General features: G+C 44.3%; 9 non-coding genes and 4 pseudogenes across 9 annotated transcripts; all 13 read left to right on the top strand.

The window, feature by feature from the left end:
- The first annotated feature begins 1,143 nt into the window (after positions 1-1,143).
- LOC142690572 (U2 spliceosomal RNA) lies at positions 1,144-1,328 on the top strand. Its single transcript, XR_012859323.1, has one exon. It is a non-coding gene; the product is annotated as a U2 spliceosomal RNA (small nuclear RNA).
- A 6,319-nt stretch (positions 1,329-7,647) lies between these two features.
- Positions 7,648-7,845, top strand: LOC142690637 (U2 spliceosomal RNA). Its single transcript, XR_012859364.1, has one exon. It is a non-coding gene; the product is annotated as a U2 spliceosomal RNA (small nuclear RNA).
- Positions 7,846-9,134: 1,289 nt separating this feature from the next.
- Positions 9,135-9,236, top strand: LOC142690655 (U2 spliceosomal RNA; annotated as a pseudogene).
- Positions 9,237-14,797: 5,561 nt separating this feature from the next.
- LOC142690551 (U2 spliceosomal RNA) lies at positions 14,798-14,972 on the top strand (annotated as a pseudogene).
- A 6,635-nt stretch (positions 14,973-21,607) lies between these two features.
- On the top strand, positions 21,608-21,805 carry LOC142690630 (U2 spliceosomal RNA). Its single transcript, XR_012859359.1, has one exon. It is a non-coding gene; the product is annotated as a U2 spliceosomal RNA (small nuclear RNA).
- A 6,647-nt stretch (positions 21,806-28,452) lies between these two features.
- Positions 28,453-28,621, top strand: LOC142690612 (U2 spliceosomal RNA; annotated as a pseudogene).
- A 6,608-nt stretch (positions 28,622-35,229) lies between these two features.
- LOC142690564 (U2 spliceosomal RNA) lies at positions 35,230-35,417 on the top strand. Its single transcript, XR_012859319.1, has one exon. It is a non-coding gene; the product is annotated as a U2 spliceosomal RNA (small nuclear RNA).
- Positions 35,418-42,016: 6,599 nt separating this feature from the next.
- LOC142690563 (U2 spliceosomal RNA) lies at positions 42,017-42,203 on the top strand. The gene has a single exon (XR_012859318.1). It is a non-coding gene; the product is annotated as a U2 spliceosomal RNA (small nuclear RNA).
- A 6,632-nt stretch (positions 42,204-48,835) lies between these two features.
- Positions 48,836-49,035, top strand: LOC142690634 (U2 spliceosomal RNA). Its single transcript, XR_012859362.1, has one exon. It is a non-coding gene; the product is annotated as a U2 spliceosomal RNA (small nuclear RNA).
- A 6,632-nt stretch (positions 49,036-55,667) lies between these two features.
- On the top strand, positions 55,668-55,865 carry LOC142690625 (U2 spliceosomal RNA). The gene has a single exon (XR_012859354.1). It is a non-coding gene; the product is annotated as a U2 spliceosomal RNA (small nuclear RNA).
- Positions 55,866-62,021: 6,156 nt separating this feature from the next.
- Positions 62,022-62,207, top strand: LOC142690581 (U2 spliceosomal RNA). Its single transcript, XR_012859328.1, has one exon. It is a non-coding gene; the product is annotated as a U2 spliceosomal RNA (small nuclear RNA).
- Positions 62,208-68,804: 6,597 nt separating this feature from the next.
- Positions 68,805-68,992, top strand: LOC142690597 (U2 spliceosomal RNA). Its single transcript, XR_012859338.1, has one exon. It is a non-coding gene; the product is annotated as a U2 spliceosomal RNA (small nuclear RNA).
- A 1,285-nt stretch (positions 68,993-70,277) lies between these two features.
- On the top strand, positions 70,278-70,379 carry LOC142690652 (U2 spliceosomal RNA; annotated as a pseudogene).
- Positions 70,380-70,620: the final 241 nt, after the last annotated feature.

Here is a 70,620-nt window from a genome sequence, read left to right as displayed (position 1 = left end):
AGGGGATCATGCAAAAAGTAAACCAGAAGTTATGTATATGGAGAATGAGAGATCTGACTATGGAGGGCAAAGTGCTTATTATTAAAATGGTGATCCTGCCTTTGATTTTATACTTGAGCTTAGTCTTCCCCCCTCCCACCCGTATTTTATGCAAATTGCAAAAAGCATGTTTCACTTTCTTTTGGAATTCAAAAATGGAAAAATTAAAAAGAGAAATCGTTTTTAAACCCAAAGATAAAGGAGGAAAAGATTTTACTGATTTTAGAGTTTTCTTATACACTAAGTTCTTTTCATTATGTTTTAAGAATTTTTTTAAAGAAAACTACTGGTCATTCTTCTTGAGATATAATTTGGGAAATTTCATGAGGCGTTTTGGGTGGTTTCAAACTGATCTTAAACATCCCTACAGTTTTAACATGCCAGATATTTATGAGATTTTAGAGAAAATTGTTATCCTTTTTAATCTCACTAAGGTAAAAACAGATGTCTTAATGAATGGCAAAGTTTTAACAAAATTTATTTCAAAATCCACTGAGGTTTGTTTTATTGGGAATTTTAATGAGATACAATGTAAGAATATATGGAAAATGCTGAATTCTTTTTATCTTTTTAATTCCCAGAAAGACCTAGCCTGGAGCTGCGTCCACAGTTGCCTGCCATGCCGTTCCTTCCAACACAGAAGGCATTTGTCATCTACAGCCAATTGCCCAAGAGAGGGATGCCACAACGAGGAAACTGTTTTTCATCTATTATGGACTTGCGATTTTGCGAAGGACGTTTGGAAGAAGATTTTACCGCTACTAAAAACAATCACGGCAATAAAGACTTTGAACTATTACGTCATATTATATGGACAAATAGACTGTGTTTCCTTTCCAGACAGATGGACGGCATGGAGGATCATAAACTGTGTGAAGGCAGCTCTTTGGAAGGCACGGAACATTTTACTTTTTAAAAAGGATATTTTATCGGTGGATAATGTAATTGGGATGATTTTAAGTGAAATGTTTTTATATCTTTTACTTGATAAACAAAAGGACGCTTCTGCATATGTAAAATGGCATTTTAATGATTGGAATTCTATATTGTAAATGTCTTGCACCTGTATGTAAAATCTTTTGAAATTTGAATAAACGGTTTTGTATCCTTGTGGTACAGCCAAAACAAAAAAAAAATCTGTTCTTATCAGTTTAATATCTGATACGTCCCCTATCTGGGGACCATATATTAAATGGATTTTTAGAACAGGGAGATGGAAATAGAGCTTGCTCTGTCCACTCCACGCATTGACCTGGTATTGCAGTATTTCCAGGACCGGTGCACCCTTCCCTTATGTGTTGACTAAAATCAGATTCCAAAAGTGCTATTTGTGTTTGCTATTGTTTTTGTCTTTCTGATGGGATCTCCCCTTTTAATCCCATTATTTCAACACCTGTTGGACAATGCATTTGTACAGTCATGTGTGATAATGAGCTCATTTATTAAATGCAATTAATTAATACATTGCCACCTCTTGTTGTGTGTGTGTGTGTGTGTCTTCTGTGTTTCTGTGTTTCCGGCATTTCACATTGGAACAGCTCATTCACCTTCCTTGTCTTCTCTCCGCCCTCCCTCCCTCCTAGGTAAGTTAAAGAGCTGCACCTGAGCCAGCCACTGATTGATGCAGCACCACAGTCAAATAGTGGAGTGGAGTGGAGTAGGGGAACAGCAAACAGCCATTAAAGCAGCCAGCCGCCTACCCGCCACAATGGACCTACCTGTGTACACTAGATGGATGTGATGGAATGTACTGTCGTCCCTACATTTCAAGAAGAAGTAAGAATTGCAGTTGCAACAAACCCTTGCTTGCCTACAAAGAGAGCAGCAATTTGGATTTGTTACTATGTTACCTAGAAGAATAACAAACTGTGCAAGGATGGAGGTTGTAGGAGCAAGGAGAAGTTGTCTGTAAAGTTGGTGGATGCTTATTTTCCATTTTGCAGTCCCTTGTCTCCCTCTTGTGGCCTCCTGGAGGCAAATAAATGTGCAAAAAAAAGACAGCCTGGCGGCCGGCTGTTGCAGTGTTGCCCTCTCAGGCAACACTGAGTGACTGACTGAGCCTCACCGTCTTATATAAAGTTCAGACGGAACTTTGCACGTGTCATAGTGGAGCCCTCAGGATTCCAGAGCCAGCTTTCTGACATCATAATGGGGCCTGCCTCAGAGATAGATAAAAGCCTGGGCCCAGGCAGTGTTGGTCAGTGCTGCTCAGCAGGCAGCACTGGACTGGACTGGATTACAGCTGATACAAGGTGTGAAGGAACAAGGGGTGGCTGTGGGCATGCACTTGCTGCCGCTGCCAGTGTTTATCTGCATGGCAGGAGGGCATTTGGGCGTTGCCAGGAAGGCGTTTTTATGTAGATTCCTCCTCTTTCAGCACTGCATTGTGGTGCAAGCAAAAGAAGCAAATCCTGTGTAGCTTCCTCTCCGGCCTTTATTCACCTCCCGCTTAGTAGCTGTAAATGTGTGTGAGCCTGCAGGGCCCCATGGAATTGCCTAGGAGTAGGCTGAATCGCTGCAAGGGGTGAACAGCAGTATGGGACAGGCTCGGTCAACGGCCGGCCCATTCGGGTTATCGCTTCTCGGCCTTTTGGCTCAGATCAGGTTCATTGCCTGGTCTGGGCCGGGGGGTTCGGCCTTTCGTGGAGTCCTTTCCGACGTTTTTGGGAGCGATCACCGTGCCGTTGGGCATTTCATATCAAGATGGCAGCTGTGCGTAACACTATCCGTTTCGTGGTGAATGAGCAGAGGAGAGACGAAGTTGATACTGGACATATCATTGAGAACATCCTTCTGGACCTGGCTGGAGTTAAGTTGGTAGAGGTATTCTGTATCCAAGCTTTTAGCAATATTGCTACATATGATGTATCCTTTTTTGAGGCTGCCTATTGTTTAAACGTTTTTCAGTTGCTCAAGGAGAAACACATGCATGAGGCTTTAACATCCATTGAAGTGCAACCTCTTTTTTCTGCAGTGGAAAAATGTATAACAATTCATATGTATAACCCATTTTTGGATAGAAGGCTGGTCAGGGCTTTTTTAGCTCACTACTGTACCCATGTTAGAGGAGGTGTGGAGCAGAAGAACCTATGGGGAGTCTTTAATGGTGATATCAAGTACTGGGTCAGGCTGAAACCTGACTCCAGCTGTATTGGAGGAGTGATGAATCCTCCTGCAAATTTTTCCATTGGTGGGAACAAGGGATATCTGTACTACCAGGATATGCCTTGCTTTTGTAGATCCTGTTTTTCCTACGGGCATACCAAAGATGAATGTAAAGGCAAGGTTTGCAGAAATTGCAAGGAAATAGGACATGAGGCTAGTGCGTGTATTTCCCCATCCAGGTGTGACATTTGTGGTTTGCCTGGTCATACATGCAGAAAATGTCCAAAGGTGTTTCCCTTTTTAGGGCAAGAGAGAAGAACATGGGGCAGACAGGTGAGAACAACAAGTTCCCTTGCTGCCATTTCTGATATAACTCCAGAGCCAGCTGGCAGTGTTTCTGTGGCTGCTTCTCAGGACCCTGGGAAAGCTGTACTAGGAGAGGTTCTAACCTCACATATTAGCAGCATGGAGTTGGGTGTGGTCCCTCCTGCAGAGCCGATTGTTGAGGAAACACCTGTTGTTATGCCTATGGAAGGTGAAGACACAGCGCCACCTATTGGGTGTGCTTCCCATGATAATGGTGCAAGTATGCAAATTTTGTCTTTTTCTAGCCCAGAGTCAAAAATGGACGACTCAGCTAAAGTGGAGTGGTCAATATCAGAGGAGGATGAGAAGGAGGCTAGGATGCCTAGTGCCACTAGTGCGGAAATCTTCCATAAAGTGGTCTCAAAAAGGGGCAAGTCTGGAAAGGCGGTGAAGAGACTGAAGATAGGTTTGTTGGAAGATTCTGCTCATGCAAATCCTTTTTCTTTGCTGGATAGTGACTCCAGTTCTAGCCCTAAGTCATCTGAGGTGGCCTCAGAAGTACCCAGCTCTCCTGGGGAAGGTTTCCTCAGTGAAGTCAATGTGGCAAATCTGGAAAGAGCTATGTATTTCCCTGGGACGTGATATGTTCTGGTTATTTCATGGCTTTACATTGCACTAACCATACTATGCCCGCATGTCTTTGAGATTAAAGATTGTCTCTCAAAATGTACGGGTGTTCTCCTCTGCTCACAAGCGTGCTGCAGTCCTGGACTTTTTGGCCTCTAAGGGCAGTGACATCGTTTGTGTACAAGAATGTGGTTTGTCAAAAAATCCTAGTAAAGAAGAATGGAAGTTTGGGGAAGCAATTTGGTCCTTTTCTTCCACAAATAGGAATGATGGAATTGGTATCCTTTTTAAAAATAATGAGTTTGTCATCAAACAGACTCAAATCATTCAGGAAGGAAGATGTGTCTGTGTGTTACTAGCCTATAAGGGATGGCAGTTTAGGCTTATCAATATCTATGGCCATGCTGTGAAATCTGATAGGTTGGCACTTTTTGATACTTTAAAATTTTTTCTACACGGTAAAGTTCCTGTAATTATTGTTGGGGACATTAACTGTATCCTGGAGAAGCAGGCCCGAGCTGGATCCACAGAGTCTAATGTGGACGCTACCGGAGTTTTGTGGAATAAAATTTTGCAGGACTTTGCTTTGCAGGACGCTGTCACCAGGAAACCAGGTCCATTTACTTACCATGCCGATGACGGAAGAACGGATTCTCGTCTGGACTTTTTCTTTTTTTCTACCTCTGCAATGAAATGTGTAGATTATGCGCAGGAGAGAGTGTGGTTTTCAGATCACGAGTGTTTGTTGGGGGTTTTTGTTATAAATAATTTATTTTATGGTAGAGGGGTATGGAAGATGAATGTTAGTTTTCTGAGTGATGAAAGGGTAAAAACTAGGTTTGGGAAAAAATATGGGTTTTGGGTTAGGAAGAAAAGTTCTTTCTCTAATGTGTGTGAATGGTGGGTATGGGTGAAAAAAAAGATTGGTGGGTTTTTTAGACAGATAGGGTATAGAAGAGCGAGAAGGAAAAGATTAGAATATTCACGCTTTAATATGCGGATGACGTTCCTTCAACAATGTAAAAATTTGGGTATGGATGTAAGACACGATTTGGAAAAAACAAAAAAAGATATTAAGGAGTGGTTCCGAGAGAAAGGGAAAGAAATTATATTTAGGTCTAAGGTGGAGGTTAGAGATAATCATGAGAAGTGCACTAGATTTTTCTTTAAAAAAATGTGTGGTGGGAAAAGTGGAATGAATGTGTTATTGGATAAGGATGATAAAGAGGTGTTTGGTAAGGATGTGATTGATGTGGTGTCTGATTTTTATAAAAAACTGTATGATGTGAAGAAGTGTGATCTGGGTGATGATGAGGAGTTTTTGGATATTGTGGGTAATTTTGTTCCTGAAAGTGAATGTGCGTTTTTGCTTGGTGAGATTATGGATGGTGAAGTAAAGGATGTGGTGGGAAGTATGGCTAAAAATAAGTCTCCAGGGATCGATGGAATACCAGCTGATTTCTATGGGAAATATTGGGATATAATTGGGAAGGATGTTATAGAAGTTATGAGAGTGTTGTTTTCTGGGACTAATATGTGTGATGTGATGAAGAAGGGTATGGTAGTTTTGTTGCATAAAAAAGGAGATAAGAGACGGTTAGAAAACTGGCGACCAATTACTTTGCTTAATACGGATTATAAAATTTTTGCCAAGCTGATTGCGAATCGTATGAGAGATGTGATTGGGTGTGTGATTGATGAGGATCAGGTATGTGCGGTACCGAAAAGGAAATTGCATGAAAACGTGGCGTTGGTGCGGGACATGCTTGAGGATTGTAAGGGTCGGAATAAGAAGGTGATTGTGTGTGCGTTAGATTTTGAGAAAGCGTTTGATCGTGTGGCGCATGTGTTTTTGTTCAAAGTGTTAGAGAGAATGGGTTTTCCGGTTCAGTTTGTGAGTTTGTTGAAGAATTTATATGCGAATGCAAAGAGTTGTGTGCAGGTGAATGGGTTTTTTTCAGAATCATTTTGTATTATGTCTGGTGTGCGACAGGGTTGTCCGTTGTCTCCTATCCTATTTATTTGCGCGATTGAACCATTGTTGCAAATGATTAGAAATGATAAGGTTGTGAAAGGTTTGGTGGTGCCCGGGTGTGATGGAAAACGTGTGAAAGCTTTGGGATATATGGATGATATTTGCGTATTGTGTGATTCAGTGTATGATATGTCCAGAGTGAAGTTGATCGTAAATATGTTTTGTATTGCGTCTGCTTTTAAAATAAATTGGGGTAAGAGCAAATTTAAAATTTTTTTCAGTAATGAGCGGGTGAGTGATTCTGATATGGAACAGGTGAATGGTGTGAAAATTTTGGGTATTGTGTTTGATGAGGAGCTGAAAGGGAGAGAAAGTTGGGATGAGTTAGGTGGTAGGATTGTGAGAAAGTTGGAAATGTGGAGAATGAGGGATCTTTCTTTTTCGGGGAAGGTTTTAATTGTCAAAAGTATTATTCTTCCTATGATTTTATATGTTGCTCTGGTTTTTCCTCCTGCTGTAGCTATGTTAAAAAAAGTGAATAGAGTTTTGTTCCTTTTTTTATGGGGGAGCGGGATTGAGAAGGCAAAGAGAGAAATTCTAATGAAAAGTAGACGTAATGGAGGCTTGGATTTCCCAAATTTGGAGATTTTCATTGGAATTAATTGTGTACGTTTTTTTGTAGAGCTTTTTTTTAAAGAATCCAAGGCTTCCAGAATGTCTAAGTATCTAGCTGGAACGGTGATTCAGCGTCTAAGGTGGGAAAAACGTAATTTATGTAAACCAATTGCTTTTCAGTGCACAGGGTGGTATTTGTATGTTGAAAAATTTATTAAAAAGTTCCAGCTAGAGGATGTAAGAATGGAGAGATTTTTGAGTGAAAAGAATGTTGTGAGAAGTATGTGTATGAATAATGTGATGTGTTCTGTAAATGGTTTGAATTCGATGGAGTCTAAGTCTGTGTGGAAGAAGATTGTTACGTATGATGTGTCAAATAAGCAGAAAGATTTGTTATGGATGTCGGTACATGGTGTGTTGCCTGTAAGGAGTGTTCAGAAAAGAAGAGGTTTGGTTGCATCTGAAAGGTGTCCGAGAGAAGGTTGTGGGGATGATGAGGATGTGAGTCATGTGTTTTGGTCGTGTAAGCATGCAAAGGATGTTTGGAAAAAGTTGAGTGGGTTGTGCGAAGAATTGACTGGTTTGAAGAGTTTGACGTATGAAATTGTCTTGTTTGGTTTGTGTAGTTTGGGTAGTGAAAAGGATAGAGTGTTGTGGATTTTTTTGACTTGTGTGAAAGAGGTATTGTGGAATACGAGGAATTTGAATGTGTATAAAAGAGAAGTATTTGAGATGGAGGATGTGGTTAGTATGGTATTGGCTAAATTGTATTTTTATTATAAATGGGATCTAGGAAAAGGTATGGATGCGGAAGGGATATGGCGAATGTTAAAATGGAGGTATTTAGTTTGAGGAATTTGTTTGAATTAATTTGTATTTGATGGAAAAATAAAATAACGAACCAGAGTGATGAGATTTTTTGAAAAATAGAGAGGTGGTTTGAACAACTACAGTTCTCGGTTTTATTCAAAAAAACCTGAATGGTTTAATAAAAAAAAAAAAAAAAAAAAAAAAAAAAAAAAAAATCTGTTCTTATCAGTTTAATATCTGATACGTCCCCTATCTGGGGACCATATATTAAATGGATTTTTAGAACAGGGAGATGGAAATAGAGCTTGCTCTGTCCACTCCACGCATTGACCTGGTATTGCAGTATTTCCAGGACCGGTGCACCCTTCCCTTATGTGTTGACTAAAATCAGATTCCAAAAGTGCTATTTGTGTTTGCTATTGTTTTTGTCTTTCTGATGGGATCTCCCCTTTTAATCCCATTATTTCAACACCTGTTGGACAATGCATTTGTACAGTCATGTGTGATAATGAGCTCATTTATTAAATGCAATTAATTAATACATTGCCACCTCTTGTTGTGTGTGTGTGTGTGTGTGTGTCTTCTGTGTTTCTGTGTTTCCGGCATTTCACATTGGAACAGCTCATTCACCTTCCTTGTCTTCTCTCCGCCCTCCCTCCCTCCTAGGTAAGTTAAAGAGCTGCACCTGAGCCAGCCACTGATTGATGCAGCACCACAGTCAAATAGTGGAGTGGAGTGGAGTAGGGGAACAGCAAACAGCCATTAAAGCAGCCAGCCGCCTACCCGCCACAATGGACCTACCTGTGTACACTAGATGGATGTGATGGAATGTACTGTCGTCCCTACATTTCAAGAAGAAGTAAGAATTGCAGTTGCAACAAACCCTTGCTTGCCTACAAAGAGAGCAGCAATTTGGATTTGTTACTATGTTACCTAGAAGAATAACAAACTGTGCAAGGATGGAGGTTGTAGGAGCAAGGAGAAGTTGTCTGTAAAGTTGGTGGATGCTTATTTTCCATTTTGCAGTCCCTTGTCTCCCTCTTGTGGCCTCCTGGAGGCAAATAAATGTGCAAAAAAAAGACAGCCTGGCGGCCGGCTGTTGCAGTGTTGCCCTCTCAGGCAACACTGAGTGACTGACTGAGCCTCACCGTCTTATATAAAGTTCAGACGGAACTTTGCACGTGTCATAGTGGAGCCCTCAGGATTCCAGAGCCAGCTTTCTGACATCATAATGGGGCCTGCCTCAGAGATAGATAAAAGCCTGGGCCCAGGCAGTGTTGGTCAGTGCTGCTCAGCAGGCAGCACTGGACTGGACTGGATTACAGCTGATACAAGGTGTGAAGGAACAAGGGGTGGCTGTGGGCATGCACTTGCTGCCGCTGCCAGTGTTTATCTGCATGGCAGGAGGGCATTTGGGCGTTGCCAGGAAGGCGTTTTTATGTAGATTCCTCCTCTTTCAGCACTGCATTGTGGTGCAAGCAAAAGAAGCAAATCCTGTGTAGCTTCCTCTCCGGCCTTTATTCACCTCCCGCTTAGTAGCTGTAAATGTGTGTGAGCCTGCAGGGCCCCATGGAATTGCCTAGGAGTAGGCTGAATCGCTGCAAGGGGTGAACAGCAGTATGGGACAGGCTCGGTCAACGGCCGGCCCATTCGGGTTATCGCTTCTCGGCCTTTTGGCTAAGATCAAGTGTAGTATCTGTTCTTATCAGTCCTTGTAAGGATAGATAGCTCGGAGAACCACTGGGGGCTATAAACACTAGCTTAGCGATCCAAGAGCGTTCCAGACGAAGCCGGCGACGAACTGCGGAGAAGAACCACCGAAGACGAAGATCCAGAAGGGAGAAGCCGCCATCGGGGAAGAAGCTCCGGGAGATCGCTGCCGGGAAGAAGGAGAACTGCGACAGAGACCTTCGGAGAAGAGCCGCTGCTGAAGGGGATCTTTGAAGAAGCTCGGCCGCAGAAGAAGCTCGACGAGGAACCGCTGCGGAAGAAATTTCGTGGAAGAACCTCGGCCAGCAAGGAGAAGATTTGCATAGCTCCGCCCCCTTCGGGAAAGAGCTATCGAAGATCCTCCCCAAGCGACAGGAACAGCTGGAAGAAGCCATGGCCTCAACCAGCAACCCTGCCACCCAGAAGAAGAAGGCTGATGGACCAGGTGAGCCGGCCCAGGCCAGGACATCTCCTCCTGAAGCCTCCTCAAGCGAACAGGCCACCAGGAAGCCGAACCAGGCTGCTCCAACCCTGGAGCCCTGGATGAAGCAGACGGTGGCCCTGAAGCTGAAGGAGGTGGACGGGAGAGTGCCGGACATGACGGAAGAAGTGTTCTGCCAGAAGATGCTCCTGGACCAGGGCTTCGCTAAGCCGGAGACCATCAGCATCCAGGCCTTCATGACCGGGATGTTCTTCGTGACCTTCGCTTCGATCAACATCTGCAGAAGGTACTGGGAGATGGTGAAAGCGGCGAGGCCTGAATCCCCTTTCTCTCGCTTTGTGGGCAACTGCCCTGTCCAAAGAGAGGAAAGGCGGGTGACGGTCTCAATGCGGAACCCACACACCCCCGGCAAAGACATCACCACGCTCCTGAAGCGGTTCTGCACAGTGGTGAGGGAACCCACCCACATCCTGAACGGACTCGGCTTCTGGACTGGCAAGTGGTCGGTAATCGTCCGACTGAACAAGGATTCGAGCGCGGAAGACGGCCTCCAGCACCTGCCCCAGTCATTCTCGCTGGGCAACTCCTACGGCCTCATCTATTACCCGGACATGCCGCAGATCTGCAGGAGATGCAGCAAGAAGGGTCATTCGGTGAAGGACTGCAAGGAGGACGCCTGCAAGAACTGCCGGGTAACAGGACACGAGACCAAAGACTGCCCGAAACGGACAATGTGCAACCTCTGCGGACAAGCAGCCCACTCTTACAAGGACTGCCCGAAGAGGGATCGATCCTGGGCAACTGTAGCAGCAAAAGCTCCAGCCAGAGGGAACCCCGCCCCAGCCAGAGCTCCAGCGGCACAGAAGACCGGGAAAAAGAAGGATGGTAAGAAGACGACAGTCCCTCCCCCCCCTCTCCCGGCCCTCCCTCGCCCTACCCTTCCCACCCTCCCTCGCCCGGCCCTCCCCACCCCCCCGTCCCCAACCCCTGTCACCCCCACTGAGGCTCTCACCTTCTCCTACCCACCCATCTCAGTGGTCCTGTCACCTGCACCTCTCCCAACCCAGCCTCCCTTCTCCCCAGCTCCAGCAGCACTAACATCTTCCCCTCCAGCTGCTGGAGTCCTCTCCCTGGAGGATTTTCCCCCTCTTGTCTCCTCAGGTGCCATCCAGAGGAAGAGAAAGGTGAGGGACAGCCCAGCTGCTGAGTCCTCAAAGCGACAAGTCGTAGAAATCTGCGAAGATTCCCTTGCGCAGCAGGAGGAAATGGAGCAGATGGTGGAGGAACTCGTGTCTGAACCTGAGGTCATCGACTTCACAACAGACATCCAGGTGGCTACAATCCTGGAACAATTTTTGTCAGAGGGCCTGCTGGATCTTTCGGACCCGCCAGGAGAGGAGGATCCGCCCGACCGGACTGGTAACTAAGGTGTATCGTTTGCACTAACCTTCTTTATTCTCCCCCATGGCTGCTAAACTTAACATCTTTAGCCTCAATGTGAGGAGTGTTAGAGATAGGACTAGATGTCAGATGGTGCTAACTTTTCTTTCCAAGCAGTCGAGTGATGTATTTATGCTGCAGGAATGTACTCTCCCCTCTTCCAGGTCATACCATCATCTGGCCAGGCAGTGGACCCATGGCCCGTCCTACTGGTCTGGTGGGGGCGACTGTAAGTCTGCAGGGGTTGCCATCCTGATTAGGGGAAGCGTATTTACTGTTGACTCTGTCCAGGAGCTCGCCTGCGGCCGCTTGTTGGTCGTAGACGGTTCCTGGGCAGGAGAGCCGATTAGGCTCATCAACGTGTACGCTCCCCCTATGAAGGCTGAGCGCCTGGAACTATTCCAGACCCTGCGGACCCAGCTCGCCACCACTAGGGCAGTGGTGATGGCCGGGGACTTCAACTGCCCCATCGAAGAGGATGGACGAAGTTCCGGCACTTCAATCAAACTGGATGTCAGTTCCAAACTGCTTATCGAGATGGTAACCGAAGCATCCTTGCAGGACGTTGTGGGCTCCATGGGGATCGGCTCTGTGAACTATTCATGGAGCCGACCCGATGGCTCACTTCGTTCTCGGATTGACTTTGTGTTCACCTCCCGGGCAGTCAAGCAGCATGGGCACTCCATGGTCCCCTGCTTCTTCTCTGACCACAGGGCCATTCTCTTCCAGGGTGCCATCGGCCACGGTTTTCCTCCCGGCCCTGGCTCCTGGAAGCTGAATTGTGCCCTGCTGGAAAGAGAGGAGGTACTGGCGGAACTTAGAGACGCCTATATTGTTTGGAGGAATGATAAAGTTTTCTTTGACAAAACCTGTGACTGGTGGGAATATGTTAAAGTTGAATTTCGTTGTTTCTTTCAGGCAAAAAGTCGTCAACAGGCGTGTGAGAGGAAGAGAGACTTCAGAGAGATGCAGCGTCAGCTGCGATCCCTGCAAGACCTCCTTCAATGCGGCTGGGACGTCAGGAAGGAGCTGGAGGAAGCCAAAAAGGGCCTGAAAAGGCACTTTGAGGAGGAATCCAAGCGAATTGTCTTTCGTTCCAAGGTGGAGAACCTGGAGAAGGGTGAGAAATGTAACTCGTTCTTTTTCAGGAAACTCCATGCCGGCCACACGCCCCTGAAGGAACTTCGAGATGAGACCGGAAACATGCATTCTGGGAAGAAGGAGGTGATGGGAGTCGTCACAGACTACTACCGAAGCCTCTACTCCCGGAAAACCACTGACCCCGAAGCCGCCGATAAATTCCTGTCAGGTATCACTAATCATCTTGATCCTGCAGGTACGGAGGCTATGGATGTACCCCTGACGGTGGAGGAACTGCTCTCTGCCGCTAGATCCTTCAGACCCGGCAGGACCCCGGGCAGTGATGGTCTCCCAGCAGAGCTCTATGTAGCGCTGGGGGACTTGATCTGTCCGGACCTGCTGGAGCTCTATGAGGAGATGGTGGTGGAGGGTAGAATGCCACCGTCCTTGAGAGAAGGCATGATCACGATCTTGTATAAGCGGAAGGGGGAGAGATGTGACCTGAAAAACTGGCGTCCCATCTCTCTCCTGAACGTGGACTACAAGATCCTCGCCAAAGTATTGGCCAACAGACTGAAGGTTGTCATCGGACAGATCATCGGATCGGACCAAACCTGCGGCATTCCTGGCCGTAGGGTGGCCGACAGTCTTGCCCTGGTGAGGGACACGGTGCATTACATGCAAAGCCGCCGTACACACGCGGCCCTGGTCAGTCTGGATCAGGAGAAGGCTTTTGACCGGGTCTCTCACGAATTCATGGGTAAGGCTCTGCGTAGGCTGCGGCTTGGCAGGTTGTTCTGTTTGTATGTTAACCTGATGTATTGCGACATTTACAGCTCGGTGCTGGTGAACGGCTGGAAGACTGACCCCTTTCCTGTATCGTCGGGGGTTAGACAAGGCTGTCCTCTTTCACCTCTCCTTTTTGTTTGTGTTATAGAGCTCTTCGCAGAGGCTATCCGGCAGAATGGAGAGATCAGAGGGATCACCGCACCAGGTCCAGGACACTTCGAGGTCAAATGCTCGCTGTACATGGACGACGTGACCGTCTTCTGCGCTGACCAGAGTTCGGTGACTGCACTCGTCCAGACCTGTGAGGAGTTCGGACGCGCTTCAGGGGCAAAAGTCAACTGCGGGAAGTCGGAAGCCATGCTCTTCGGAAAGTGGTACCTGCCTTCTCCTGCCTCCTTCCCGTTTACTATCAAGCCGGACTTCATCAAAATTCTGGGAGTCTGGTTCGGTAAGGAAGGTGCAGCCCTAAAGTCGTGGGAAGAACGCTTGGCCAAAGTCAACCAAAGGATCGGACTGTGGAGCCTCAGACAACTCACTATTGAGGGCAAAGCAATGGTCCTGCGTAACGAAGTCTTGCCTGTGCTACAATACACTGCACAGGCATGGCCCCCTCTTGCAACGGTCTCGAGGGCCATTACCAGGACTGTGTTTCGCTTCATCTGGGGCTCGAAAATGGACAGAGTAAAGCGGACTGTTATGTACAAGGAGCCCCGCAAAGGTGGGAAGGGTATACCCGACATTCCCACTCTGCTGCGGATCGCTTTTGTATGTGACTGTGTTCGTAGGACTCTGAGGACAGCAAACGGCTCTGCGGGCAAGGCCATGTCCCGCTACTTCCTCCTTCCCCTCTGGCGAGGTTTTGGCTGGGATAAGTGGGACAGCTCCTTCCCTTACAACTGGCACGCTCCCTGGTTCTACGGAGATGTCGTCCGGTTTGTGAGGGAGCATCAACTGGAGGGTCTTAAGCCCGACTTGTGGAAACCTAAGACGATCCACAAGCACATCAGAGCAAAGGACTCACTGGAGTTTGTTCCAGGGCTTCATGCCGACACGTTGGAGACTGTTTGGACTAACGTGTCATCTGGCAGGTTGACCAACGGGCACAAGGACATTTCATGGATGGCCATCCAGGGAGGACTGCCTCTTAGGTCATTCATGCATGCCCGCAACCTGTGCAAGACCCGGTACTGCCCCAGGTGCCCCTTCACGGAGGAAACATCTTTGCACATTTTCTGGCAGTGCCCCTTTGCACAGGGTCTGTTGAAAGCCTTGGAACACGAACTCAAGGACTCAGTTCCCAGGAACAGACTGTCGTACCGCTCGGTACTTTATGGACTATTTCCTGGGAATACCACGGATGGAGCAATCCAGGAAGCCTGGCGCCTTATGAACTGTTTTAAGGACGCTATATGGTTCGCCAGGAATCGTCTGATTTTGCGGAGAGAGAGTGTGTCCGTCCAGGACTGCCGCAGGCTGATCCACAGCCTGCTCAGAGACTATTCCACCTGGGACAGCCCGGACGTCGATGAGGAAGAGGACTGATACTCCCCTTCCCCCCACTCTCCCTTCTTGTGTGTTGTCTTTCAATAAAGCTTCGGGCCTGTGATTTCCCGCTTCCCTATCCCCTCCTACCCACTCCCCTATCCCATCACTTGTCTGTAATGCTTTGTTGTTTGGCTTTAGTGAATGCAAGAATGTTAGTGTAGCATGTGGTGTAATGTATAGCATAGGCTAGCCTGTACTGTGTATTATACTGTCATGTTATGTTATGTTTGACGACTGTTATTATTTATTATTTGCTGCTTCATGGCTTGCGCTGCGTCGCAGTAATGTTTGTATGATGACGATTGATTGTCAATAAAGCATTTTTCAATCAAAAAATCTGTTCTTATCAGTTTAATATCTGATACGTCCCCTATCTGGGGACCATATATTAAATGGATTTTTAGAACAGGGAGATGGAAATAGAGCTTGCTCTGTCCACTCCACGCATTGACCTGGTATTGCAGTATTTCCAGGACCGGTGCACCCTTCCCTTATGTGTTGACTAAAATCAGATTCCAAAAGTGCTATTTGTGTTTGCTATTGTTTTTGTCTTTCTGATGGGATCTCCCCTTTTAATCCCATTATTTCAACACCTGTTGGACAATGCATTTGTACAGTCATGTGTGATAATGAGCTCATTTATTAAATGCAATTAATTAATACATTGCCACCTCTTGTTGTGTGTGTGTGTGTGTGTCTTCTGTGTTTCTGTGTTTCCGGCATTTCACATTGGAACAGCTCATTCACCTTCCTTGTCTTCTCTCCGCCCTCCCTCCCTCCTAGGTAAGTTAAAGAGCTGCACCTGAGCCAGCCACTGATTGATGCAGCACCACAGTCAAATAGTGGAGTGGAGTGGAGTAGGGGAACAGCAAACAGCCATTAAAGCAGCCAGCCGCCTACCCGCCACAATGGACCTACCTGTGTACACTAGATGGATGTGATGGAATGTACTGTCGTCCCTACATTTCAAGAAGAAGTAAGAATTGCAGTTGCAACAAACCCTTGCTTGCCTACAAAGAGAGCAGCAATTTGGATTTGTTACTATGTTACCTAGAAGAATAACAAACTGTGCAAGGATGGAGGTTGTAGGAGCAAGGAGAAGTTGTCTGTAAAGTTGGTGGATGCTTATTTTCCATTTTGCAGTCCCTTGTCTCCCTCTTGTGGCCTCCTGGAGGCAAATAAATGTGCAAAAAAAAGACAGCCTGGCGGCCGGCTGTTGCAGTGTTGCCCTCTCAGGCAACACTGAGTGACTGACTGAGCCTCACCGTCTTATATAAAGTTCAGACGGAACTTTGCACGTGTCATAGTGGAGCCCTCAGGATTCCAGAGCCAGCTTTCTGACATCATAATGGGGCCTGCCTCAGAGATAGATAAAAGCCTGGGCCCAGGCAGTGTTGGTCAGTGCTGCTCAGCAGGCAGCACTGGACTGGACTGGATTACAGCTGATACAAGGTGTGAAGGAACAAGGGGTGGCTGTGGGCATGCACTTGCTGCCGCTGCCAGTGTTTATCTGCATGGCAGGAGGGCATTTGGGCGTTGCCAGGAAGGCGTTTTTATGTAGATTCCTCCTCTTTCAGCACTGCATTGTGGTGCAAGCAAAAGAAGCAAATCCTGTGTAGCTTCCTCTCCGGCCTTTATTCACCTCCCGCTTAGTAGCTGTAAATGTGTGTGAGCCTGCAGGGCCCCATGGAATTGCCTAGGAGTAGGCTGAATCGCTGCAAGGGGTGAACAGCAGTATGGGACAGGCTCGGTCAACGGCCGGCCCATTCGGGTTATCGCTTCTCGGCCTTTTGGCTAAGACCAAGTGTATTTATACAGGAGGTTTTTAGTCAGAAGGTGCTCAGGTACCCTCTCTCTCGGCCTCGGGGGATCGTCCAGGTTCGCCTGGACTTCACCCCCGTGCTGCTATTTGGGAGAGAGGCTTAGTCCTGAGCAACGAGTTGCGATCCCCCCCCCAGCCCTTTGGTACGTCTCAGGACCCCATAGGGCGCAGCATTTTGCTGTGCGGTTCGGCCTGGCCACGGAAATGGCAGGCGAGCCAGATGCGGTGCCGGTGTATGCCCGGCTAAAGAACTCTGCCCGATTTATCGTGGCAGAGGGTGGAGGCGGTCCACGTGGCGTGAAATTTTTGGTCAACACGATCTTGGAAGAACTACTGGCGGTCCACAAAAACGAGATTTTGGCTATCCAGGACTACCCGAAACGAGGAATATTTGATGTAACCTTTATGGGAGAAGGAATCCTCCGTGATGCCATGGACCGAGCTGAGAGGAGAAAAGGTGAACTCGTGGTAGCGGGAGTCCAGGTAATAGAACATGCCTTTGAAATTACCAAACTCGTTGTGATTAAAATGTACTCCCCATATGTGAAGGATATGGAAGTGGCAGCATTTCTAGCTGCCTACTTCAAGAACGTCAAACTATTGGGGAGAGTTATGAACGAGTGTGGAGTGTGGACCGTCAAGTGGAAGTTTTTAGTGACTTTGATAAAGGACCCCTCCACCCAAGAAACGAGATTACCACCGGCTCGTTTTAAAATTGGAAATGTGAATGGCGACCTCTATTTTTCAGGGATGCCAAACTTCTGCAGGGCCTGCGGTACCTATGGACATACCAGTTTTAACTGCGATGTCACCTGTAGAAACTGTGGAAGCAAAGAGCACAATATAAGAGAATGCTCACAAGAGAAAAAATGTAATTTTTGCCAAAAAACTGGTCATCTGTACTATTCTTGTCCCCATAGGTACCGAGGCGAAGAATATGAGCAACCCGAGGCGCCCCCACGTGCTCCACCAGCGGACCAGTCCCACCCCCGGGGAGAGGAGCATGCCGGGGCCGCGAAGGAGCAGCGAGGCACCTGGGCTTCAGTGGTGCGGAATAATGGAGCCAAAGCGGGTGCCTCGCAGCCAGCAACCTCTGAGGAAAGGATGGAGCCCAGCGCCAAAGATAAAAGGCAAGCTAAGAGGAAGGCGGAAAAGGAGCAGGCCACCAATGATACTGTGGCATCCCAGAGGGCTGGTTGTCCAGTGGGTGCCGGGCCTGCTCCTGTACCTGGGTCTCAGGAGTCTGACTCCGAGCAGGAGAACTGGGTAGCGGTGGGTCCCCGAAAAAAGGGAAAACAGGAGCGTGCTGGTAGGAGGGAATCAGGGGAGGAGCAGATGGACACATCCGTGAAGAAAAGTGGGGCTCCTCCTAGGACCACCTCCTCGCCTGACCTGGTGAGGAGGGTGGGCACTGTTCCCTCCCAGATACCGGACACCCCGCCGTGTGCGCAACCTCCCCCTCTAAGACGGCGTCAACAGAGCCTGGGGGGAGAGGCGGGGCCCTTGGGGGACCCACCCGAAATGGACCTACGTGGTCACCCAGTTGAGACCCAGGTGACGCTAAGCGAGAGTGGGCTCCCCTTGTACGAGATAAGAGTTGCTGGCACGGCTCTCAGTGAAGGTAGTTCCTCTCCCTTTTCGTCCCTCTTTGCAGGCGATTCGGACGAGGGTGGGGATATGAGCGCAAACGAGAATTCTGGTAATGCTGGTGGAGGAAATGTCTGATTTTAAGTTCCACGAATATTTATTATTTTAAAATCAAGACGTTATTTTAATCTCCACAATGTCTGAAGTAAAGGGAATCTCCCTCAACGTGAGGGGCGCCAAGTCCAAAGTTAGAAGGGTTGCTCTCTTCAGCTTTTTAGCTGGCCTGGCAGCCTCTGTTTTTTTCCTGCAGGAGTGCGGCATTCCCCATATGATGAAGTACCATAAATACCAAGAGGATTGGAAGTATGGTCCATCAGTCTGGTCTGGATCTAACGAGTCCAGATCAGCAGGGGTCGCCATTCTTTTTAAGGGAAACGTTTTAATCGATTTTATCCAAGAGATCCTTCCAGGACGTATTTTATTGGTTAAGGCTTTTATTGACGGTGTGAAATGGCAGTTCTTAAATTTTTATGGCTCACCTGACAAAAATAAAAGAGAAGAAATGTTAGCGATTTTACCTCTTTTTATTAACACGACTGAGCCTTTTATCCTCGCAGGTGATTTTAATTGTATCCTGAGAGGGGAACGCCGGCTTACCAGTGCTACAAGCAGGAACTATGATAAGACCTCTGGACTGCTCAAAGATATGGTGGGTGATTTTAAGTTAAAAGACGTTTATAAAGAATGTAACAGGAGCAGTCCAGAGGAAGCCGGCGTTACCTGGAGCAACGCCACCTGTAGCTCCAGGATAGATTTTATTTTTTGTAACGAGAATCTACTGCCTTTTAAATGTGAAGTTTTAACCAATGTGTTTTCTGATCACAAGCTTTTATCATTTTATGTAAAGCGTGATTTTAATAACATTATTAGTAAAAAGTCCTGGAAGTTAAATGTTTCCCTTTTAGATGATCCACAGGTTTTTACCGATTTTATTGAATTTTACAAAGAGAGTAGGCGGGTGAGAGACACACGGGCTCCCATCACTGAATGGTGGGAGAAAATGAAAAGAAAAATAAAAGAATTTTTTATTAAAAAAAGTGTGGCAAAAGCCAGAGAGAAGCAGGCTTTTTTTAAAATCCTTAACACCCGCCTACAGACCCTGTACAAGATGAGAGAGCATGAGATAGATGTAAAAGACGACATCACCAACTTAAAAAAAGAGATAGCTCAGTGCCTGGAGCAGAAAGGCAAAGAAATTATTTTTCGTTCTAGGATACAACACGTGGAAGAGAACGAGACCTGCTCCAGGTACTTTTTTAAGAAAATGAACAATAAAAAAGCTATTCTTAAAAATATTGATGGGGTGTCGGATGTACAGGGTCTTTTAAGTAAAGTTCATGAGTTTTATACTGACCTTTTTAATGTGAAAACTGTGGATCGTGATTTTATGCGTGACTCGCTGAAGGAGATTACCACTGTTTTAGACCCTGTCTCCCAGAATTTTTTATTGCAGGAACTGTCGGAGCAGGAGATTTTAGAGACAGTGAAGAGTTTTAAAGCAGGTAAAGTTCCTGGCCCGGACGGTATACCCAGCGAGTTTTATGTCAAATTTTATGATATTTTAAAAGATGATCTCTTAAACCTTTTTACCGAAGTCTTTCATTCCAAGATGCTGCCTAAGTCCTGGCGGAAGGGTGAGGTCTCCTTGCTATACAAGAAAGGTGACATCGCAGTTTTAGAGAATTGGAGACCAATAACCCTTCTGAATAGTGACTACAAAATAATGGCAAAACTATGCGCAAACCGTTTAAAAGCCATAGTACCCCACATCATACACTCTAACCAGGTGTGTGGGGTGCCAGGCCGTAGCATCTGGGATAATATTAATTTAATAAAAGATGCGATTGAAGACACAAAATCTAGAAACGGAAAATTAGCCATTTTATCCATAGATTTTCAAAAAGCTTTCGACCGAGTATCGCACTTTTATCTTTTTAAGGTTTTAGAGCGGATGGGTATACCTGAAGGTTTTTTATTATCTATTAAAGCCTTTTATAAAGATTGCACAAGCAAAATTTTAGTAAATGGTTTTAAGACACAGGACGTTCTTTTAAACTCTGGGGTGAAGCAGGGGTGTCCCTTGTCCCCACTGCTTTTCATATGTGCACTAGAGCCTCTGCTATGCGCAATACGCCGGGACAAACAGATACGTGGAGTCCCCCTGCCAGGGGGAGGCGGCATAGAGGCTAAAGCAGTGGGGTACATGGATGATGTGGCGATACTTTGTAGGGACACCCTCTCGCTTCAGAAAGCCCTAAAACAAATTGAGTTTTATTGCTGTGCTTCCGGTTTTAGAATAAACTTCAGCAAAAGTAATATTTTAAGCATAGGAAGCATGGTTTTTAGAGACGTACCCGTTCCTGTGTCAGATACTATTAAAGTTTTAGGTATCTCCTTCAGTGAGCACGACAATGGTTTTATAAGTTGGGACATGGTGGCGCAGAAGGTAAACAATAAAATTTGTATGTGGAATATGAGGAAACTCACTATGGAGGGAAAAATTTTAATCATAAAAATGGTCATTTTACCCCTTCTTTTATACACAAGCATGGTGTTCCCTCCCCCAACAGTTTTATTACGAAAAATAACAAAAGCATGTTTTACCTTCTTTTGGAGTTCCAGGATGGAGAAATTGAAACGAGAAACGGTAATAAAGTCCAAACCAAAGGGTGGCAAAGATTTTCCTGATTTTAATAGGTTTCTTTTAATTAAGTTCTTTAGTTTCTGTTTTAATTCCCTTTTTAAAGAGCACTATTGGTCTTACTTTTTACGTTTTAATACTGGGTTTTTTATGCGGAGGTTTGGTTGGTTCAACATAATTTTATCCTCACCATACGCTTTTAAATTACCAGCGAATTACGTAATTTTAGAAAAAATAGTGGCTCTCTTCAATTTAAAAGGGAAGACCGTGAACGAACTTAAAAACAGCAAGAAAATAATTAAAGACCTGAGAGAGAGCGAGACGGTCAGCAATGTAGAGAATTTTAATACGCAACGATGTGCTTTTATTTTCAAAATGAGTAATGTGTTTTATCTTTTTAATGCACAGATGGACCTGGCCTGGAGCTGCGTTCATCAATGTCTTCCATGCCGGGCATTCCAGTACAGAAGAGGATTCGCGAGGTCTGCCGTCTGCCCGAGGGAAGGCTGCCAGGCCGAGGAAACTATAAGACATATTTTTTGGACATGTGACTTTGCAAAACAATTTTGGAAAAAAATATTCCCTCTTTTGGTGAAGATGGCAGACCTAAAGGACTTAAACTATGAAGATATTTTATATGGACTTTTTGGATGCCCAACCGCGAGTCAGAAGATAATTGCATGGAAGACGATGAATTGCGCCAAAGAAGCTCTATGGAAGGCCAGGAACATCCTCCTTTTTAAGCACGACGTTTTATCGGTTGATGATGTTTTAGGTCTTTGTTTTAGTGAGATGTATATTTATTTTTTACTAGACAAAAAAAGGAATGCCACCCTTCTAAATAAATGGTTTGTGACTGACTGGAACTCCAAATAAATAAAGATTTGCCCCATGTCCCTCTACAAAAATTTTATGAAAAAATTTTGATTTTACTATTGTTACAATGTAAAAATTCTTTGTATTTATCTATGTAACTAAAATGTGTTTTATTGTAAAATTGAAATTTTTATAAATAAATCATTGACACCCCCGCGAGGGGGTAGCCAACTGAAAAAAAAATCTGTTCTTATCAGTTTAATATCTGATACGTCCCCTATCTGGGGACCATATATTAAATGGATTTTTAGAACAGGGAGATGGAAATAGAGCTTGCTCTGTCCACTCCACGCATTGACCTGGTATTGCAGTATTTCCAGGACCGGTGCACCCTTCCCTTATGTGTTGACTAAAATCAGATTCCAAAAGTGCTATTTGTGTTTGCTATTGTTTTTGTCTTTCTGATGGGATCTCCCCTTTTAATCCCATTATTTCAACACCTGTTGGACAATGCATTTGTACAGTCATGTGTGATAATGAGCTCATTTATTAAATGCAATTAATTAATACATTGCCACCTCTTGTTGTGTGTGTGTGTGTGTGTCTTCTGTGTTTCTGTGTTTCCGGCATTTCACATTGGAACAGCTCATTCACCTTCCTTGTCTTCTCTCCGCCCTCCCTCCCTCCTAGGTAAGTTAAAGAGCTGCACCTGAGCCAGCCACTGATTGATGCAGCACCACAGTCAAATAGTGGAGTGGAGTGGAGTAGGGGAACAGCAAACAGCCATTAAAGCAGCCAGCCGCCTACCCGCCACAATGGACCTACCTGTGTACACTAGATGGATGTGATGGAATGTACTGTCGTCCCTACATTTCAAGAAGAAGTAAGAATTGCAGTTGCAACAAACCCTTGCTTGCCTACAAAGAGAGCAGCAATTTGGATTTGTTACTATGTTACCTAGAAGAATAACAAACTGTGCAAGGATGGAGGTTGTAGGAGCAAGGAGAAGTTGTCTGTAAAGTTGGTGGATGCTTATTTTCCATTTTGCAGTCCCTTGTCTCCCTCTTGTGGCCTCCTGGAGGCAAATAAATGTGCAAAAAAAAGACAGCCTGGCGGCCGGCTGTTGCAGTGTTGCCCTCTCAGGCAACACTGAGTGACTGACTGAGCCTCACCGTCTTATATAAAGTTCAGACGGAACTTTGCACGTGTCATAGTGGAGCCCTCAGGATTCCAGAGCCAGCTTTCTGACATCATAATGGGGCCTGCCTCAGAGATAGATAAAAGCCTGGGCCCAGGCAGTGTTGGTCAGTGCTGCTCAGCAGGCAGCACTGGACTGGACTGGATTACAGCTGATACAAGGTGTGAAGGAACAAGGGGTGGCTGTGGGCATGCACTTGCTGCCGCTGCCAGTGTTTATCTGCATGGCAGGAGGGCATTTGGGCGTTGCCAGGAAGGCGTTTTTATGTAGATTCCTCCTCTTTCAGCACTGCATTGTGGTGCAAGCAAAAGAAGCAAATCCTGTGTAGCTTCCTCTCCGGCCTTTATTCACCTCCCGCTTAGTAGCTGTAAATGTGTGTGAGCCTGCAGGGCCCCATGGAATTGCCTAGGAGTAGGCTGAATCGCTGCAAGGGGTGAACAGCAGTATGGGACAGGCTCGGTCAACGGCCGGCCCATTCGGGTTATCGCTTCTCGGCCTTTTGGCTAAGACCAAGTGTATTTATACAGGAGGTTTTTGGTCAGAAGGTGCTCAGGTACCCTCTCTCTCGGCCTCGGGGGATCGTCCAGGTTCGCCTGGACTTCACCCCCGTGCTGCTATTTGGGAGAGAGGCTTAGTCCTGAGCAACGAGTTGCGATCCCCCCCAGCCCCTTGGTCTCCGTAAGACAAGGGGCGCAGCGAAAGCTGTGCGGTTCGACCTGGCCACGCTAATGGCAGGCGAACCCGATGCGGTGCCGGTGTACGCCCGGCTTAAGAATTCTGCACGATTTATCGTGGCAGAGGGTGGAGGCGGTCCCCGTGGTATTAAATTTTTAGTCCACGCCATTTTGGAAGATCTGCTGGCGGTCCACAAGAACGAGCTCTTGGCTATCCAGGACTACCCGAAGCGAGGAATCTACGATGTCACCTTCATGGGAGAAGGAATACTCCGTGATGCTATGGACCGAGCTGAGAGGAAACAAGGTGAACTCGTAGCAGCGGGAGTCAAGGTAGTAGAGCATGAATTTGAAATAACCAAACTCGTGGTGATTAAAATGTATTCCCCATATGTGAGAGATATGGAAGTGGCAGCATTTCTAGCTGCCTACTTCAAAAATGTCAAACTCCTGGGGAAAGTGATGAACGAGTGTGGAGTGTGGACCGCCAAATGGAAGTTTTTAGTTACGCTGATTAAGGACCCCTCCACCCAAGAAACGAGATTACCACCGGCTCGTTTTAAAATTGGAAATGTGAATGGCGACCTCTACTTCTCAGGGATGCCAAACTTCTGCAGGGCTTGTGGTACCTATGGACATACCAGTTTTAACTGCGATGTCACCTGCAGAAACTGTGGAAGCAAAGAGCACAATATAAGGGAGTGCACAGAAGAAAAAAAATGCAACTTTTGTCAAAAAACTGGTCACTTGTATTTTTCTTGTCCTCATAGGTACCGAAGCGGAGAAGAAGAGCAACCCGGGGCGCCCCCACGTGCTCCACCAGCGGACCAGCCCCACCCTCAGGGAGAGGAACAAGCCAGTGCTGCAAAGGAGCAGCGGGGTACCTGGGCTTCAAGGGTACGGTCTGTTGGAGCCAAAGCAGGTACCTCACAGCCAACAGCCTCAGAGGAGAGAAGGGAGTCCAGTGCGAAGGAAAAACGCCAAGCCAAACGTAAGGCTGAGAAGGGGCAGGCCAGTGAGATAACTGAGGCATCCCAGAGTGCTGGTTGCTCAGTGGATGCCGGGCCTGCTCCCAATCCTGGGTCTCTAGATACGGAGTCTGAAGAGGAAGGTTGGCTGAAAGTGGGTCCCCGTAAAAAGGGTAAACAGGAGCGTGCCGGTAGGGGGGTGACAGGGGAGGAGCAAATGGATACGTCCGTAAAGCAAAGTGAGGCTCCTCCTAGGACCGCCCCCTCGTCGTTACTGGTGAGGAGGGTGGGCACTGTTCCCCCCGAGCCAACCGACACCCCGCCATGTGCGCAACCTCCCCCTCTAGAACGGCCTGCACGGCCTGCACGGCCTCAGGGGGGAGCGGCGGGGCCCTTGGGGGACCCACCCGATACAGACCTATATGGTCAGCCGTTAGAGACCCAGGTAAGGCTGTGTGAATCTGGACTCCCTGTATACGAGATGAGGGCTGTTGGCTCGACGCTCACGGAAGGTAGTTCCTCTCCTGAATCATCCCCTTTCTCGCTAGAGTCAGACGAGGGCGGGGAGATGAGTTCAAGCGAGATTTCTGGTATTGCTGGTGGAGGCCAAGTCTGATTTTAAGTAACACGATTATTTATTTTTTAAAATCAAGACTAACACAATTAAAACTCCACGATGTCTGAAATAAAGGGGATCTCCCTCAACGTGAGGGGCGCCAAGTCCAAAGTCAGAAGGGTTGCTCTCTTCAGTTTTTTATCTGGCCTGGCAGCCTCTGTTTTTTTCCTGCAGGAGTGCGGCATTCCCCATGCAATGAAGTACCATAAATACAAAGAGGATTGGAAGTATGGTCCATCAGTCTGGTCTGGATCTAACGAGTCCAGATCAGCAGGGGTCGCCATTCTTTTTAAGGGAAACGTTTTTATTGATTTTATTCAAGAGATTCTTCCAGGACGTATTTTATTGGTTAAAGCTTTTATTGACGGCGTAAAATGGCAGTTTTTAAATTTTTACGGCTCACCTGACAAAAAGGAGAGAGCAGAGATGCTAGAAATGTTACCTCTTTTTATTAATACAACTGAGCCTTTTATCCTCGCAGGTGATTTTAACTGTATCCTGAGGGGGGAACGCCGGCTTACCAGTACTACAAGTAGGAATTACGATAAGACCTCTGGACTGCTCAAAGATATTGTAAATGATTTTAAATTAACAGATTTGTACAAAGAATGTAATAGGAGCAGCCCAGAGGAAGCCGGCGTTACCTGGAGCAACGCCACCTGTAGCTCCAGGATAGATTTTATTTTTTGTAATGAGAATGTACTGCCTTTTAATTGTGAAGTTTTAACTAATGTTTTCTCAGATCACAAGCTTTTATCATTTTATGTAAAGCGTGATTTTAATAAACCGGTGTGTAAGAAGTCCTGGAAGTTAAATGTTTCCCTTTTAGATGATCCACAGGTTTTTACTGATTTTATTGAATTTTACCAAAAATGCAGGCGGGGGAGAGACATGCGTACTCCCATCAGTGCATGGTGGGAGAAAATGAAAAAAAGAATAAAGGAATTTTTTATTAAAAAGAGCGTGGCGAAAGCCAGAGAAAAACATGCTTTTTTTAAAATTCTCAGCACCCGTCTGCAGACCCTGTACAAGATGAGAGATAATGAAATTGACGTTAAAACTGACATCACTAATTTAAAAAAAGAAATAGCTCAGTGCCTGGAGCAGAAAGGCAAAGAAATCATTTTTCGTTCCAAAATTCAGCATGTGGAGGAGAATGAGACCTGCTCCAGGTACTTTTTTAAAAAAATTAACAATAAAAAGGCTATTATTAAAAATATTGAAGGTGTGTCAGATGTACAGGGTATTTTAAGTAAAGTTCATGAGTTTTATGCTGACCTTTTTAGTGTTAAAACTGTGGATCATAATTTTATGCGTGACTCACTGAAGGAGATTACTACTGTTTTAGACCCTGTCTCCCAGAATTTTTTATTACAGGAGCTGACGGAGCAGGAGGTTTTAGAAACGGTAAAGAGTTTTAAAGCCGGAAAAGTTCCCGGACCGGACGGTATACCCAGTGAGTTTTATGTCAAATTTTATGACATTTTAAAAGAGGATCTTTTTAGCCTTTTTTATGAAGTTTTTAATTCCAAGATGCTGCCTAAGTCCTGGCGGAAGGGTGAGGTCTCCCTGCTACATAAGAAAGGTGACATCGCAGTTTTGAAGAACTGGAGACCAATAACCCTTCTGAATAGCGACTATAAAATAATGGCAAAAGTGTGCGCAAATAGATTAAAAGCCATAATACCCCACATTGTACACTCTAACCAGGTGTGTGGGGTGCCAGGCCGCAGCATCTGGGATAATCTTAACCTGGTAAAAGATGTGATTGAGGACACGAGGTCTAGAAGAGGTAAATTAGCCATTTTATCTATAGACTTCGAGAAGGCGTTCGACCGTGTCTCTCATTTTTATCTTTTTAAGGTTTTAGAGCGTATGGGTATACCTGAAGGATTTTTATTATCACTTAAAGCCTTTTATAAAGATTGCACAAGCAAAATTTTAGTGAATGGTTTTAAGACACAGGACGTGATTTTAGACTCAGGGGTGAAGCAGGGGTGTCCCTTGTCCCCACTGCTTTTTATTTGCGCATTAGAGCCTCTACTGTGTACAATTCGCCGCGATAAGTTAATACGTGGAGTCCCCCTGCCCGGGGGTGGCGGCGTAGAGGCTAAAGCAGTGGGGTACATGGACGATGTAGCGGTTTTTTGCAGGGACACCCTGTCGCTTCAGAGAACCCTCAGACAAATTGAGTTTTATTGCTGTGCTTCCGGTTTTAAGGTGAACTTCGACAAAAGTAATATTTTAAATATAGGAAGCATGGCTTTTAGAGACATACCCGTCCCTGTGTCAGATAATATTACGATTTTAGGTGTCTCCTTCAGTGAGTGCGATAATGGTTTTATCAGTTGGGACATGGTGGCGCAGAAGGTAAATCAAAAAATATGTATGTGGAACATGAGAAAACTTACCATGGAGGGAAAAGTTTTAATTATTAAAATGGTCATTTTACCCCTGCTTTTATATCTCAGTATGGTTTTCCCTCCCCCCACGGTTTTATTGCAAAAAATTACTAAAGCATGTTTTACCTTCTTTTGGAGTTCCAGAATGGAGAAACTTAAAAGAGAGATTGTGATGAAATCCAAACCGAAGGGTGGCAAAGATTTTCCGAATTTTAACAGGTTTCTTTTAATCAAGTTCTTCAGTTTCTGTTTTAATTCCCTTTTTAAAGAACATTATTGGTCCTATTTTTTACGTTTTAATACAGGGTTTTTAATGCGAAGGTTTGGGTGGTTCAACATTGTTTTATCCTCACCTTACGCTTTTAAACTCTCAATAAACTATGTGATTTTAGAAAAGATAGTGACCTTATTCAACCTGAAGGGAAAAAATGTAAATGAGCTGAAAAATAGTAAAAAATTAATTAAAGACCTAAGAGAAAGTGAGACGGTCAGCAGGATTGAGAATTTTAATGAGGAACGAAGTGCTTTTATCTTCAAAATTATTAATGTGTTTTATCTTTTTAATACACAGATGGACCTGGCCTGGAGCTGCATTCATCAATGTCTTCCATGCCGGGCATTCCAATACAGAAGGAGGCTCGCGAGGTCTGCCGTCTGCCCGAGGGAAGGCTGCCAGGCCGAGGAAACGATTCGACACATTTTTTGGACGTGTGATTTTGCGAAGAAATTTTGGAAAAAAATATTCCCTCTTTTGGTAAAGATGGCAGACCTGAAAGACTTGAATTATGAAGATATTTTATATGGACTATTTGGATGCCCAACCGCGAGCCAAAAGATAATAGCGTGGAAGACGATGAATTGCGCCAAAGAAGCTCTATGGAAGGCCAGGAACATCCTGATTTTTAAGCACGATGTTTTATCTACTGATGATGTTTTAGGTCTTTGTTTTAGCGAAATGTACATTTATTATTTATTAGACAAAAAAAGAAATGCCACCCTTCTTAATAAATGGTTTGTGAAAGAATGGAACTCCAACATATAAAGATTTGCCACCATGTCCCTTTTATGTAATGTAATGCAATGAAATATTGATTTTATTGTTATTCATTTGTACAAAAGTTGGTTTTATTGTAAACTGTATTTTTTATCATGAAATAAATCATTGACACCCCTGAAAAGGGGTAGCCAACTTAAAAAAAAATCTGTTCTTATCAGTTTAATATCTGATACGTCCCCTATCTGGGGACCATATATTAAATGGATTTTTAGAACAGGGAGATGGAAATAGAGCTTGCTCTGTCCACTCCACGCATTGACCTGGTATTGCAGTATTTCCAGGACCGGTGCACCCTTCCCTTATGTGTTGACTAAAATCAGATTCCAAAAGTGCTATTTGTGTTTGCTATTGTTTTTGTCTTTCTGATGGGATCTCCCCTTTTAATCCCATTATTTCAACACCTGTTGGACAATGCATTTGTACAGTCATGTGTGATAATGAGCTCATTTATTAAATGCAATTAATTAATACATTGCCACCTCTTGTTGTGTGTGTGTGTGTGTGTCTTCTGTGTTTCTGTGTTTCCGGCATTTCACATTGGAACAGCTCATTCACCTTCCTTGTCTTCTCTCCGCCCTCCCTCCCTCCTAGGTAAGTTAAAGAGCTGCACCTGAGCCAGCCACTGATTGATGCAGCACCACAGTCAAATAGTGGAGTGGAGTGGAGTAGGGGAACAGCAAACAGCCATTAAAGCAGCCAGCCGCCTACCCGCCACAATGGACCTACCTGTGTACACTAGATGGATGTGATGGAATGTACTGTCGTCCCTACATTTCAAGAAGAAGTAAGAATTGCAGTTGCAACAAACCCTTGCTTGCCTACAAAGAGAGCAGCAATTTGGATTTGTTACTATGTTACCTAGAAGAATAACAAACTGTGCAAGGATGGAGGTTGTAGGAGCAAGGAGAAGTTGTCTGTAAAGTTGGTGGATGCTTATTTTCCATTTTGCAGTCCCTTGTCTCCCTCTTGTGGCCTCCTGGAGGCAAATAAATGTGCAAAAAAAAGACAGCCTGGCGGCCGGCTGTTGCAGTGTTGCCCTCTCAGGCAACACTGAGTGACTGACTGAGCCTCACCGTCTTATATAAAGTTCAGACGGAACTTTGCACGTGTCATAGTGGAGCCCTCAGGATTCCAGAGCCAGCTTTCTGACATCATAATGGGGCCTGCCTCAGAGATAGATAAAAGCCTGGGCCCAGGCAGTGTTGGTCAGTGCTGCTCAGCAGGCAGCACTGGACTGGACTGGATTACAGCTGATACAAGGTGTGAAGGAACAAGGGGTGGCTGTGGGCATGCACTTGCTGCCGCTGCCAGTGTTTATCTGCATGGCAGGAGGGCATTTGGGCGTTGCCAGGAAGGCGTTTTTATGTAGATTCCTCCTCTTTCAGCACTGCATTGTGGTGCAAGCAAAAGAAGCAAATCCTGTGTAGCTTCCTCTCCGGCCTTTATTCACCTCCCGCTTAGTAGCTGTAAATGTGTGTGAGCCTGCAGGGCCCCATGGAATTGCCTAGGAGTAGGCTGAATCGCTGCAAGGGGTGAACAGCAGTATGGGACAGGCTCGGTCAACGGCCGGCCCATTCGGGTTATCGCTTCTCGGCCTTCTGGCTGAGATCAAGTGTAGTTCTGATTACTTGTAGTCAGTGCTGCCTGGTCTTGGTTAGGAGGTGCTCAGGTACCCTCTCTCTCGGCCTCGGGGGATCGTCCAGGTTCGCCTGGACTTCACCCCCGTGCTGCTATTTGGGAGAGAGGCTTAGTCCTGAGCAACGAGTTGCGATCCACATACCCCCGTGTAGGCTTCGGCCGAAAAGGGGAGGCTGCGTAGACGTTACGTCACCGACGGGTGGCGTGACTATTCCAAAAAAATAAAAGATTCACTATGGATGAAAATCCAGGTGACATACCGGCGTATGCCCGGATTAAGAATACCGTGCGAGTTATTCTTTCGGAGGAGAAGGCGACGACTTGTGGCTTGAAATTCGTGGTGGAGACCGTGCTTGTTGGCATTTTCAATGTCCAAAAGAGGGAGATTTTGGCAGTGCAGGACTACCCAAGAAGAAGAACCTATGACATCACATTTATACAGAATGGAGTATTCCAAGATCTGCTGGCGGCATATGCAGTAAAAAAGGACCCGAGACTGGACGGAGTGGATTTTTATGAGCATGTTTTGGACATCACAAAAATGATTGTTATTAAGATGTACTGCCCATTTGCTGACGTAAAAGATGTGATGTCCTTTTTATCCCCCTATTTTAAAACGGTAAAGTGTATTGGCAAAGTCATGAATGAGGTTGGGGTCTGGACCTCTAAATGGAGATTCTTAGTGACATGCTACAGAGATGCCAATTTTACAGGAGGGATAATGCTGCCGCCAGCACGTTTTAAATTAGGAGATATGGCAGGAGATTTTTACTTTTCAGGGATGCCTCCATTCTGTAGGAAATGCCAAAAGTACGGTCACACCAATGAGTCCTGCGAGAGCACCTGTAGGAACTGTGGCAGCTCTGAGCACGAGGCCAAAACTTGCCCTCTGGGGAAAAGGTGTCGATATTGCAGCCGAGTTGGTCACCTTTTTGCATTTTGTCCCCACAGATCGGAACAACCCGAGGTCCGGCCGAGGCGTCCCGAGCAGCCAGCAGGCCAGATCGTACCCCCAGAAGGAGAGGAACCCCAAGGAGAAGGCCAGGATGAGATGGATACCTCTAGCAGACCCCCCCAAACAGGTGACCCTAAAGAGCAAAGACGGAACAAGCGTCGATCCAGTGATCAGCGGACGAAAAAGCCCCCCCAGGAAACTGGGGAGACAGGTAGTTCGGATGAAGCTGATCCTACTGGTCCGCAAGAGATGCTGGGTCAGCCTGTACCTGAGGCAGAGGACCCGGGCGGAGCGGCAGCGAACCACAAGCGACGTAGGGCGTACTCGGAGGTGGCAGCGGGGGTGCCGATGGAAGTACCTGCATTGGCGAAGGCAGGGAAACCACTGGACGTGCCCCCGAAAGTGACAACTAAAGGTCCACCCCCTTCTAGCCAGTTGGGGGATACACGGACAGCTGCCTCCGAGGTGACGGAGGTCCCAGAGACGTCAGGGAGCGCAATTCCTGCCCCTATCGAAGGGGAGGTCGCTGCCAAAAAAGCTCCTGCAGATGAAATATTGCCCGTGGAGTCCATATGGGATCCTTTCATGATTAGTGCCTCAGGTTTGGCGGGGGGTCAGCTAAGTGATGGGAGTTCCTCTCCTACCTTCTCTATTTTTTCCGTGGACTCCAGAATCGAAGGTTATGAGAGTCCTAGTGGGGTCTCTGGCGATGCGGAGGACTGCTGAGGCCACCTCGGGTAAGATTATAAAGACTGTCTCTCTCCCTTTTCCTCATGGCTGAGTTATGTGGTCTTTCCTTAAATGTAAGAAGCGTGCATTCTAAGACAAGAAGAGCTGCCCTGTTTGATTACCTCTCTATTCTTACCGCGTCAGTTTTTTTCCTACAGGAATGCTGCATCCCACATCGCATGGACTATAAAAAATATGAAAGAGATTGGAGACTCGGACCTTCGGTGTGGTCCGGGTCTAACGAATCTAAAGCCGCAGGTGTCGCCATTTTATTTAAAGGGAACGTTTTAATTGACAGTTTTTATGAAATTTTACCAGGCAGAATTTTAATGGTCAAAGCTTTTATAGACGGTATTAAATGGCAGTTTTTAAACTTTTATGGTTCTCCTGAGAGAAATGAAAGAGCTAGAATGCTAGAGATTTTACCCCTTTTTATTAATGATTCAGAACCACTTGTTTTAGCGGGTGATTTTAATTGTATTTTAAAGGGGGAACGCCGGTTCTCTAATTCAGTAAGCAGGAACTACGACAAGACCTCGTCAATTTTAAAAGATATTGTTACTGATTTTAAACTCACCGATGTTTTTAAAAAATGTAACAGGGATTTATGTGAAGAGGCCGGCGTTACCTGGAGCAACGTGACCTGCAGCTCCAGGATTGATTTTATCTTCTGCTCTTATCAAATACTGCCTTTTAAATGTGATATTAACCCAAACGTCTTTTCTGACCATAAGTTATTGTATTTTAAAGTGAAATGTGATAACCAAAGAAGAACTCCGAAAAAAGCCTGGAAATTAAACGTATCCCTTTTAGAAGATCCGCAAATTTTAGCTGATTTTATTACCTTTTACAAAGGCTGCAGACGGGTAAGACATCCCAATATGCCCATCGTCACCTGGTGGGAAAAAATGAAAGTTAAAATAAGAGATTTTTTTATTAAGATTGGGATGAGAAAAGCAAAAGAGAAATGCAAATTTTATGCAAATTTAAATACCCGTCTGCAGACCCAATATAAATTCAGAGAACAGGGTATGCTGGTGGACAAGGAGATCATTGAGATTAAAAAAGAGATCTCCCAGTGCCTGGAGCAGAGGGGAAAGGAAATAATCTTTCGCTGTAAGGTAAAACATCTTGAGGAGAACGAGACCTGCTCCAGGTACTTTTTTAAGAAAATCAATGATAAGCATACCCTGTTGGATAATATTGAAGGTGAAACAAATACCCAAAATATTTTAAAAAAGGTACATGGGTTTTATGCGGATCTTTTTAATGTTAAAAACATTGACAATGCTTTTATGAATGACTCATTGAAGGAGGTTGATGCTGTTTTAGATCCTGTCTCCCAAAACTTTTTATTACAGGAGATTTCAGAACAAGAAATTTTAGAAACTACCAAGAGTTTTAAAACAGGTAAAGTCCCTGGTCCTGATGGTATACCCATAGAGTTTTATGTTCTATTTTACGGTGTTTTAAAGGAAGATCTCCACTCTCTTTTTACACAAGTTTTTAGAACAAAAGCCCTCCCGGGGTCCTGGAAGAAAGGTGAGGTGTCCCTGCTGTACAAAAAGGGGGACAAAACCGACATTAAAAACTGGAGACCAATTACACTGCTAAATTGCGACTACAAGATAATGGCTAAAATTTGTGCAAATAGATTAAAAGCAGTCGTAAACAAAATAATTCACTCCAACCAGGTCTGTGGGATACCCGGGAGGAGCATATGGGATAACCTGAACCTTTTAAAAGATGTTATTAATGACACAAAGGAGAGGAAAGGCAAAATGGCAGTTTTAACAATCGACTTTGAGAAAGCCTTTGACAGAGTGTCACACTTTTATCTTTTTAAGGTTTTAGAGAAAATGGGTATACCGGAAGGTTTTATACAGTCTCTGAAGGCCTTTTATGACAACTGCACTAGCAAGATTTTAGTCAAAGGTTTTAAAACACAGGATGTCCTTTTAAATTCCGGAGTGAAGCAGGGGTGTCCCTTGTCCCCACTACTTTTTATTTGTGCAATTGAGCCTCTACTGTGCACCTTGAGGAAAAGCAAACAGATACGTGGAGTCCCCCTGCCGGGCGGGGGGGGACTAGAGGCAAAGGTAGTGGGGTACATGGATGATGTCGCGGTACTGTGTAGGGACACCCTATCACTACAAACAACTTTAAGACAGATCTATAAGTTTTGTTGCTCCTCCGGTTTTAAAGTCAATTTTAATAAAAGTAACATTTTAAACATTGGCAATATGATTTTACAGGACATTCCAGTCCCTGTGTCAGAGACTGTGCAGATTTTAGGGGTCTCCTTCAATGAGTTAAACAATGGTTTTAACAGTTGGGACTTGGTGGCACAAAAAGTTAATAAAAAGATTTGTATGTGGAATTTGAGAAAGCTGACTATGGAGGGAAAAGTTTTAATTATGAAAATGGTGATTTTACCGATTTTATTATATTTGAGTATGGTTTTCCCTCCCCCTGATATTTTATTAAAAAAAATAAATAAAGCTTGTTTTACATTTCTATGGAACTCCAAAATGGAAAAACTCAGGAGAGAGAAGGTGATGATGCCAAAACTAATGGGTGGTAAGGATTTCCCTGACATAAAGACCTTTCTTTTAATCAAATTTTTTACTGCATGTCTTAACGCTGTTTTTAAGGATCACTACTGGTCATATTTTATCCGTTTTAACACCGGTTATTTTATGAAGAGGAACGGATGGTTCTCCACGGTTTTAAGCTCCCCGTATGCTTTTAACCTCCCTGACCAGTACAAGATTTTAGAGAAAATTGTGAACCTTTTTAACTTGAAAGGCAAGAGAATTGAAGACGTGCAAAATAGTAAAAGTGTTTTAAAAAAGATAAAAGAAAATGTTTTAGTAGCCCCCATTAGTAATTTTAGTGAACAAAAGTGCAAACAAATATGGAGAATGGTAAATATTAATTATCTTTTTAATCCTCAGAAAGATCTGGCCTGGAGTTGTGCCCACGAGTGTCTTCCATGCCGGGCATTCCAGCATCGAAGGGGACTGACCAACTCGGCTGCGTGTCCAAGGGGAGGTTGCAGAGATGATGAGACAGTCTACCACCTTTTCTGGCAGTGCTACTACGCACAATTGGTGTGGTCAAGAATCCTCCCCTTGGCACAGAAGATTACAGGACTACAGAGATTTACTAGCGATGGCGTTTTTTATGGATGTCTGGAATGCCCAACACAGACCCGAAAAATGATGGCATGGAAGATCACTAACTGCGTCAAAGCAGCTCTGTGGGCGGCCAGAAACATTCTTTTATTCAAACATGACGTTTTAACTGTGGATGATGTTTTAGCCATTTGTTTAAGTGAGATGCACAAGTATTTTCTTTTAGATAAAAAACTCTCTCCTGTTTTATGTAGAAAATGGTTTTTTAGTGAATGGAGTTCCATAATTTGATGCCACCAAGTGCCCTTTTATAAGTTATGTGATTTTATCTGATAACTTGTATTTATTATTATACCATTGTTGTAAACCCTGTGTATTTATTGATTTATTGTAAAAATGTAAAAAATTTGTAAATCCTTTTTATGTCAAAAATTTTAAATAAACGGTTACCTCCTTTGTTGGGGTAGTCAACTCAAAAAAATCTGTTCTTATCAGTTTAATATCTGATACGTCCCCTATCTGGGGACCATATATTAAATGGATTTTTAGAACAGGGAGATGGAAATAGAGCTTGCTCTGTCCACTCCACGCATTGACCTGGTATTGCAGTATTTCCAGGACCGGTGCACCCTTCCCTTATGTGTTGACTAAAATCAGATTCCAAAAGTGCTATTTGTGTTTGCTATTGTTTTTGTCTTTCTGATGGGATCTCCCCTTTTAATCCCATTATTTCAACACCTGTTGGACAATGCATTTGTACAGTCATGTGTGATAATGAGCTCATTTATTAAATGCAATTAATTAATACATTGCCACCTCTTGTTGTGTGTGTGTGTGTGTGTGTCTTCTGTGTTTCTGTGTTTCCGGCATTTCACATTGGAACAGCTCATTCACCTTCCTTGTCTTCTCTCCGCCCTCCCTCCCTCCTAGGTAAGTTAAAGAGCTGCACCTGAGCCAGCCACTGATTGATGCAGCACCACAGTCAAATAGTGGAGTGGAGTGGAGTAGGGGAACAGCAAACAGCCATTAAAGCAGCCAGCCGCCTACCCGCCACAATGGACCTACCTGTGTACACTAGATGGATGTGATGGAATGTACTGTCGTCCCTACATTTCAAGAAGAAGTAAGAATTGCAGTTGCAACAAACCCTTGCTTGCCTACAAAGAGAGCAGCAATTTGGATTTGTTACTATGTTACCTAGAAGAATAACAAACTGTGCAAGGATGGAGGTTGTAGGAGCAAGGAGAAGTTGTCTGTAAAGTTGGTGGATGCTTATTTTCCATTTTGCAGTCCCTTGTCTCCCTCTTGTGGCCTCCTGGAGGCAAATAAATGTGCAAAAAAAAGACAGCCTGGCGGCCGGCTGTTGCAGTGTTGCCCTCTCAGGCAACACTGAGTGACTGACTGAGCCTCACCGTCTTATATAAAGTTCAGACGGAACTTTGCACGTGTCATAGTGGAGCCCTCAGGATTCCAGAGCCAGCTTTCTGACATCATAATGGGGCCTGCCTCAGAGATAGATAAAAGCCTGGGCCCAGGCAGTGTTGGTCAGTGCTGCTCAGCAGGCAGCACTGGACTGGACTGGATTACAGCTGATACAAGGTGTGAAGGAACAAGGGGTGGCTGTGGGCATGCACTTGCTGCCGCTGCCAGTGTTTATCTGCATGGCAGGAGGGCATTTGGGCGTTGCCAGGAAGGCGTTTTTATGTAGATTCCTCCTCTTTCAGCACTGCATTGTGGTGCAAGCAAAAGAAGCAAATCCTGTGTAGCTTCCTCTCCGGCCTTTATTCACCTCCCGCTTAGTAGCTGTAAATGTGTGTGAGCCTGCAGGGCCCCATGGAATTGCCTAGGAGTAGGCTGAATCGCTGCAAGGGGTGAACAGCAGTATGGGACAGGCTCGGTCAACGGCCGGCCCATTCGGGTTATCGCTTCTCGGCCTTCTGGCTGAGATCAAGTGTAGTTCTGATTACTTGTAGTCAGTGCTGCCTGGTCTTGGTTAGGAGGTGCTCAGGTACCCTCTCTCTCGGCCTCGGGGGATCGTCCAGGTTCGCCTGGACTTCACCCCCGTGCTGCTATTTGGGAGAGAGGCTTAGTCCTGAGCAACGAGTTGCGATCCACATATCCCCCGTGTAGGCTTCGGCCGAAAAGGGGAAAAGCTGCGTAGACGTTACGTCACCAACGGGTGGCGTAACTTTCCTTGAAAACCCCTCACCATGGACGAAAGTCCTGGTGAGATACCGGCGTATGCCCGGATAAAGAATACAATCCGTGTAATTGTATCAGAAGAGAAGGCGACGACCTGCGGCCTGAAGTTCTTGGTGGAGACCGTGCTTGTTGGCATTTTCAACATTCAGAAGCGGGAGATATTGGCGGTACAAGACTATCCTAGGAGAAGAACATACGACATAACTTTTGTACAGAATGGAGTGTTCCAAGATCTGCTGGCGGCATACATGGTAAAAAACGATCCGAGACTGGACGGTATTGAATTTTACGAACATGTGTTGGACATCACTAAGATGATTGTGATAAAAATGTACTGCCCGTTTGCTGATTTAAAAGATGTGATGTCCTTTTTATCCCCCTATTTCAAAAGTGTAAAATGTATTGGCAAAATAATGAACGAAGTTGGAGTTTGGACGTCAAAGTGGAGATTTTTAGTAACTTGTTATAGAGATGCCAATACAGCAGGGGGGATAATGTTGCCGCCAGCACGCTTTAAATTAGGTGATATGGCAGGAGATCTTTTTTACACAGGAATGCCTCCATTCTGTAGAAAATGTCAAAAGTACGGTCACACCAAAGAGTTCTGCGAAAGCACCTGTAGGAACTGTGGCAGCTCTGAGCACGAGGCCAAAACTTGCCCTCTGGGGAAAAGGTGTCGTTTTTGCAGCCGAGTTGGTCATCTATATGCTACTTGTCCCCACAGATCGGAACAACCCGAGGTCCGGCCGAGGCGTCCAGAGCAGCCAGCAGGCCAGATCGCCCCCGCACAAGGAGAGGAACCAAGAGGTGAAGAGGCTGATGACATGGACACCTCCAGCAGACCCCCCCAAACAGGTGACCCAAAGGAGCAAAGGCGGTTTAAGAGAAGAGCCAGTGATCAGCGGACGAAAAAGCCCCCTCAGGAAACGGAGGAGATGGGTAGTTCGGATGAAGCTGATCCGCCTGGGCCGCAGGAGGTGCTGGGTCAGCCTGTACCTGAGGCAGAGGACCCGGGCGGAGCGGCAGCAAGGTCTAAGAGGCGTAGGGCGTACTCGGAGGTGGCAGCGGGGGTGCCGATGGGAGTACCTGCTAGAGCGAAAGCAGGGAAACCAGTTGACGCGCCCCCGGAAGCACCAGCTGAAGGTCTCCCCCCTTCTCGCCAGTTGGGGGAGACAAGCATAGCCACCTCTGAGGTGACAGAAGTCCCTGAAACGGCCGCGAGTGCGTTTCCTGCCCCTATCGTAGGGGAGGAGGCTGCCATACGAGATGCTCCAGAAACCTTGCCCGTGGAGTCCATATGGGACCCATTTTCGATCAGTGCCTCAGGTATGGCGGGGGGTCAGCTGTCTGACATGAGTTCCTCTCCAATCTCCTCAAGTTATACAGTCGGTTTGAAGTCGGAGGGCGATGAGAGTTCGAGTGAGGTCTCTGGTAACGCCGAGGACTGCTGAGGCCACCTCGGGTAAGATTACATAAGACTGTCTCTTTTCCCTTTTCCTCATGGCAGAGTTAGGTGGCATTTCCTTAAATGTTAGGAGCGTGCATTCCAAGACGAGAAGAGCTGCCCTGTTTGATTATCTTTCTATTTTTTCCGCCACCGTTTTTTTCCTACAGGAATGCTGTATCCCACATCGCACGAACTACAACAAATATAAGGAAGACTGGAGACTCGGACCTTCAGTGTGGTCCGGGTCTAACGATTCCAGAGCCGCAGGTGTCGCCATTTTATTTAAAGGGAACGTTTTAATTGACAGTTTTAATGAAATTTTACCAGGTAGAATTTTATTGGTCAAAGCTTTTATAGACGGTATTAGATGGCAGTTTTTAAATTTTTATGGGTCCTCGGACAAGAATGAAAGAGCTAGAATGCTAGAGATTTTACCCCTTTTTTTAAACGATTCAGAGCCACTTGTTTTAGCGGGTGATTTTAATTGTATTTTAAAGGGGGAACGCCGGTTCTCTAACTCAGTAAGCAGGAATTATGACAAAACCTCCTCATTATTAAAAGATATAGTTACTGATTTTAAACTTACTGATGTTTTTAAGAAATGTAACAGAAATTTATCTGCAGAGGCCGGCGTCACCTGGAGCAATGTGAACTGTAGCTCCAGGATCGATTTTATATTCTGCTCTTATCAAGTACTGCCTTTTAAATGTGATCTTAATCCCAATGTTTTATCTGATCATAAATTATTGTATTTTAAAGTTAAAAATGATATTGGGAAAAATACTGTCAAAAAAGCCTGGAAAATGAACGTTTCCCTTTTAGATGATCCGCAAATTTTATCTGATTTTATTACCTTTTATAAGGGCTGCAGACGGGTAAGACATCCAAATATGTCCATAGTCTCATGGTGGGAGAAAATAAAAATAAAAATAAGAGACTTTTTCATAAAAATCGGAAGGAGAAAAGCAAAAGAAAAACAGGATTTTTTTGCTAATTTGAATACCCGGCTGCAGACCCAATACAAGTTCAGAGAACAGGGTATGCAGGTGGAGGAGGAGATTATGGAGATTAGGAAGGAGATCTCCCAGTGCCTGGAGCAGAGAGGTAAGGAAATTGTCTTTCGCTCAAAAATGAAACACCTCGAGGAAAATGAGACCTGCTCCAGGTACTTTTTTAAGAAAATTAACGATAAGCATACCCTGTTAGACAATGTTGATGGAGATACAAACACTGACAATATTTTAAAAAAGGTACACAGATTTTATGCGGATCTTTTTAATATAAAGCTTGTTAATGTTGATTTGATGAACGACTCATTGAAGGAGGTTGACGCTGTTTTAAATCCTGTCTCCAAAGATTTTTTATTACAGGATATTACGGAACAGGAGATTTTAGATACCATCAAGAGTTTTAAAACAGGTAAAGTCCCTGGCCCTGATGGTATACCCATAGAGTTTTATGTCACATTTTATGGAGTTTTAAAAGAGGATCTCTATTCCCTTTTTACTCAAGTTTTTAGAACAAAAGCCCTCCCAGGGTCCTGGAAGAAAGGTGAGGTGTCCCTGCTTTATAAAAAGGGGGACAAAACAGATATTAAAAACTGGAGGCCTATCACCTTACTAAACGCAGACTATAAAATAATGGCCAAGATTTGCGCGAATAGACTAAAGGCTGTTATAGAGAAAATCGTCCACTCCAACCAAGTCTGTGGGATACCTGGGAGGAGCATATGGGACAATTTAAACCTTTTAAAAGATGCTATTGGTGATACGAAGGAGAGAAAAGGCAGATTGGCGGTTTTATCCATAGATTTCGAGAAAGCCTTTGATAGAGTATCACATTTTTATCTTTTTAAAGTTTTAGAAAAGATGGGTATACCAGAAGGTTTTTTACAGTCTCTGAAGGCCTTTTATGAAAATTGTACGAGCAAGATTTTAGTAAAGGGTTTTAAGACACAGGATGTCCTTTTAAACTCCGGAGTGAAGCAGGGGTGTCCCTTGTCCCCACTACTTTTTATATGTGCGATCGAGCCTCTACTCTGCAGATTGAGGAATGACAGGCAGATATGTGGAGTCCCCCTGCCGGGCGGGGGGGGACTAGAGGCAAAAGTGGTGGGGTACATGGATGATGTCGCGGTCCTGTGCAGGGACGCCCCGTCACTGCAAAAAGCATTACAACAGATATACCAATTTTGCTGCTCCTCCGGTTTTAAAGTCAATTTTAATAAAAGTAATATTTTAAATATTGGCAATATGATTTTACAGGACATTCCAGTCCCTGTGTCGGAGTCTGTACAGATTTTAGGGGTCTCCTTCAATGAGTCAAACAATGGTTTTATCAGTTGGGACTTGGTGGCACAAAAAGTTAATAAGAAAATTTGTTTATGGAATCTTAGAAAACTGACAATGGAGGGAAAAATTTTAATCACAAAAATGGTGATTTTACCAATTTTATTATATCTAAGTATGGTTTTCCCTCCCCCTGATATTTTATTAAAAAAGATTACCAAGGCATGTTTTACATTTTTATGGAATTCTAGGATGGAGAAGCTCAGGAGAGAAAAAGTGATGTTACCAAAGCTAATGGGTGGTAAAGATTTTCCAAATATAAAAGCATTTCTTTTAATCCATTTTTTTACACTGTGTCTTAATACTGTTTTTAAGGAACACTACTGGTCTTATTTTATCCGTTTTAACACTGGCTATTTTATGAGGAGGTACGGATGGTTCTCTACGGTTTTAAGCTCGCCATATGCTTTTAACCTGCCAGACCAGTATAAGATTTTAGAAAAAATAGTGAACCTTTTTAACCTAAAAGACAAAAGAATAGAAGATGTAAAAAATAGTAAATATGTTTTAAAGGAAATAAAAGAAAATGTTTTAATAGCCCCCATTAGCAATTTTAATGAAAACAAATGCAAAATTATCTGGAGCATGGTTAATGCTAAATTCATTTTTAATTCACAGAAGGATCTGGCCTGGAGCTGCGCCCACGAGTGTCTTCCATGCCGGGCATTCCAGCATCGAAGGGGACTGACCAACTCGGCTGCGTGTCCAAGGGGAGGATGCCGCGATGACGAGACAGTCTTACATCTCTTTTGGCAATGTTATTTTTCACAACTAATATGGACAAAAATCCTCCCCTTGATGAAGAAGATAACCGGAATAAAAAGAATTACAAGTGAAGGCGTATTTTACGGATGTCTGGAGTGCCCAACAAGGACTCAGAAAATTATGGCATGGAAGATTACTAACTGCGTTAAAGCAGCTCTGTGGGCGGCCAGGAATATTCTTTTATTCAAACATGAAATTTTATCTGTGAATGATATTTTAGGAATTTGTTTTTATGAAATGCACAAATATTATCTTTTAGACAAAAAATTCTCTCCTGTTTTAAGTAGAAAATGGTTTTTTAGCGAATGGAATTCTATAATATGATGCCACCAAGTGCCCTTTTATAAATTGTATGATTTTAATCTGACAATTTGTATTTATTTTTTAACCATTGTTGTAAAATGTGAATCCCTGTAAAAATGTTGGAAAATGTTAATTTATTGTAAAACCTGAAAAATTTTAAATAAACGGTTACCCCCAAAGTTGGGGTAGTCAACTTAAAAAATCTGTTCTTATCAGTTTAATATCTGATACGTCCCCTATCTGGGGACCATATATTAAATGGATTTTTAGAACAGGGAGATGGAAATAGAGCTTGCTCTGTCCACTCCACGCATTGACCTGGTATTGCAGTATTTCCAGGACCGGTGCACCCTTCCCTTATGTGTTGACTAAAATCAGATTCCAAAAGTGCTATTTGTGTTTGCTATTGTTTTTGTCTTTCTGATGGGATCTCCCCTTTTAATCCCATTATTTCAACACCTGTTGGACAATGCATTTGTACAGTCATGTGTGATAATGAGCTCATTTATTAAATGCAATTAATTAATACATTGCCACCTCTTGTTGTGTGTGTGTGTGTGTGTCTTCTGTGTTTCTGTGTTTCCGGCATTTCACATTGGAACAGCTCATTCACCTTCCTTGTCTTCTCTCCGCCCTCCCTCCCTCCTAGGTAAGTTAAAGAGCTGCACCTGAGCCAGCCACTGATTGATGCAGCACCACAGTCAAATAGTGGAGTGGAGTGGAGTAGGGGAACAGCAAACAGCCATTAAAGCAGCCAGCCGCCTACCCGCCACAATGGACCTACCTGTGTACACTAGATGGATGTGATGGAATGTACTGTCGTCCCTACATTTCAAGAAGAAGTAAGAATTGCAGTTGCAACAAACCCTTGCTTGCCTACAAAGAGAGCAGCAATTTGGATTTGTTACTATGTTACCTAGAAGAATAACAAACTGTGCAAGGATGGAGGTTGTAGGAGCAAGGAGAAGTTGTCTGTAAAGTTGGTGGATGCTTATTTTCCATTTTGCAGTCCCTTGTCTCCCTCTTGTGGCCTCCTGGAGGCAAATAAATGTGCAAAAAAAAGACAGCCTGGCGGCCGGCTGTTGCAGTGTTGCCCTCTCAGGCAACACTGAGTGACTGACTGAGCCTCACCGTCTTATATAAAGTTCAGACGGAACTTTGCACGTGTCATAGTGGAGCCCTCAGGATTCCAGAGCCAGCTTTCTGACATCATAATGGGGCCTGCCTCAGAGATAGATAAAAGCCTGGGCCCAGGCAGTGTTGGTCAGTGCTGCTCAGCAGGCAGCACTGGACTGGACTGGATTACAGCTGATACAAGGTGTGAAGGAACAAGGGGTGGCTGTGGGCATGCACTTGCTGCCGCTGCCAGTGTTTATCTGCATGGCAGGAGGGCATTTGGGCGTTGCCAGGAAGGCGTTTTTATGTAGATTCCTCCTCTTTCAGCACTGCATTGTGGTGCAAGCAAAAGAAGCAAATCCTGTGTAGCTTCCTCTCCGGCCTTTATTCACCTCCCGCTTAGTAGCTGTAAATGTGTGTGAGCCTGCAGGGCCCCATGGAATTGCCTAGGAGTAGGCTGAATCGCTGCAAGGGGTGAACAGCAGTATGGGACAGGCTCGGTCAACGGCCGGCCCATTCGGGTTATCGCTTCTCGGCCTTTTGGCTAAGACCAAGTGTATTTATACAGGAGGTTTTTGGTCAGAAGGTGCTCAGGTACCCTCTCTCTCGGCCTCGGGGGATCGTCCAGGTTCGCCTGGACTTCACCCCCGTGCTGCTATTTGGGAGAGAGGCTTAGTCCTGAGCAACGAGTTGCGATCCCCCCCCCAGCCCTTTGGTACGTCTCAGGACCCCATAGGGCGCAGCTTTTTGCTGTGCGGTTCGGCCTGGCCACGGAAATGGCAGGCGAGCCAGATGCGGTGCCGGTGTATGCCCGGCTAAAGAACTCTGCACGATTTATCGTGGCAGAGGGTGGAGGCGGTCCACGTGGCGTAAAGTTCTTGGTCCACAAGATCTTGGAAGAACTACTGGCGGTCCACAAGAATGAGATTCTGGCTATCCAGGACTACCCGAAACGAGGAATTTTCGATGTCACCTTTATGGGAGAAGGAATCCTCCGTGATGCCATGGACCGAGCTGAGAGGAGAAAAGGTGAACTCGTGGTAGCGGGAGTCCAGGTAGTAGAACATGCCTTCGAAATTACGAAACTCGTGGTGATTAAAATGTACTCCCCATATGTGAAGGATATGGAAGTGGCAGCATTCTTAGCTGCCTACTTCAAGAATGTCAAACTGTTGGGGAGAGTTATGAACGAGTGTGGAGTGTGGACCGTCAAGTGGAAGTTCTTAGTAACATTGATAAAGGACCCCTCCACCCAAGAAACGAGATTACCACCGGCTCGTTTTAAAATTGGAAATGTGAATGGCGACCTCTATTTTTCAGGGATGCCAAACTTCTGCAGGGCCTGCGGTACCTATGGACATACCAGTTTTAACTGCGATGTCACCTGTAGAAACTGTGGAAGCAAAGAGCACAATATGAGAGAGTGCACACAAGAGAAAAAATGTAATTTTTGCCAAAAAACTGGTCATCTGTACTATTCTTGTCCCCATAGGTACCGAGGCGAAGAAAATGAGCAACCCGAGGCGCCCCCACGTGCTCCACCAGCAGACCAGTCCCACCCCCTGGGAGAGGAGCATGCCGGGGCAGCGAAGGAGCAGCGAGGCACCTGGGCTTCAGTGGTGCGAAGTAATGGAGCCAAAGCGGGTGCCTCGCGGCCAGCAACCTCTGAGGAAAGGATGGAGCCCAATGCCAAAGAAAAAAGGCAATCTAAGAGGAAGGCGGAAAAGGAGCAGGCCACCGATGATACTGGGGCATCCCAGAGGGCTGGTTGTCCAGTGGGTGCCGGGCCTGCTCCTGTACCTGGGTCTCAGGAGTCTGACTCCGAGCAGGAGAACTGGGTAGCGGTGGGTCCCCGAAAAAAGGGAAAACAGGAGCGTGCTGGTAGGAGGGAATCAGGGGAGGAGCAGATGGACACAACCGTGAAAAAAAGTGAGGCTCCTCCTAGGACCACCTCCTCGCCTGACCTGGTGAGGAGGGTGGGCACTGTTCCCTCCCAGATACCGGACACCCCGCCATGTGCGCAACCTCCCCCTCTAAGACGGCGTCATCAGAGCCTGGGGGGAGAGGCGGGGCCCTTGGGGGACCCACCCGAAATGGACCTACGTGGTCACCCAGTTGAGACCCAGGTGACGCTAGGCGAGATTGGGCTCCCCTTGTATGAGATAAGAGTTGCTGGCACGGCCCTCAGTGAAGGTAGTTCCTCTCCCTTTTCGTCCCTCTTTGCAGGCGATTCGGACGAGGGTGGGGATATGAGCGCAAACGAGAGTTCTGGTAATGCTGGTGGAGGAAATGTCTGATTTTAAGTTCCACGAATATTTATTATTTTAAAATCAAGACGCTATTTTAATCTCCACAATGTCAGAAGTAAAGGGAATCTCCCTCAACGTGAGGGGCGCCAAGTCCAAAGTTAGAAGGGTTGCTCTCTTCAGCTTTTTAGCTGGCCTGGCAGCCTCTGTTTTTTTCCTGCAGGAGTGCGGCATTCCCCATATGATGAAGTACCATAAATACCAAGAGGATTGGAAGTATGGTCCATCAGTCTGGTCTGGATCTAACGAGTCCAGATCAGCAGGGGTCGCCATTCTTTTTAAGGGAAACGTTTTAATCGATTTTATCCAAGAGATTCTTCCAGGACGTATTTTATTGGTTAAGGCTTTTATTGACGGTGTGAAATGGCAGTTTTTAAATTTTTACGGCTCACCAGATAAAAATGAAAGAGCAGAAATGTTAGCGATTTTACCTCTTTTTATTAACACGACTGAGCCTTTTATCCTCGCAGGTGATTTTAATTGTATCCTGAGGGGGGAACGCCGGCTTACCAGCGCTACAAGCAGAAACTATGACAAGACCTCTGGACTGCTCAAAGATATGGTGGGTGATTTTAAATTAAAAGACGTTTATAAAGAGTGTAACAGGAGCAGTCCAGAGGAAGCCGGCGTTACCTGGAGCAACGCCACCTGTAGCTCCAGGATAGATTTTATATTTTGTAATGAGAATCTACTGCCTTTTAAATGTGAAGTTTTAACCAATGTTTTTTCTGATCACAAGCTTTTATCATTTTATGTAAAGCGTGATTTTAATAACATTATTAGTAAAAAGTCCTGGAAGTTAAATGTTTCCCTTTTAGATGATCCACAGGTTTTTACAGATTTTATTGAATTTTACAAAGAGAGTAGGCGGGTGAGAGACACACGGGCTCCCATCACCGCATGGTGGGAGAAAATGAAAAGGAAAATAAAAGAATTTTTTATTAAAAAAAGCGTGGCGAAAGCTAGAGAGAAGCAAGCTTTTTTTAAAATTCTCAACACCCGCCTACAGACCCTGTACAAGATGAGAGAGCATGAGATAGAGGTACAAGACGACATCACCAACTTAAAAAAAGAGATAGCTCAGTGCCTGGAGCAGAAAGGTAAAGAAATTATATTTCGTTCTAAAGTACAGCACGTGGAAGAGAACGAGACCTGCTCCAGGTACTTTTTTAAGAAAATGAACAATAAAAAAGCTATTCTTAAAAATATTGATGGGGTGTCGGATGTACAGGGTCTTTTAAGTAAAGTTCATGAGTTTTATACTGACCTTTTTAATGTGAAAACTGTGGATCGTGATTTTATGCGTGACTCGCTGAAGGAGATTACCACTGTTTTAGACCCTGTCTCCCAGAATTTTTTATTGCAGGAACTGTCGGAGCAGGAGATTTTAGAGACAGTGAAGAGTTTTAAAGCAGGTAAAGTTCCTGGCCCGGACGGTATACCCAGCGAGTTTTATGTCAAATTTTATGATATTTTAAAAGATGATCTCTTAAACCTTTTTACCGAAGTCTTTCATTCCAAGATGCTGCCTAAGTCCTGGCGGAAGGGTGAGGTCTCCTTGCTATACAAGAAAGGTGACATCGCAGTTTTAGAGAATTGGAGACCAATAACCCTTCTGAATAGTGACTACAAAATAATGGCAAAACTATGCGCAAACCGTTTAAAAGCCATAGTACCCCACATCATACACTCTAACCAGGTGTGTGGGGTGCCAGGCCGCAGCATCTGGGATAATATTAATTTAATAAAAGATGCGATTGAAGACACAAAATCTAGAAACGGAAAATTAGCCATTTTATCCATAGATTTTCAAAAAGCTTTCGACCGAGTATCGCACTTTTATCTTTTTAAGGTTTTAGAGCGGATGGGTATACCTGAAGGTTTTTTATTATCTATTAAAGCCTTTTATAGAGATTGCACAAGCAAAATTTTAGTAAATGGTTTTAAGACACAGGACGTTCTTTTAAACTCTGGGGTGAAGCAGGGGTGTCCCTTGTCCCCACTGCTTTTCATATGTGCACTAGAGCCTCTGCTATGCGCAATACGCCGGGACAAACAGATACGTGGAGTCCCCCTGCCAGGGGGAGGCGGCATAGAGGCTAAAGCAGTGGGGTACATGGATGATGTGGCGATACTTTGTAGGGACACCCTCTCGCTTCAGAAAGCCCTAAAACAAATTGAGTTTTATTGCTGTGCTTCCGGTTTTAGAATAAACTTCAGCAAAAGTAATGTTTTAAGCATAGGAAGCATGGTTTTTAGAGACGTACCCGTTCCTGTGTCAGATACTATTAAAGTTTTAGGTATCTCCTTCAGTGAGCACGACAATGGTTTTATAAGTTGGGACATGGTGGCGCAGAAGGTAAACAATAAAATTTGTATGTGGAATATGAGGAAACTCACTATGGAGGGAAAAATTTTAATCATAAAAATGGTCATTTTACCCCTTCTTTTATACACAAGCATGGTGTTCCCTCCCCCAACAGTTTTATTACGAAAAATAACAAAAGCATGTTTTACCTTCTTTTGGAGTTCCAGGATGGAGAAATTGAAACGAGAAACGGTAATAAAGTCCAAACCAAAGGGTGGCAAAGATTTTCCTGATTTTAATAGGTTTCTTTTAATTAAGTTCTTTAGTTTCTGTTTTAATTCCCTTTTTAAAGAGCACTATTGGTCTTACTTTTTACGTTTTAATACTGGGTTTTTTATGCGGAGGTTTGGTTGGTTCAACATAATTTTATCCTCACCATACGCTTTTAAATTACCAGCGAATTACGTAATTTTAGAAAAAATAGTGGCTCTCTTCAATTTAAAAGGGAAGACCGTGAACGAACTTAAAAACAGCAAGAAAATAATTAAAGACCTGAGAGAGAGCGAGACGGTCAGCAATGTAGAGAATTTTAATACGCAACGATGTGCTTTTATTTTCAAAATGGTTAATGTGTTTTATCTTTTTAATGCACAGATGGACCTGGCCTGGAGCTGCGTTCATCAATGTCTTCCATGCCGGGCATTCCAGTACAGAAGAGGATTCGCGAGGTCTGCCGTCTGCCCGAGGGAAGGCTGCCAGGCCGAGGAAACTATAAGACATATTTTTTGGACATGTGACTTTGCAAAACAATTTTGGAAAAAAATATTCCCTCTTTTGGTGAAGATGGCAGACCTAAAGGACTTAAACTATGAAGATATTTTATATGGACTTTTTGGATGCCCAACCGCGAGTCAGAAGATAATTGCATGGAAGACGATGAATTGCGCCAAAGAAGCTCTATGGAAGGCCAGGAACATCCTCCTTTTTAAGCACGACGTTTTATCGGTTGATGATGTTTTAGGTCTTTGTTTTAGTGAGATGTATATTTATTTTTTACTAGACAAAAAAAGGAATGCCACCCTTCTAAATAAATGGTTTGTGACTGACTGGAACTCCAAATAAATAAAGATTTGCCCCATGTCCCTCCACAAAAATTTTATGAAAATTTGATTTTACTATTGTTACAATGTAAAAATTCTTTGTATTTATCTATGTAACTGAAATGTGTTTTATTGTAAAATTGAAATTTTTATAAATAAATCATTGACACCCCCGCGAGGGGGTAGCCAACTGAAAAAAAAAAATCTGTTCTTATCAGTTTAATATCTGATACGTCCCCTATCTGGGGACCATATATTAAATGGATTTTTAGAACAGGGAGATGGAAATAGAGCTTGCTCTGTCCACTCCACGCATTGACCTGGTATTGCAGTATTTCCAGGACCGGTGCACCCTTCCCTTATGTGTTGACTAAAATCAGATTCCAAAAGTGCTATTTGTGTTTGCTATTGTTTTTGTCTTTCTGATGGGATCTCCCCTTTTAATCCCATTATTTCAACACCTGTTGGACAATGCATTTGTACAGTCATGTGTGATAATGAGCTCATTTATTAAATGCAATTAATTAATACATTGCCACCTCTTGTTGTGTGTGTGTGTGTGTGTCTTCTGTGTTTCTGTGTTTCCGGCATTTCACATTGGAACAGCTCATTCACCTTCCTTGTCTTCTCTCCGCCCTCCCTCCCTCCTAGGTAAGTTAAAGAGCTGCACCTGAGCCAGCCACTGATTGATGCAGCACCACAGTCAAATAGTGGAGTGGAGTGGAGTAGGGGAACAGCAAACAGCCATTAAAGCAGCCAGCCGCCTACCCGCCACAATGGACCTACCTGTGTACACTAGATGGATGTGATGGAATGTACTGTCGTCCCTACATTTCAAGAAGAAGTAAGAATTGCAGTTGCAACAAACCCTTGCTTGCCTACAAAGAGAGCAGCAATTTGGATTTGTTACTATGTTACCTAGAAGAATAACAAACTGTGCAAGGATGGAGGTTGTAGGAGCAAGGAGAAGTTGTCTGTAAAGTTGGTGGATGCTTATTTTCCATTTTGCAGTCCCTTGTCTCCCTCTTGTGGCCTCCTGGAGGCAAATAAATGTGCAAAAAAAAGACAGCCTGGCGGCCGGCTGTTGCAGTGTTGCCCTCTCAGGCAACACTGAGTGACTGACTGAGCCTCACCGTCTTATATAAAGTTCAGACGGAACTTTGCACGTGTCATAGTGGAGCCCTCAGGATTCCAGAGCCAGCTTTCTGACATCATAATGGGGCCTGCCTCAGAGATAGATAAAAGCCTGGGCCCAGGCAGTGTTGGTCAGTGCTGCTCAGCAGGCAGCACTGGACTGGACTGGATTACAGCTGATACAAGGTGTGAAGGAACAAGGGGTGGCTGTGGGCATGCACTTGCTGCCGCTGCCAGTGTTTATCTGCATGGCAGGAGGGCATTTGGGCGTTGCCAGGAAGGCGTTTTTATGTAGATTCCTCCTCTTTCAGCACTGCATTGTGGTGCAAGCAAAAGAAGCAAATCCTGTGTAGCTTCCTCTCCGGCCTTTATTCACCTCCCGCTTAGTAGCTGTAAATGTGTGTGAGCCTGCAGGGCCCCATGGAATTGCCTAGGAGTAGGCTGAATCGCTGCAAGGGGTGAACAGCAGTATGGGACAGGCTCGGTCAACGGCCGGCCCATTCGGGTTATCGCTTCTCGGCCTTTTGGCTAAGACCAAGTGTATTTATACAGGAGGTTTTTAGTCAGAAGGTGCTCAGGTACCCTCTCTCTCGGCCTCGGGGGATCGTCCAGGTTCGCCTGGACTTCACCCCCGTGCTGCTATTTGGGAGAGAGGCTTAGTCCTGAGCAACGAGTTGCGATCCCCCCCCCAGCCCTTTGGTACGTCTCAGGACCCCATAGGGCGCAGCATTTTGCTGTGCGGTTCGGCCTGGCCACGGAAATGGCAGGCGAGCCAGATGCGGTGCCGGTGTATGCCCGGCTAAAGAACTCTGCCCGATTTATCGTGGCAGAGGGTGGAGGCGGTCCACGTGGCGTGAAATTTTTGGTCAACACGATCTTGGAAGAACTACTGGCGGTCCACAAAAACGAGATTTTGGCTATCCAGGACTACCCGAAACGAGGAATATTTGATGTAACCTTTATGGGAGAAGGAATCCTCCGTGATGCCATGGACCGAGCTGAGAGGAGAAAAGGTGAACTCGTGGTAGCGGGAGTCCAGGTAATAGAACATGCCTTTGAAATTACCAAACTCGTTGTGATTAAAATGTACTCCCCATATGTGAAGGATATGGAAGTGGCAGCATTTCTAGCTGCCTACTTCAGGAACGTCAAACTATTGGGGAGAGTTATGAACGAGTGTGGAGTGTGGACCGTCAAGTGGAAGTTTTTAGTGACTTTGATAAAGGACCCCTCCACCCAAGAAACGAGATTACCACCGGCTCGTTTTAAAATTGGAAATGTGAATGGCGACCTCTATTTTTCAGGGATGCCAAACTTCTGCAGGGCCTGCGGTACCTATGGACATACCAGTTTTAACTGCGATGTCACCTGTAGAAACTGTGGAAGCAAAGAGCACAATATAAGAGAATGCTCACAAGAGAAAAAATGTAATTTTTGCCAAAAAACTGGTCATCTGTACTATTCTTGTCCCCATAGGTACCGAGGCGAAGAATATGAGCAACCCGAGGCGCCCCCACGTGCTCCACCAGCGGACCAGTCCCACCCCCGGGGAGAGGAGCATGCCGGGGCCGCGAAGGAGCAGCGAGGCACCTGGGCTTCAGTGGTGCGGAATAATGGAGCCAAAGCGGGTGCCTCGCAGCCAGCAACCTCTGAGGAAAGGATGGAGCCCAGCGCCAAAGATAAAAGGCAAGCTAAGAGGAAGGCGGAAAAGGAGCAGGCCACCAATGATACTGTGGCATCCCAGAGGGCTGGTTGTCCAGTGGGTGCCGGGCCTGCTCCTGTACCTGGGTCTCAGGAGTCTGACTCCGAGCAGGAGAACTGGGTAGCGGTGGGTCCCCGAAAAAAGGGAAAACAGGAGCGTGCTGGCAGGAGGGAATCAGGGGAGGAGCAGATGGACACATCCGTGAAGAAAAGTGGGGCTCCTCCTAGGACCACCTCCTCGCCTGACCTGGTGAGGAGGGTGGGCACTGTTCCCTCCCAGATACCGGACACCCCGCCGTGTGCGCAACCTCCCCCTCTAAGACGGCGTCAACAGAGCCTGGGGGGAGAGGCGGGGCCCTTGGGGGACCCACCCGAAATGGACCTACGTGGTCACCCAGTTGAGACCCAGGTGACGCTAAGCGAGAGTGGGCTCCCCTTGTACGAGATAAGAGTTGCTGGCACGGCTCTCAGTGAAGGTAGTTCCTCTCCCTTTTCGTCCCTCTTTGCAGGCGATTCGGACGAGGGTGGGGATATGAGCGCAAACGAGAATTCTGGTAATGCTGGTGGAGGAAATGTCTGATTTTAAGTTCCACGAATATTTATTATTTTAAAATCAAGACGTTATTTTAATCTCCACAATGTCTGAAGTAAAGGGAATCTCCCTCAACGTGAGGGGCGCCAAGTCCAAAGTTAGAAGGGTTGCTCTCTTCAGCTTTTTAGCTGGCCTGGCAGCCTCTGTTTTTTTCCTGCAGGAGTGCGGCATTCCCCATATGATGAAGTACCATAAATACCAAGAGGATTGGAAGTATGGTCCATCAGTCTGGTCTGGATCTAACGAGTCCAGATCAGCAGGGGTCGCCATTCTTTTTAAGGGAAATGTTTTAATCGATTTTATCCAAGAGATTCTTCCAGGACGTATTTTATTGGTTAAGGCTTTTATTGACGGTGTGAAATGGCAGTTCTTAAATTTTTATGGCTCACCTGACAAAAATAAAAGAGAAGAAATGTTAGCGATTTTACCTCTTTTTATTAACACGACTGAGCCTTTTATCCTCGCAGGTGATTTTAATTGTATCCTGAGAGGGGAACGCCGGCTTACCAGTGCTACAAGCAGGAACTATGATAAGACCTCTGGACTGCTCAAAGATATGGTGGGTGATTTTAAGTTAAAAGACGTTTATAAAGAATGTAACAGGAGCAGTCCAGAGGAAGCCGGCGTTACCTGGAGCAACGCCACCTGTAGCTCCAGGATAGATTTTATATTTTGTAATGAGAATCTACTGCCTTTTAAATGTGAAGTTTTAACCAATGTGTTTTCTGATCACAAGCTTTTATCATTTTATGTAAAGCGTGATTTTAATAACGTTATTAGTAAAAAGTCCTGGAAGTTAAATGTTTCCCTTTTAGATGATCCACAGGTTTTTACAGATTTTATTGAATTTTACAAAGAGAGTAGGCGGGTGAGAGACACACGGGCTCCCATCACTGAATGGTGGGAGAAAATGAAAAGAAAAATAAAAGAATTTTTTATTAAAAAAAGTGTGGCAAAAGCCAGAGAGAAGCAAGCTTTTTTTAAAATCCTCAACACCCGCCTACAGACCCTGTACAAGATGAGAGAGCATGAGATAGATGTAAAAGACGACATCACCAACTTAAAAAAAGAGATAGCTCAGTGCCTGGAGCAGAAAGGCAAAGAAATTATTTTTCGTTCTAGGATACAACACGTGGAAGAGAACGAGACCTGCTCCAGGTACTTTTTTAAGAAAATGAACAATAAAAAAGCTATTCTTAAAAATATTGATGGGGTGTCGGATGTACAGGGTCTTTTAAGTAAAGTTCATGAGTTTTATACTGACCTTTTTAATGTGAAAACTGTGGATCGTGATTTTATGCGTGACTCGCTGAAGGAGATTACCACTGTTTTAGACCCTGTCTCCCAGAATTTTTTATTGCAGGAACTGTCGGAGCAGGAGATTTTAGAGACAGTGAAGAGTTTTAAAGCAGGTAAAGTTCCTGGCCCGGACGGTATACCCAGCGAGTTTTATGTCAAATTTTATGATATTTTAAAAGATGATCTCTTAAACCTTTTTACCGAAGTCTTTCATTCCAAGATGCTGCCTAAGTCCTGGCGGAAGGGTGAGGTCTCCTTGCTATACAAAAAAGGTGACATCGCAGTTTTAGAGAATTGGAGACCAATAACCCTTCTGAATAGTGACTACAAAATAATGGCAAAACTATGCGCAAACCGTTTAAAAGCCATAGTACCCCACATCATACACTCTAACCAGGTGTGTGGGGTGCCAGGCCGCAGCATCTGGGATAATATTAATTTAATAAAAGATGCGATTGAAGACACAAAATCTAGAAACGGAAAATTAGCCATTTTATCCATAGATTTTCAAAAAGCTTTCGACCGAGTATCGCACTTTTATCTTTTTAAGGTTTTAGAGCGGATGGGTATACCTGAAGGTTTTTTACTATCTATTAAAGCCTTTTATAAAGATTGCACAAGCAAAATTTTAGTAAATGGTTTTAAGACACAGGACGTTCTTTTAAACTCTGGGGTGAAGCAGGGGTGTCCCTTGTCCCCACTGCTTTTCATATGTGCACTAGAGCCTCTGCTATGCGCAATACGCCGTGATAAACAAATACGTGGAGTCCCCCTGCCAGGGGGAGGCGGCATAGAGGCTAAAGCAGTGGGGTACATGGATGATGTGGCGATACTTTGTAGGGACACCCTCTCGCTTCAGAAAGCCCTAAAACAAATTGAGTTTTATTGCTGTGCTTCCGGTTTTAGAATAAATTTCAGCAAAAGTAATATTTTAAGAATAGGAAGCATGGTTTTTAGAGACGTACCCGTTCCTGTGTCAGATACTATTAAAGTTTTAGGTATCTCCTTCAGTGAGCACGACAATGGTTTTATAAGTTGGGACATGGTGGCGCAGAAGGTAAACAATAAAATTTGTATGTGGAATATGAGGAAACTCACCATGGAGGGAAAAATTTTAATCATAAAAATGGTCATTTTACCCCTTCTTTTATATACAAGCATGGTGTTCCCTCCCCCAACAGTTTTATTACGAAAAATAACAAAAGCATGTTTTACCTTCTTTTGGAGTTCCAGGATGGAGAAATTGAAACGAGAAACGGTAATAAAGTCCAAACCAAAGGGTGGCAAAGATTTTCCTGATTTTAATAGGTTTCTTTTAATTAAGTTCTTTAGTTTCTGTTTTAATTCCCTTTTTAAAGAGCACTATTGGTCTTACTTTTTACGTTTTAATACTGGGTTTTTTATGCGGAGGTTTGGTTGGTTTAACATAATTTTATCCTCACCATACGCTTTTAAATTACCAGCAAACTACGTAATTTTAGAAAAAATAGTGGCTCTCTTCAATTTAAAAGGGAAGACCGTGAATGAACTTAAGAATAGCAAAAAACTAATAAAAGACCTGAGAGAGAGCGAGACGGTCAGCAATGTAGAGAATTTTAATACGCAACGATGTGCTTTTATTTTCAAAATGATTAATGTGTTTTATCTTTTTAATGCACAGATGGACCTGGCCTGGAGCTGCGTTCATCAATGTCTTCCATGCCGGGCATTCCAGTACAGAAGAGGATTCGCGAGGTCTGCCGTCTGCCCGAGGGAAGGCTGCCAGGCCGAGGAAACTATAAGACATATTTTTTGGACATGTGACTTTGCAAAACAATTTTGGAAAAAAATATTCCCTCTTTTGGTGAAGATGGCAGACCTAAAGGACTTAAACTATGAAGATATTTTATATGGACTTTTTGGATGCCCAACCGCGAGTCAGAAGATAATTGCATGGAAGACGATGAACTGCGCCAAAGAAGCTCTATGGAAGGCCAGGAACATCCTCCTTTTTAAGCACGACGTTTTATCGGTTGATGATGTTTTAGGTCTTTGTTTTAGTGAGATGTATATTTATTTTTTATTAGACAAAAAAAGGAATGCCACCCTTCTAAATAAATGGTTTGTGACTGACTGGAACTCCAAATAAATAAAGATTTGCCCCATGTCCCTCTACATAAATTTTATGAAAATTTGATTTTACTATTGTTACAATGTAAAAATTATTTGTATGTATCTGTGTAACTAAAATGTGTTTTATTGTAAAATTGAAATTTTTATAAATAAATCATTGACACCCCCGCAAGGGGGTAGCCAACTGAAAAAAAAATCTGTTCTTATCAGTTTAATATCTGATACGTCCCCTATCTGGGGACCATATATTAAATGGATTTTTAGAACAGGGAGATGGAAATAGAGCTTGCTCTGTCCACTCCACGCATTGACCTGGTATTGCAGTATTTCCAGGACCGGTGCACCCTTCCCTTATGTGTTGACTAAAATCAGATTCCAAAAGTGCTATTTGTGTTTGCTATTGTTTTTGTCTTTCTGATGGGATCTCCCCTTTTAATCCCATTATTTCAACACCTGTTGGACAATGCATTTGTACAGTCATGTGTGATAATGAGCTCATTTATTAAATGCAATTAATTAATACATTGCCACCTCTTGTTGTGTGTGTGTGTGTGTGTCTTCTGTGTTTCTGTGTTTCCGGCATTTCACATTGGAACAGCTCATTCACCTTCCTTGTCTTCTCTCCGCCCTCCCTCCCTCCTAGGTAAGTTAAAGAGCTGCACCTGAGCCAGCCACTGATTGATGCAGCACCACAGTCAAATAGTGGAGTGGAGTGGAGTAGGGGAACAGCAAACAGCCATTAAAGCAGCCAGCCGCCTACCCGCCACAATGGACCTACCTGTGTACACTAGATGGATGTGATGGAATGTACTGTCGTCCCTACATTTCAAGAAGAAGTAAGAATTGCAGTTGCAACAAACCCTTGCTTGCCTACAAAGAGAGCAGCAATTTGGATTTGTTACTATGTTACCTAGAAGAATAACAAACTGTGCAAGGATGGAGGTTGTAGGAGCAAGGAGAAGTTGTCTGTAAAGTTGGTGGATGCTTATTTTCCATTTTGCAGTCCCTTGTCTCCCTCTTGTGGCCTCCTGGAGGCAAATAAATGTGCAAAAAAAAGACAGCCTGGCGGCCGGCTGTTGCAGTGTTGCCCTCTCAGGCAACACTGAGTGACTGACTGAGCCGCACCGTCTTATATAAAGTTCAGACGGAACTTTGCACGTGTCATAGTGGAGCCCTCAGGATTCCAGAGCCAGCTTTCTGACATCATAATGGGGCCTCAGAGATAAAAGCCTGGGCCCAGGCAGTGTTGGTCAGTGCTGCTCAGCAGGCAGCACTGGACTGGACTGGACTGGACTGGATTACAGCTGATACAAGGTGTGAAGGAACAAGGGGTGGCTGTGGGCATGCACTTGCTGCCGCTGCCAGTGTTTATCTGCATGGCAGGAGGGCATTTGGGCGTTGCCAGGAAGGCGTTTTTATGTAGATTCCTCCTCTTTCAGCACTGCATTGTGGTGCAAGCAAAAGAAGCAAATCCTGTCTGGCTTCCTCTCCGGCCTTTATTCACCTCCCGCTTAGTAGCTGTAAATGTGTGTGAGCCTGCAGGGCCCCATGGAATTGCCTAGAAGTAGGCTGAATCGCTGCAAGGGGTGAACAGCAGTATTAGGCAGGCTCGGTCAACGGCCGGCCCATTCGGGTTATCGCTTCTCGGCCTTTTGGCTCAGATCAGGTTTATTGCCTGGTTTGGGCTGGAGGTGCGAGTTTGGAGCGATCCTCCGTTTCCGTTTACGGGAAACTTTTTTTGCTGTGGTTTTGTACCGACAGGTTTATTGTGAAGAATGGCTGCCATCAAGAATACCATCCGGATTGAAGTGCCCCCGAGAGAAGCCAACAAGAACAACGTGAAATTTGTGGTTGCAGATCTTATCGAAAAAAAGGCTGGAGCAGAAAGGCAAGACATCTATGCTGTACAAGACTTTCCAAAAACAGGTGCGTACGATGTCACGTTCCATGAGGATTTTACTTGCCTTAATGTATATGAGTGGCTGAGAAACAACACTGAAGATCCCATGATGCAAGGAGTTAAAGTTACACCATTGTTTGGATTCAATGAAATTAACTTGCTTGTACATGTGTATAACCCTTACACCAAGATTGATCTGCTGGTGGATTTCCTGCTCAAGTACTGTGAGTATGTGAAAGGAGGAGTTGCACAGACCAACATCCTAGGGATTTTTAACTGTAAGTACAGATTTCAAGTCAAGCTGAAACGTGACTTAAACTGTGTTGGGGGTTTTCAACACCCACCGTCAAGTTTCTCTGTCGCAGGGCACCGTGGTTTTCTAAGTTATCCAGGACAGCCAAGGTATTGCAGGAAATGTTTTTCCTTTGGTCACACACAGGTCTTCTGTGATAAATCAGTGTGTTGCAGAAATTGCAAACAAGAAGGCCACACTGCAGGTGAGTGCCCCACCCCAAAATCCTGTGATGCGTGTGGGGGGACTGACCACATGTACAAGTTTTGTCCTGTAGCAGATGCTCAAAGGGCTGCAAATGAGGAAAAAACCAAAGCAGCACAGCAGAGACAGGAGGAGCAAAGAAAGCAAAGACAAATGCAACAGGTAAAGTCTTATGCTAGTGTGGTGAAAGACTCGGGCGGAGCACAGAAGCTGAAAGTAAGTGAGCCACAGATTTTGCAACCAGGTGGGCCCCACCCTTTCTTACCCCTGATGAGGCACTTTGAGGAGCTGTTTGAAGAGGCAGGGGAGGCGGTGCATGAATCAGATCCAACGAATATTCATGAGTTCCCATCAAGCATAGAGACGGTAAAGAGTCAAAGGGAGGGTGGTGGGGATGAATCAGACGAAGATGGCCAAGCATTGTGCGTGCAGAGGAGGGTTTTCAAGAAAAGACGTAGTGAGGAGGGTGAAAACCAAACCCCGCAAGCCGGCTCTTCGTTGCAAACGCTGGAGGAAGACATTGCGGACGTTGTGGATGGTGGTGGAACTTTATAGATAATGTTTTTCCTTTGTTCTGTTTTTTCAGTGTTCTCCATGAGCTAAAAGTTTTTTGGCAATATGGGAGTCAAAATCGCTTCACAAAATGTGAGAGTGTTTAAAACTAAGAATAGAAGAACTGCCATATTAGAGTTTCTTGCACAAGAAAATGCAGTCATATATTGTTTGCAAGAATGTGGTTTGAATGAAGCAATTAGTAGTGATGAATGGGTGCATGGAAGTTCAATTTGGTCATGGAGTGTATCAAATAAAAATGATGGGCTGGGAATTTTAGTTAAGGGAAAAGAAGTGTCTCTTATTAGTTATACAGTTATAGAGGAGGGGAGGTGTATCTTGGCCTTTTTTAGCTATAAAAATGTTAAGTTTTGTATCATTAATGTTTATGCGTCAACGGACAAAGTTGAAAGAAAAAATTTGTTTGATAAAATTAAGTTTTTCGTTCCAGGAGGGCTACCGGTAATATTAGTTGGAGACATGAACTGTGATATTGGTAAAAGTACTGTCGATATTTCAGGGAAAGTATTATTAGAAATAATTAATGATTTTCATTTATCGGACATGCAGAAATTATGCAAAATCGATCCCAGGTTGAATACCTATCATGCAGATAGAGGTAGAATACATAGTTGTTTAGATTATTGTTTTATTTCTCGGAACTTAGTTCCTTTAAGTTACAGTCAACAGCAAGTGGTATTTTCTGACCATGAATTGGTTATATGTGAAGTAGATGTGGATGTAAACAATGTGTCTGGGCGTGGTTTATGGAAATTAAATGTTAATTTGATGGAAAGTGAAGATGTGAGAAAGGAGTATGCTAGAAAGTATGAGAGTTGGTGTAGACAAAAAGGAACTTTCAATAATATAGGTAAATGGTGGGATTGGGTTAAATGGAAAACAAAAATATTTTTTAGGAATCTTGGGTATAAAACTGCTGCAGTTAAAAGAGAGAAGTATGTGAGACTAAATGCACGTCTGAATTTATTGTATAAATTGAGAGAGAGCGGTGCGGAAGTGAATGAAGATATCTTGTGTGTAAGAAGAGAGATTAATGAATATTTGAATGATAGAGGAAAAAGTATTATTTATAGGGCAAAATTAGATAAAATGGAGTTTGATGAGAAGTGTAGCAGGTTTTTTTTCAAAAAAGTCTTTAGTAAAAGACAAAGTATGAATGTGTTGGTTGGAAGAGATGGCAATGAGGTGAGCGGTGATGGAGTAAGTGAAGAAGTTGCGAGTTTTTATGAGGATTTGTATGCAAATAAGTGGAGAGATGAAGATATGGAAAGTGATGTGCTAAAAGTTTTGGATGGTAAGTTGAGTGATGTAGAAAAACAAGGTGTCATGAAAGAGTTGGTGATAGAAGAATTATGGAAGGTAATAAATAGTATGGCGGTAAATAAAACGCCTGGTGAAGACGGATTACCAATAGAATTTTATAGACGTATGTGGGATGTGATAGGGCGTGATTTCTTCGAAGTATGTAAATATATGTGGACGAATGAAGAAATGGTTGAGAGTATGCGTGCAGGAGTAATTGTATTGATACCAAAAAAAGGGGATTTGAAAGATTTGAAGAATTGGCGTCCAATAACGTTGCTCAATTGTGATTATAAAATTTATGCAAAGGTGATCGCGAATAGGATGCGTGATGTGATAGAGAGTGTGATTGGGGAAGAACAGTGTTGTGCAGTGCCTGGAAGAAGATTGCATGAGAATGTGTGTATGCTGAGAGATTGTTTATGGGACTCTATGGAGAGGAAAAATGATGTCTTTTTATTAAGTTTAGACTTTGAAAAAGCCTATGACAGGTTATCTCATAGTTATTTATTTAAGGTTTTAGTTAGAATGGGGTTTCCAGTTGAGTTTGTCTGGCGTATTAGAAGCCTATATAAAGGGATATATAGTCGGGTGTTATTGAATGGGCATGTAGGAAGGAAAGTGAATGTGTTGTCAGGCGTGCGTCAAGGATGTCCGTTGTCTGCGATTGTTTTTATTTGTTCAATTGAACCTTTGTTGTGTATGATAAGAAAGGACAAAGTTATTCGTGGTGTACATGTGCCAGGTGGAGGAGGGAAAGAATGGAAAGTAAGTGGTTATATGGATGATGTTTGTGTTTGGTGTGATTCTGAGTGTTCAGTGAGACGAGTGAAATTGCTAGTGTCCTTCTTTTGTAGCGTGTCTGCTTTTCGTGTGAATTGGGACAAGAGCGAATGTAAAAATTTTGGAAAAGGCGTTTTGAGGAGGGATATAGGAGTGAATGTAGTGAATGGACCAATTAAGGTTTTGGGTGTAAAGTTCAATGAAAGATTGGATGGTGCGGAATGTTGGGAAGATGCTAAGAAAAAAGTTGAAAACAAGTTAAATTTTTGGAAAATGAGGAGTTTATCCTTCTTTGGGAAAATCTTAGTAATCAAAAGCATTATTTTACCGATCTTTTTGTTTATTGCCATAGTCTTTCCACCAAGCTATATGGGTCTTAGGAGTCTAAATAGAATTTTGTTTGTTTTTTTATGGGGATCCAAAATGGAGAGGGCTAAAAGAGAAATTTTAGTGAAAAGTATAGATAAGGGAGGTCTTGGGTTTCCAAATTTAGAAATTTATTTTGGGGTAAATTTGGTTATCTTTCTATTGAGAGTAGTTAGATCAGATGGAAAGTACGCATATATGTGTAGATATTTATTTGGTACCTATTTGATTCGAATGAAGTGGTGTGTGCGAGATTTGCGTCGTCCTGTTTCCTTCGTCATTCCTGTGTGGTATGTATGGATGTACAAGTTCCTTGGTAAATATGAATTACGGGATGTGGATGTCAGAATGTTGCGAAATAAGAGTCTAGTGTATAGGATGATTGAATGTAGAGAGACTGAGTGTAGTATAAATATGGTGAGAGGAAGAGATGTAAGTAAAGTATGGAAGAAAGTAAGAATGGATGGCTTAACGAATAAACAGAGAGAGTTAGTCTGGCAAAGCCTTCACGGAGTACTACCGGTTAGAGAGTTCCAGAGGAATCGAGGTTTGGTCAGGAGTGATGCGTGCCCGAGGTCTGGCTGTAATGGAAAAGAGAGTATTGTTCATTTGTTTTGGAATTGCCAGTATGCAAGAGAAGTGATAAAGAGAATGGGACCGTTATGTAAAGAGTTGACTGGGGTAAGTTTGTTATCTTTTGAAATGTTTATGTTTGGTTTGTGTGCGTGTAATGGAGAAAAAGAGAGAGTGTTGTGGTTGCTGCTTGCATGTATAAAAGAAGTATTATGGGATGTTAGAAATGTGTATGTATTTAAAAGAAAAGAATTTCCTGTAAAAGACAGTGTAAGAATGGTGTTAGGAAAATTATATGTTTGTTTTTTGTGGGATAAAAGGAGAAGAGGAGAAGATGCTGAAGGAGTGTGGAAAGTGAGAAAGTGGATAGATGTAGTAAATTGTTCCTAATAGCTATTTTATGTTTATTTATGTGTATTATTTGTTGGAAATAAAGAAAGTCCACATGATGATGGGAAACAGTGCCCTATAACTGTTACTGATGTTCTAATGGTAGTTTTGGACCGTTGAATATCCCATCTGAGGATTTAATAAAAAAAAAAAAATCTGTTCTTATCAGTTTAATATCTGATACGTCCCCTATCTGGGGACCATATATTAAATGGATTTTTAGAACAGGGAGATGGAAATAGAGCTTGCTCTGTCCACTCCACGCATTGACCTGGTATTGCAGTATTTCCAGGACCGGTGCACCCTTCCCTTATGTGTTGACTAAAATCAGATTCCAAAAGTGCTATTTGTGTTTGCTATTGTTTTTGTCTTTCTGATGGGATCTCCCCTTTTAATCCCATTATTTCAACACCTGTTGGACAATGCATTTGTACAGTCATGTGTGATAATGAGCTCATTTATTAAATGCAATTAATTAATACATTGCCACCTCTTGTTGTGTGTGTGTGTGTGTGTCTTCTGTGTTTCTGTGTTTCCGGCATTTCACATTGGAACAGCTCATTCACCTTCCTTGTCTTCTCTCCGCCCTCCCTCCCTCCTAGGTAAGTTAAAGAGCTGCACCTGAGCCAGCCACTGATTGATGCAGCACCACAGTCAAATAGTGGAGTGGAGTGGAGTAGGGGAACAGCAAACAGCCATTAAAGCAGCCAGCCGCCTACCCGCCACAATGGACCTACCTGTGTACACTAGATGGATGTGATGGAATGTACTGTCGTCCCTACATTTCAAGAAGAAGTAAGAATTGCAGTTGCAACAAACCCTTGCTTGCCTACAAAGAGAGCAGCAATTTGGATTTGTTACTATGTTACCTAGAAGAATAACAAACTGTGCAAGGATGGAGGTTGTAGGAGCAAGGAGAAGTTGTCTGTAAAGTTGGTGGATGCTTATTTTCCATTTTGCAGTCCCTTGTCTCCCTCTTGTGGCCTCCTGGAGGCAAATAAATGTGCAAAAAAAAGACAGCCTGGCGGCCGGCTGTTGCAGTGTTGCCCTCTCAGGCAACACTGAGTGACTGACTGAGCCTCACCGTCTTATATAAAGTTCAGACGGAACTTTGCACGTGTCATAGTGGAGCCCTCAGGATTCCAGAGCCAGCTTTCTGACATCATAATGGGGCCTGCCTCAGAGATAGATAAAAGCCTGGGCCCAGGCAGTGTTGGTCAGTGCTGCTCAGCAGGCAGCACTGGACTGGACTGGATTACAGCTGATACAAGGTGTGAAGGAACAAGGGGTGGCTGTGGGCATGCACTTGCTGCCGCTGCCAGTGTTTATCTGCATGGCAGGAGGGCATTTGGGCGTTGCCAGGAAGGCGTTTTTATGTAGATTCCTCCTCTTTCAGCACTGCATTGTGGTGCAAGCAAAAGAAGCAAATCCTGTGTAGCTTCCTCTCCGGCCTTTATTCACCTCCCGCTTAGTAGCTGTAAATGTGTGTGAGCCTGCAGGGCCCCATGGAATTGCCTAGGAGTAGGCTGAATCGCTGCAAGGGGTGAACAGCAGTATGGGACAGGCTCGGTCAACGGCCGGCCCATTCGGGTTATCGCTTCTCGGCCTTCTGGCTGAGATCAAGTGTAGTTCTGATTACTTGTAGTCAGTGCTGCCTGGTCTTGGTTAGGAGGTGCTCAGGTACCCTCTCTCTCGGCCTCGGGGGATCGTCCAGGTTCGCCTGGACTTCACCCCCGTGCTGCTATTTGGGAGAGAGGCTTAGTCCTGAGCAACGAGTTGCGATCCACATATCCCCCGTGTAGGCTTCGGCCGAAAAGGGGAAAAGCTGCGTAGACGTTACGTCACCAACGGGTGGCGTAACTTTCCTTGAAAACCCCTCACCATGGACGAAAGTCCTGGTGAGATACCGGCGTATGCCCGGATAAAGAATACAATCCGTGTAATTGTATCAGAAGAGAAGGCGACGACCTGCGGCCTGAAGTTCTTGGTGGAGACCGTGCTTGTTGGCATTTTCAACATTCAGAAGCGGGAGATATTGGCGGTACAAGACTATCCTAGGAGAAGAACATACGACATAACTTTTGTACAGAATGGAGTGTTCCAAGATCTGCTGGCGGCATACATGGTAAAAAACGATCCGAGACTGGACGGTATTGAATTTTACGAACATGTGTTGGACATCACTAAGATGATTGTGATAAAAATGTACTGCCCGTTTGCTGATTTAAAAGATGTGATGTCCTTTTTATCCCCCTATTTCAAAAGTGTAAAATGTATTGGCAAAATAATGAACGAAGTTGGAGTTTGGACGTCAAAGTGGAGATTTTTAGTAACTTGTTATAGAGATGCCAATACAGCAGGGGGGATAATGTTGCCGCCAGCACGCTTTAAATTAGGTGATATGGCAGGAGATCTTTTTTACACAGGAATGCCTCCATTCTGTAGAAAATGTCAAAAGTACGGTCACACCAAAGAGTTCTGCGAAAGCACCTGTAGGAACTGTGGCAGCTCTGAGCACGAGGCCAAAACTTGCCCTCTGGGGAAAAGGTGTCGTTTTTGCAGCCGAGTTGGTCATCTATATGCTACTTGTCCCCACAGATCGGAACAACCCGAGGTCCGGCCGAGGCGTCCAGAGCAGCCAGCAGGCCAGATCGCCCCCGCACAAGGAGAGGAACCAAGAGGTGAAGAGGCTGATGACATGGACACCTCCAGCAGACCCCCCCAAACAGGTGACCCAAAGGAGCAAAGGCGGTTTAAGAGAAGAGCCAGTGATCAGCGGACGAAAAAGCCCCCTCAGGAAACGGAGGAGATGGGTAGTTCGGATGAAGCTGATCCGCCTGGGCCGCAGGAGGTGCTGGGTCAGCCTGTACCTGAGGCAGAGGACCCGGGCGGAGCGGCAGCAAGGTCTAAGAGGCGTAGGGCGTACTCGGAGGTGGCAGCGGGGGTGCCGATGGGAGTACCTGCTAGAGCGAAAGCAGGGAAACCAGTTGACGCGCCCCCGGAAGCACCAGCTGAAGGTCTCCCCCCTTCTCGCCAGTTGGGGGAGACAAGCATAGCCACCTCTGAGGTGACAGAAGTCCCTGAAACGGCCGCGAGTGCGTTTCCTGCCCCTATCGTAGGGGAGGAGGCTGCCATACGAGATGCTCCAGAAACCTTGCCCGTGGAGTCCATATGGGACCCATTTTCGATCAGTGCCTCAGGTATGGCGGGGGGTCAGCTGTCTGACATGAGTTCCTCTCCAATCTCCTCAAGTTATACAGTCGGTTTGAAGTCGGAGGGCGATGAGAGTTCGAGTGAGGTCTCTGGTAACGCCGAGGACTGCTGAGGCCACCTCGGGTAAGATTACATAAGACTGTCTCTTTTCCCTTTTCCTCATGGCAGAGTTAGGTGGCATTTCCTTAAATGTTAGGAGCGTGCATTCCAAGACGAGAAGAGCTGCCCTGTTTGATTATCTTTCTATTTTTTCCGCCACCGTTTTTTTCCTACAGGAATGCTGTATCCCACATCGCACGAACTACAACAAATATAAGGAAGACTGGAGACTCGGACCTTCAGTGTGGTCCGGGTCTAACGATTCCAGAGCCGCAGGTGTCGCCATTTTATTTAAAGGGAACGTTTTAATTGACAGTTTTAATGAAATTTTACCAGGTAGAATTTTATTGGTCAAAGCTTTTATAGACGGTATTAGATGGCAGTTTTTAAATTTTTATGGGTCCTCGGACAAGAATGAAAGAGCTAGAATGCTAGAGATTTTACCCCTTTTTTTAAACGATTCAGAGCCACTTGTTTTAGCGGGTGATTTTAATTGTATTTTAAAGGGGGAACGCCGGTTCTCTAACTCAGTAAGCAGGAATTATGACAAAACCTCCTCATTATTAAAAGATATAGTTACTGATTTTAAACTTACTGATGTTTTTAAGAAATGTAACAGAAATTTATCTGCAGAGGCCGGCGTCACCTGGAGCAATGTGAACTGTAGCTCCAGGATCGATTTTATATTCTGCTCTTATCAAGTACTGCCTTTTAAATGTGATCTTAATCCCAATGTTTTATCTGATCATAAATTATTGTATTTTAAAGTTAAAAATGATATTGGGAAAAATACTGTCAAAAAAGCCTGGAAAATGAACGTTTCCCTTTTAGATGATCCGCAAATTTTATCTGATTTTATTACCTTTTATAAGGGCTGCAGACGGGTAAGACATCCAAATATGTCCATAGTCTCATGGTGGGAGAAAATAAAAATAAAAATAAGAGACTTTTTCATAAAAATCGGAAGGAGAAAAGCAAAAGAAAAACAGGATTTTTTTGCTAATTTGAATACCCGGCTGCAGACCCAATACAAGTTCAGAGAACAGGGTATGCAGGTGGAGGAGGAGATTATGGAGATTAGGAAGGAGATCTCCCAGTGCCTGGAGCAGAGAGGTAAGGAAATTGTCTTTCGCTCAAAAATGAAACACCTCGAGGAAAATGAGACCTGCTCCAGGTACTTTTTTAAGAAAATTAACGATAAGCATACCCTGTTAGACAATGTTGATGGAGATACAAACACTGACAATATTTTAAAAAAGGTACACAGATTTTATGCGGATCTTTTTAATATAAAGCTTGTTAATGTTGATTTGATGAACGACTCATTGAAGGAGGTTGACGCTGTTTTAAATCCTGTCTCCAAAGATTTTTTATTACAGGATATTACGGAACAGGAGATTTTAGATACCATCAAGAGTTTTAAAACAGGTAAAGTCCCTGGCCCTGATGGTATACCCATAGAGTTTTATGTCACATTTTATGGAGTTTTAAAAGAGGATCTCTATTCCCTTTTTACTCAAGTTTTTAGAACAAAAGCCCTCCCAGGGTCCTGGAAGAAAGGTGAGGTGTCCCTGCTTTATAAAAAGGGGGACAAAACAGATATTAAAAACTGGAGGCCTATCACCTTACTAAACGCAGACTATAAAATAATGGCCAAGATTTGCGCGAATAGACTAAAGGCTGTTATAGAGAAAATCGTCCACTCCAACCAAGTCTGTGGGATACCTGGGAGGAGCATATGGGACAATTTAAACCTTTTAAAAGATGCTATTGGTGATACGAAGGAGAGAAAAGGCAGATTGGCGGTTTTATCCATAGATTTCGAGAAAGCCTTTGATAGAGTATCACATTTTTATCTTTTTAAAGTTTTAGAAAAGATGGGTATACCAGAAGGTTTTTTACAGTCTCTGAAGGCCTTTTATGAAAATTGTACGAGCAAGATTTTAGTAAAGGGTTTTAAGACACAGGATGTCCTTTTAAACTCCGGAGTGAAGCAGGGGTGTCCCTTGTCCCCACTACTTTTTATATGTGCGATCGAGCCTCTACTCTGCAGATTGAGGAATGACAGGCAGATATGTGGAGTCCCCCTGCCGGGCGGGGGGGGACTAGAGGCAAAAGTGGTGGGGTACATGGATGATGTCGCGGTCCTGTGCAGGGACGCCCCGTCACTGCAAAAAGCATTACAACAGATATACCAATTTTGCTGCTCCTCCGGTTTTAAAGTCAATTTTAATAAAAGTAATATTTTAAATATTGGCAATATGATTTTACAGGACATTCCAGTCCCTGTGTCGGAGTCTGTACAGATTTTAGGGGTCTCCTTCAATGAGTCAAACAATGGTTTTATCAGTTGGGACTTGGTGGCACAAAAAGTTAATAAGAAAATTTGTTTATGGAATCTTAGAAAACTGACAATGGAGGGAAAAATTTTAATCACAAAAATGGTGATTTTACCAATTTTATTATATCTAAGTATGGTTTTCCCTCCCCCTGATATTTTATTAAAAAAGATTACCAAGGCATGTTTTACATTTTTATGGAATTCTAGGATGGAGAAGCTCAGGAGAGAAAAAGTGATGTTACCAAAGCTAATGGGTGGTAAAGATTTTCCAAATATAAAAGCATTTCTTTTAATCCATTTTTTTACACTGTGTCTTAATACTGTTTTTAAGGAACACTACTGGTCTTATTTTATCCGTTTTAACACTGGCTATTTTATGAGGAGGTACGGATGGTTCTCTACGGTTTTAAGCTCGCCATATGCTTTTAACCTGCCAGACCAGTATAAGATTTTAGAAAAAATAGTGAACCTTTTTAACCTAAAAGACAAAAGAATAGAAGATGTAAAAAATAGTAAATATGTTTTAAAGGAAATAAAAGAAAATGTTTTAATAGCCCCCATTAGCAATTTTAATGAAAACAAATGCAAAATTATCTGGAGCATGGTTAATGCTAAATTCATTTTTAATTCACAGAAGGATCTGGCCTGGAGCTGCGCCCACGAGTGTCTTCCATGCCGGGCATTCCAGCATCGAAGGGGACTGACCAACTCGGCTGCGTGTCCAAGGGGAGGATGCCGCGATGACGAGACAGTCTTACATCTCTTTTGGCAATGTTATTTTTCACAACTAATATGGACAAAAATCCTCCCCTTGATGAAGAAGATAACCGGAATAAAAAGAATTACAAGTGAAGGCGTATTTTACGGATGTCTGGAGTGCCCAACAAGGACTCAGAAAATTATGGCATGGAAGATTACTAACTGCGTTAAAGCAGCTCTGTGGGCGGCCAGGAATATTCTTTTATTCAAACATGAAATTTTATCTGTGAATGATATTTTAGGAATTTGTTTTTATGAAATGCACAAATATTATCTTTTAGACAAAAAATTCTCTCCTGTTTTAAGTAGAAAATGGTTTTTTAGCGAATGGAATTCTATAATATGATGCCACCAAGTGCCCTTTTATAAATTGTATGATTTTAATCTGACAATTTGTATTTATTTCTTAACCATTGTTGTAAAATGTGAATCCCTGTAAAAATGTTGGAAAATGTTAATTTATTGTAAAACCTGAAAAATTTTAAATAAACGGTTACCCCCAAAGTTGGGGTAGTCAACTTAAAAAAATCTGTTCTTATCAGTTTAATATCTGATACGTCCCCTATCTGGGGACCATATATTAAATGGATTTTTAGAACAGGGAGATGGAAATAGAGCTTGCTCTGTCCACTCCACGCATTGACCTGGTATTGCAGTATTTCCAGGACCGGTGCACCCTTCCCTTATGTGTTGACTAAAATCAGATTCCAAAAGTGCTATTTGTGTTTGCTATTGTTTTTGTCTTTCTGATGGGATCTCCCCTTTTAATCCCATTATTTCAACACCTGTTGGACAATGCATTTGTACAGTCATGTGTGATAATGAGCTCATTTATTAAATGCAATTAATTAATACATTGCCACCTCTTGTTGTGTGTGTGTGTGTGTGTCTTCTGTGTTTCTGTGTTTCCGGCATTTCACATTGGAACAGCTCATTCACCTTCCTTGTCTTCTCTCCGCCCTCCCTCCCTCCTAGGTAAGTTAAAGAGCTGCACCTGAGCCAGCCACTGATTGATGCAGCACCACAGTCAAATAGTGGAGTGGAGTGGAGTAGGGGAACAGCAAACAGCCATTAAAGCAGCCAGCCGCCTACCCGCCACAATGGACCTACCTGTGTACACTAGATGGATGTGATGGAATGTACTGTCGTCCCTACATTTCAAGAAGAAGTAAGAATTGCAGTTGCAACAAACCCTTGCTTGCCTACAAAGAGAGCAGCAATTTGGATTTGTTACTATGTTACCTAGAAGAATAACAAACTGTGCAAGGATGGAGGTTGTAGGAGCAAGGAGAAGTTGTCTGTAAAGTTGGTGGATGCTTATTTTCCATTTTGCAGTCCCTTGTCTCCCTCTTGTGGCCTCCTGGAGGCAAATAAATGTGCAAAAAAAAGACAGCCTGGCGGCCGGCTGTTGCAGTGTTGCCCTCTCAGGCAACACTGAGTGACTGACTGAGCCTCACCGTCTTATATAAAGTTCAGACGGAACTTTGCACGTGTCATAGTGGAGCCCTCAGGATTCCAGAGCCAGCTTTCTGACATCATAATGGGGCCTGCCTCAGAGATAGATAAAAGCCTGGGCCCAGGCAGTGTTGGTCAGTGCTGCTCAGCAGGCAGCACTGGACTGGACTGGATTACAGCTGATACAAGGTGTGAAGGAACAAGGGGTGGCTGTGGGCATGCACTTGCTGCCGCTGCCAGTGTTTATCTGCATGGCAGGAGGGCATTTGGGCGTTGCCAGGAAGGTGTTTTTATGTAGATTCCTCCTCTTTCAGCACTGCATTGTGGTGCAAGCAAAAGAAGCAAATCCTGTGTAGCTTCCTCTCCGGCCTTTATTCACCTCCCGCTTAGTAGCTGTAAATGTGTGTGAGCCTGCAGGGCCCCATGGAATTGCCTAGGAGTAGGCTGAATCGCTGCAAGGGGTGAACAGCAGTATGGGACAGGCTCGGTCAACGGCCGGCCCATTCGGGTTATCGCTTCTCGGCCTTTTGGCTAAGATCAAGTGTAGTATCTGTTCTTATCAGTCCTTGTAAGGATAGATAGCTCGGAGAACCACTGGGGGCTATAAACACTAGCTTAGCGATCCAAGAGCGTTCCAGACGAAGCCGGCGACGAACTGCGGAGAAGAACCAGCGAAGACGACGATCCAGAAGGGAGAAGCCGCCATCGAGGAAGAAGCTCCGGGAGATCGCTGCCGGGAAGAAGGAGAACTTCGGAGAAGAGCCGCTGCTGAAGGGGATCTTCGAAGAAGCTCGGCCGCAGAAGAAGAAGCTCGACGAGGAACCGCTGCGGAAGAAATTTCGTGGAAGAACCTC

This window comes from Rhinoderma darwinii (genome assembly GCF_050947455.1).
Source record: "Rhinoderma darwinii isolate aRhiDar2 chromosome 5 unlocalized genomic scaffold, aRhiDar2.hap1 SUPER_5_unloc_34, whole genome shotgun sequence".
NCBI lineage: Eukaryota > Metazoa > Chordata > Amphibia > Anura > Rhinodermatidae > Rhinoderma > Rhinoderma darwinii.
The sequence above is the reverse complement of the archived record's forward strand: the minus strand, read 5'-3'. Positions and strand labels throughout refer to the sequence as shown.